This window comes from Pseudorca crassidens, chromosome 4 (genome assembly GCF_039906515.1).
Source record: "Pseudorca crassidens isolate mPseCra1 chromosome 4, mPseCra1.hap1, whole genome shotgun sequence".
Classification (NCBI taxonomy): Eukaryota; Metazoa; Chordata; class Mammalia; order Artiodactyla; family Delphinidae; genus Pseudorca; species Pseudorca crassidens.
The window spans coordinates 64,319,210-64,391,298 of record NC_090299.1 but is presented as its reverse complement, the minus strand read 5'-3'; the positions used below and the strand labels follow the sequence as shown (position 1 = coordinate 64,391,298).

The window sequence follows — 72,089 nt, the reverse complement described above, 5'->3', positions numbered from 1 at the left end:
TTTATGATCCACAGTAATCATTTTTATCAATTTTTAAAAATACAACTGTAATAAGAACTGGATACATGTCACTTTATATGAGTTCTCCTGAGGGAAGAGCAACTATTTAGGCTTTCCTTGGAATAAACCTGAGAAGTGTTCTTTAGCTGCCTAAGTCATCAAAAATGGAGAAGCTTTAGCCTGAATTGACGCTTGAAGTCCTCTCTGAAGCAGGACTGGAGCCAACAGACAAGCAGAGCCTTGATCCTTAGGTAGCACCAGCATGTCAGGCTGTGAAATAATAATGCAGAGGTTGTCTGCAAACCATCAGCCAATTGCCGAGTGTTTTCTAGGAGGTAACTTTTTCATCAACTCTTGTGAATGTAAAACCTGCAACCCTTAGCAGCTTCCCCCCAAAATGGGTATATATATAAACATGAATACATATATATACACACACACAAATGCACACACACACACACACACACACACATAGGGATCCACTATCTTACCTATTGTGTGTCTTGAACAAATTACTTAATCTCTCTGTGTCTCAGGATTTTTGTCTCTAAAATAGAGATAATAAATATTTTCCTCACTGGATTGTTGAAAAGTAAATGAGCTTATACTACTTAGAGCCTTGGAGTAGACCATGTTCAATGAATATTAGTTATTATAATAATCCAGACATATACATACACACTTAGAAAAGAGACTGGAAGAAATTGCACCAAAGAGTTACTGTGGTTGTCTCTGGGTGATGGGATAATGGATGCTTTTTATTTTCTTCTTTATACTCTTCTATGTTTTCAAAACATTCTATAATGAACCTGTATTTCTTCCATTTATTTTTTAAAAGACATTATTTCAATAGAAACTCTTTAAAAATCTTAAATGGAGGTGTTTACTGCAAAGATTATAGGATTATGGATAACTCTTTTAATGTTTTGAATTTATTTTTTCAGTGCTCTGATTTTCTTAAATTGATCTTATTAGTGGCATTTTTATGTCTAGGAAAATGGAGAGGGAGGATGAATTCATATTCAGCCATGTGGTACAGATTCATGATGTCATAGAGTCTCATTACATGGTTAGATACAGATCACTGAGGACTGTAGCAATCATGGTGGGCTTCTCAGAGGTGGTGGGGCTTAAGGTAGACATGGGAGGGTGGGGACCTTTTCCAGAAGACTGGTTTCATTCATGTCACACACACACAGACACACAGACACACAGACACACACACACACACACACACACACACACACACACACACTGTTTTGAGCTCCAACTATACCAGGTGTCAAGGGAATAAAGAAATAATCCCTGTTTTCAAAAGTTTACTGCCTAATGGGGGAAATATACACACAAACAAGTAAGCTTTCAATTTAATGAAGTAAAAAAACATAGCTACATGCACAGGTTTCAGTGGGAACACAGGCAAAACACATTAGCCCACCCTGGGGTTTAGATCAGATTCTTGGAAGTGGAGTTTCTTGAGCTAAGGCTTGAGGAATGTCTTAGCTAGCTCAGGCTGCTATAACAAAATACCATAGATTGGGTGGCTTAAACAACAGAATTTTATGTCTCACCGTTCTGTAAACTGGGAAGTCGAAGATGAAGGTGCCAGCAGATTCAGTGTCCAGTGAGACCCCCCTCTTCCTGGCTTGCCCAAGGCTGCCTTCTCAGGGTATCCTCACGTGGTGGAGAGAGAGAGAAGGGGCTCTGGTCTGTTCCTCTTCTTATAAAAGCACTAATCCCCTCAACGGGGGCAACACTCCCATGACCTCATCTAAACCTAATTACTTCCCAAAGGCCACACTTCCAAATACCATCACACTGGGGATTGTGGCCTCAGTATATGGATTTAGGGGAACACAAACATTCTGTCCATAGCAAAGGAAGAGTCGGTCCCAGGCTTAGAAAAATGGGCATTCCCAGGGGCAGGAGCAGAGAAGCAGAAGTATGAAATGGCATGGAGTGTGCAGTAAGCGATGAACAGTTCGGTGTTGTCAAATGAGTACTCTTCAAACTCCCCCTTCCCCACTACACACACACACACGGACTCCTTTCTCCAAACAAAAAATTTTATGTGGGAACCCAGTAGATAAAATAGATACAAGTAGGGGCTGTAGGGGAGACCTCTCCCCAGAGGTGGCTGATGGGGCATGTCCTCACAAGGCCTGAGGCTCCAAAGGCAGGGTCGGGGGCGTGGCTAGGACTAGAGATCCTATAGCACAGAGGCCAGGTCTTGGATGGCCTAATGTACTCAGCCTTGTGGGAATGCAATGGAGCACCACTGAGGGGGTTTCATCTAAGGAGTTCAGATTTGTGCTTGGGAAAAGGGAGTGGCAGCATGAGAAAGAAGTGCCTGAACCTAGAGAAAAGGTCGTAAAGGCTTGAACTAGGGCAGAGGCCGTAGCAAGAGGGTAGGTCATTGGCGCACTTCACTGACACTACTTCTCAGAAGACGCTTTTCCACTAGCAGATTTTGTAGAGGGAGGCCTGGCTGCCTATATGGTGGATGTCAGCCCCTACAGCCATCCCACAGTCCATCATTCCTACCAACCTCTTTCCATCTGCCATTTACCCATGCAATCCCAATAGCCCAGCTGAATCTATGCCTATTTTAAAAATAAGGGCTAAGATAAGGGTCTGTGGCTGTGGTGCTGAATTTTACATGTCAACTTGGCCAGGCCAGTATCTAGTGGTACCCAGATATTTGGTCAAACACTGGTCTGATGTTGTTATGAAGGTATTTTTAGGGTAGATTAACATTTAAGGGACTTCCCTGGTGGCGCAGTGGTTAAGAATCCACCTACCAACTCAGGGGTCACAGGTTCGATCCCTGGTCAAGGAAGATTCCCCATGCTGTGGAGCAGCTAAGCCCGTGCACCACAACTACTGAGGCCACGTGCCACAACCACTGAAGCCTGTGCGCCTAGAGCCCATGCTCTGCAACAAGAGAAGCCCGTGCACCGCAACGAAAAGTAGCCCCTGCTCGCCACAACTAGAGAAAGCCCGCATGCAGCAACGAAGACCCAATGCAGCCAAAAATAAATAAATTTATTTAAAAAAAAACCAGTGGACTTGAGTAAAGCAGACTACCCTCCATAATGTGGTGGGCCTCATACAATCAGTTGAAGGCCTTAGAGAAAAGGAAAAAGAATGACTTCCCTGGGGAAGAGAGACTTCTTTTGCAGTCTGCCCCTCTTCCCTTGGTCTCCAGCCTGCCAGTCTATGCTCCAGATATTGGACTGTGAGTCTCCACATTGCATGAGCCAGTTCCTTAAAATCTATCTCTCTTTCCATTCTCCATATATATGTATACTACTATTAGTCCTATTATCATATATACTATTGGTTTCTCAGGAGAACCCTGACAAATGCAAAGGCTTAACCCATTGTCCAGTTACTCTATTGTCCAGATAGAGGCAGGAATAAAATGCCAATTTGTAACAACTAATTAATTCAACTTCACCGCACCTCCTTCCACAATGGTGAGTTCAGAAGGCGGAGCAGGTCATTCTTTTAATTGGCTTTCCTAAGGCACGGCTCTGATAACACCACCAGCCCGCTTAAAATCTTCAGTGATTCTCTGTAGCCTTTCCGTAAAGCCCCAATTACATGGTCTAACATTCAGGAGTCTCCGTGCCCAGAATTCAATCTTCATTCCCAATCCTACCTCTTGTGACCTGATAAATGGATTATTGTGCACCAGTACCCACACCCTCTCTCTAATAAGACTGTCCATCCACACCCTTCGCCTTGTGATTTGTAGTCTCCCTGTGGAAAGAGGGATAGATTCCTGCTCCATTGATTTGGGGTTTGTCCACATAACTTGCTTTGCCCAGTGAAATGTAGTCAAACATGATCTATACCAGTCCTAGCAGAAACTTTAAATGCTTGCGTGGTTTGGCAGAACTGAGGGCAGGTGGTCTCTAGGAAGATGGGGAAGGAGAATGTAAAACTCTCTCACAAAGATCATTTTACTTTTCAAGTGACAAGGGTAACAGCTGCCCCTCATGCAACTTTTTCTTGGAAGTCCAGATATTCTGCTCTGTGGTAGGGTGAAATTTTTTCCTTTTAAGGCAGTGAGCAGCCTCTTTTTCTTGAGGGTTTGTTCAGTCACTTAGGATTTGGGATGTTTACATGACAGGCCAATGGATTTCTTTGGATCTTAACTCAGTATTTTGGAGGGAAATGTCTTAAAATGGTGCCTTGTTTTATTTTTACCATGTACCAGGTAAGAAAAAAAAATCTTAACAACTGGCACCAACTCCCAATTTGAATATAAAATGTCTTTGTTTAGGACAATAGCTTTATTGGTCCTTTGGGATGGAAAGTGAGATCCTAAGGCATGGGAGAACAGGTGGGGGGAAAATGAGAGATGGCTAAACTGTTCTGAAATAAGAATGAGGGCAGAATGGGGAGGCAGAGGGAGAGTGCTGAAATTAAAGGAAAGTGGAAAGAGAGAAAGAAGAGAAAGAACAAGTTTAAGCAAAGGGCAAGAGGCTGGTTGGTTGAAGCAGAGACCTCCAGTTATCTTCAAAACCCTGTTCTTCCCTTCTTGCATAGTAAAAGACTTCCAGCTGTGCACCTGACAGCCCTGTCAGAGACTACACTTCCCAGGCTCCACTGCAGCCAGAGTGGTCACATAACTACATCCTTGCCAGTGAAACGAGAATGGAAGTGATGTGTCCAACTACTTGGTCAGGAGGAAATCCTTGGTCTCCATTCCCTCCTCTTCTCCCCTTACAATGGGCTGTTTGTAGATGTGGTTTGACCTGGCTTTGACTATACAGATCAGGACACAGTCACTCCCAGGGGATGGCAAAGTAACAAGACAGAAGGAACTGTGGTTGGAAGTTCCTTCTTCCAACCACAGTGGGAAGCAAAGTGTCCACTCAGCCTAGACTGGGAGAGAGAGATAAAGCCAAGTGTTTTTTCTGTGGGAGAGTCAGGGCGCCAAGGGGAGGATCTCATTGTTTCAGCAGCTTAGCTGAAATCTTGTCTAATACAATGGCAAAATCACTATGGGACTTTTGAAAAATGGAGATAACTACTATTCGGTTTTTTCTACTTTGCATTTTTCTGTGTTATAAACCCTTCGCAAAATGTGTTACAATGTATGAACAAGTAACCTGGCAGAAATCAGGGAGAGTATCTGGGTGCCGTAGCTGGGCAACAGAGCACAGACAAGGAAGAGAACATGTGCAGTCTGGTCCAGAGACTGAAAGAATTCCACAGAAGCAGGAGCTCCAAGCCAGATTGCCATAACAAGGAGAGCCCACCCGAAACTCAGGGAGGGTCTGGACTTTGCACAGGGCATGGAATGGAGACATGATCCAATTCAATCTAGAACCTTGGGGTCAGGATAACTCCTACGAACACCTGGATCAAAACAGTGATTAATCCAAGAAGGCAGGAATATGTAATGATTAAGAGTACAGATTCTAGGGAATTCCCTGGCAGTCCAGTAGTTAGAACTCTGCACTTCCAATGCCAGGGGCCCAGGTTCAATCCCTGGCCGGGGAACTAAGATCTTGCCTGCAAAGCCACACGGCGCAGCCAAAAAAGAAAAAAAAAGAGTAAAGATTCTAGAGTCAGACTGAATGAGTTCCAATTTCTGCTCTACCAACTACAACTATGTGACTTTGGGGAAATAATTGAAAACCCTAGCCTCAGTTTCCTTATCTGTAAATTGGGTATAATAAAAATATCTACCTCATAATGTTATCATAGAGAATAAAAAGGAATCATGTACGTAAAACACTCAGCAGAGTGTGTGAGGTATGATGAGGGATCAATACAGACTGGCTTTTATTAATAATAATATTAATTAACTTCATCATGATATTAAAATTAGATCCTAGTTATTATTCAAGGTTTAGAGAAAAATCATTAACTTTGAGACTCCTCTGGCAAAGTCATAGGCTCAAATGTTTCTGATTTGACAAAGTCATAGGCTCAGATGTTTCTGATTTGACAGAAACAGGTGGAAGGGTTGGGAGCAGGGCATTACTCTAGCATGTGAGGTGTGGCAGGACCAAGTATCAGTGGCTCCATTGTTCAGCCCAGAAAACAAAGAAGTTGAGAAAGGTGCCTGAGGTAGCAAGTTAGTGGCAGAACTAGGACTAAGATAGGGGTCTCTAGTTCGAGTTCCAAGGCATTTTAGCAAAGCCAGGATGAACAAAATAAGAACAGTGTTAACCTGCAGTTTCAGGTGCCCTGGGGCCTGTCCCCATACCTCGTTCCTCCTTCCCACGGTGTCCCCCTCTCAGTAAGCTACCCACCATCACTCAGGAACTCAGGCAGGAAAGCCACAGTGGTGCTGTACTTCCTGTTTTCCCTCACCCCTTACTTCTAATCAGCCCTCAGGTGGTGTCTATTTCATCTCCGAAATCGCTCTCAAATCCATCCACTTCCTTCTACCTCCACTCCCAGCCCACTTCAAACCAGCTACAGTAGCCTCTTAATTGGCATCTATGCTTGCTTTCTTCATTTTTCTCTCCTCTTGGCAGCCCTAGGGATTTTTTTAAACCCAAATATCACTATCCCTGTCCTGCCTAATACCTCCTACTGGCCTCCCACGGCCCCAGGATGAAGTTCAGCCAGCTTTACCCTGTTAGTGTCAGCTCAAACCCCTCCCCACTGCTGCTCTCGAAGCCCAAACCACACCAGACAGTTCTTCTGTCTCTAGAACAGAGAACAGAGTCCCCGAGCCTTTGAATGCTGTTTCCTCTGCTAGAACACTGTTTCCTTCTCTACCTCCCTTCATCTAACTAATAACTCATTCACTCAAAAACATCTTTATCAAGCTCCTACAATATACCAAGCCCTGTTCTAGATCACAGATAAATAACTTCTTTGTGCCATGATCTCTATTAGAAATCTTGTGAAACCTATGGACCACTTTCTCAGGCTAATGCCTCTTTTTTTTTTGCGGGGGGATGATGAATTCTATATAAATATCACTGTTTATTTCACTTGCACCTCAGCACTATGGTTAGATAAGGTAGATATTATTGTGCCTCCCCTTTTCCCCAACACATTACAAACAGGGTTGAAAAAACTACAGTGAACATTGATATGGGAGGCAGAATAATGGCCCCCCCAAGGAAATGACCAAAGAAATTTTCACATACTGATGTACGGGAAATCATTCTGGCTTATACATGAGTTAACCTGAAGTTTATGCTAACTAGAATAGCCTATTTGTGGCCTAAAACATATATTGTACCTCTGCTTTAATTATTAAAGAAAAGGGCACACTGACCATAAGTAGAGAATATCCATATTAAAAATAAAGATTAAATGCCTTCCTTCCTGGAAAGCCAAAGCTGGTACTCCTCCCATGATAAGATTCCCTTCCCATGTGCCAAGGCCATACTGACTCGCTGTGTATGTGCTGACCTGCTTTTTTTTGAAACCTTCAAGGAATGTATCCCTGACTCGTTTGATGTTCTTTGTTCTGAGAGGAAACCATGTTTCTCCAGAGCAGTTCCTCAGCGTTGTCTGAGAGACTGTCTTTTGGGCCAGAATCCTCACTTTGGCTCAAATAAAACTCTTTTCTATTCCTAAAAAAAAAGGAATAATGGACCCCCCAAAGATGTCCATGCTCTAACCCTTGGAACCTGTAAATATGCTATGCTACATGACAAAAACAAAAACAAAAACCAAAACCAAAAAACTTTCTGAACAGAATTAAGGACTTTAATATAGGGAGATTATCCCTATGGGGAGATTATCCTGGATTATGCAGGTGAGTCCAATGTAATCAAATGGGCCCTTAAAAGTGGAAGGGGAAGGCCGGCAGAAGAGTTAAAGAGATAAGATGGAAGGAGAGGTAGGAGAGATGTGAGACTTGAGAGGGACTTGACCTGCCATGGCTAGCTTTAAAGATGGAGGAAGAGGTCTATTATATAGGTTGGATTATGTCCCAGGCTGATGATTTTTACATTCATAGAGCAAACGCAGGGAATCATAAAAGAAACCAAGTGTATTGAAGTAGTTAGTGAAATATTTTAAAATTGTGATACAGTAACATATGTGTTTCTTTATCATTGCGTTAAATAACAAGATCTAGCGGTGGGTCTAAAAAATACTTTAACCTATAAGAGGTCAGTGTAAATGACATTTCAAGATATCTGTAAAACAGTCGTGGGTGACAAAGTCTCAAGCACAGTTCATATGACTGTGGTTTGTTGCCTACGTTCACAGTGAAAGGAAATGCTAAATTTCAGTTAGGGATTAGTGAAAATAAAGATGTAATTTTTGTTCTAGCTAAATTCTTAGAACCCAAATGCTAGGCATAGACTTCTAGCAGAGGAGGGTCCCCAAGTTTAGGTTCAATTCAAGGAATATAGTAAGAAAATTAAGAGCTTATGTTCTAGTCAGGGGAGATTGATAATAAACACAATAACTTTCAGATGGTGATGAGCTGTTTAAAGATGATAAACAAAATCATATCGGACTATAATGAATCATTTAAAGAAAATAAATAGATAGAGAATGACTAGTAACTAGGGTGGTTGATTAGGGTGATTAGAAAAGGCCTCCTGAGGAGGTGACCTCGGCTGAAACCCAAAGGAGGAGAAGGAGCTGGTCTCATGAAAAGCCAGGGGAGAGGGTCACAAAGAGGGGGACAGTAAGAGGCAGGCTGGACTTGGCAGTGGCGGGAGATGAAGTCGGAACAGGCACGTGTAAGTCTCAAAGGCCAGTGGGGGAGGTCCTTGAGCAACTGCTTCAGTCCTCCTCATAAAAATTAGGATGCCATTGGATTTCCCTGGTGGCACGGTGGTTAAGAATCTGCCTGCCAATGCAGGGGACATGGGTCTGAGCTCTGGTCCGGGAAGACCCCACATGCTGCAGAGCAACTAAGCCCGTGTGCCACAACTACTGAGCCTGCGCTATAGAGCCCGCGAGCCACAACTACTGAGCCCTCGTGCCACAACTAGAGAAAGCCCACGTGCAGCAATGAAGACCCAGCACAGCCAAAAATAAATAAATAAATAAATTTTAAAAAATTAGGATGCCATTGATACAGCAACCTGGGGTTATTCTAGGAGCCCTTGAGATACCAGGAGTGAAAGGACCTAATGAACAACACCCCCTGGGAGCTTCTCATGGCTCATATATCATCTCATTTAACCCTGCAAGTGCACACTGTTGTCCTATGAACTGGGAGGGTCCCCATTTCTCCGAGGGGAAATGCTTAAGGTCATCTGCTTATAGTCTCATCGATGGTATATGACAAAGCTGGGATTCTGACGAAGCCCTTTCCCTTGATCAACACCTTTTTCTACCTCTTGTCTATGGATAAAGCATAAATTCTTTCAAATCAAAGTCACCTGCCTCCCCAGTGGCTCCCAGGACATGCCTGTCTGCGATCCTTTCCCCTTTGCAGAACAGTGTCTCCCGGGAGGAGAAGTTAAAAATCTAAATGCAGCAGCTAAAAGCTGCAGGGCCTGGGGGAAGCCACTTAGCCCTAAGTTCCTAACTGTTAAAACCGGCATAACCATGGCAACACATTCCCAGGGCTTTTATTAAAGAATCTGACTGTGAAAATCCGCTTAACTCAATGTAAGGAGGAGAGGTTCTCTCCAAGTGCGCTGGTCGTTCTCCGCAGCACCCTGAGGGGCTAAAAGCATCTCCATCCCGCCCCCCCGCAGGGCAGCCCTCCGCCCACTGGGCACTCTCCGTCCTTTTGTAAGACAGAAGCTCCAATGAGCGCTTCTGTGCACCCTTGGGTCCATCCCCCTCCCGAGAGAAAATCCTCTCACAGTAGATATGTCCACCTTTCTAAAATAGCCCCAATGCAGGTAGCGTCTCCTACTCATTTTCAAGGAGGAGAGAAAAAGAGGGAGAATTGGGCAGAGAGTGAGGGTTCAGTCAAACCTTCTCTATTGTCACTCTTACTCTTGTTTGTCTCTCCCTTTTGCCATGTCTCCAACTTGACCTCAGAGCCTGCCCCTAGAGATACCTCTCAGGATCCCCCTCTGGTTGGCACTTTGGCCTAAAGTATTTGGACTACAGGTTCTCCCTGCTTCGTCCACCTGCTGCCTCCAGGATGAGGAAAGACATCAGCAGCTCTGTGCCTGGTTTGTTCAAGGCCTTTGTCCAATTCACTAAGACCTTACTGGACTGGGAAACATTCCAACTTCCAGTGGTGCTGGGGGCATTGGAAGTACATTCCGCACACTGTGGACAGCCTATTTCAGACCTAGTGGTACATCTTCTCACTTCCTTTATTTCTCCGTCACCAGCAAGACTGAGGACGCCCCAGAAATGACAGTGGTGAGCTCTTTACTGAGTCTCCCATTTGCTGAGTGCATTACCTCATTTAAATTTAATTACATTATGAGGTGGGTACTATCATTATCTCATCCAATAAAAAATTATTATTTTATAGAACCAGAAACTGATATTTAGAAAGTTTAATAACTTCCCTAAAGTCATTTAGGGTTTTCATTAACTCAGGTCATCTGATTCCATGGCTTTTACTTGCCCAGATATTGTCTCCTGGTCAAAGAATGAATCTAGAACGTTACAGTGCTGATTAAACCAAAGTCTACTTTGGGCCCAGAATTGATTTGTCAACATGAGGTGACATGGGTAGTGTTGCATCATGGGGATTCTTACACGTATACTGTAAATGGTCAGAGATACCTTTGTGAATGGAAAGTATTAACTGTCCCTGTGCTTCTGCAGGAGCTTCATGGAAACGAGGGCTCTGACTCATCGGTGCTGCAAATACCCTAATGGTGGCAGCAGCCTCCTTTCTGACGTGGCTTCCTTCTCAAGCTCATCTTGACAAACTGCTAGAGAGAAATAAAATTGCTTCCACGGGACTAATTCCTCCTCATCTTGGCTGCAGCACGTCGGGAGGAGGAAAAGCAAAGAGAGTCAAAGAAAGTGAGCGGGGGAGCTTCTGACTGAGGCTCGTGAGGAAGATGGGCTTCCCCAGCCTGCACAACCTGAGAGTCTGCACTCACGTGTGACAGATGGAACATACGTGAAGGGTGGGATGGTACCCTCAAACTGTCTTCACAACGCAACAGACAATGAGCGTTACCAGGGAAAAGGCAAACAGTATGAAAGAAGAAACTTGTCGGAAGAAATGAGAGGGCCATTCGTTCTCAGCCTGTCACTGAGTACCCCAGGACTTAAAGCCTTCCTTGGCCCTGGGCCCTAGCATGCTTCGGGGGGCTCACTTCCATCTCTTGGCTTCAGGTTCTCCTTGGAGGTGGCAGCTCCCTGAGGGCAGGGATGTGGCTCCCTGTTCTGTTGTTTCCCCAGCACCCAGCACAGAGTCCACCACGTACTGGGTGCTCAGAACCCCCTTGGTGAATAAACTCATGAAATTCTGAGACCCATAAGGCAACCTATAGAGTCCTTTGAAATCAAACCCATTTTCTCCTGGGAAACATAGACCCTTGGTAACAACATGGGGACGAAAGCTGGCGTGGGATCAAAGCCGATGCTACCTAGAGAGACTCCTAAAAGGAAAAGTGTATGTCAAACTGTAATGGGTGATTTTGTACTGATAGGAAGCCCTGCTCCACGTTTTTGATACCAGCTTTTACTTGGGTTAAGAACATTCCTGTTTCCTTTGTTTGAATATGAGACTTACATCTCCACTTCGGTACACTCAAACTCAAGGTTGAGCTCTGAGAGGCAGCATGGTGAAGGGGCTGAGCAGTCAGGGCCCTCACAGTGCCGTGTTTGTACCCATGTACATGTGTATAGAAACCTATAGTGTGTATGTGTGTGTGTGTGTGAATACACATGTATATTATGTAAACATTATTGTAATATTATGTAAATATTATGTAATGTTATGTAAATACTGTATATAATATATTATATGAATATATATATATATATACTCTAATCATAATCACAGTACCATTGAGGTCTCTGAGGCTGTCACTCAATAAATAACATGTCTTTTCCCTATCCGGGTTCTGAACAAGTTAAAAAATAAAACAGAAGAGAAAGCCAGAAGCCAAGATGTCACCTTTGTGGCTGATAAAGCTGGGTAGGAAGACAAAGCCTATGTGAGAGTTATATGAGCTTGCTTCCTGAGCCCCAGAATCAGGTGGATTTTCCACCCATTCTCAGCAGTGCTCACCAGGGGCAGGGGGTGGAGAGAGGCCAGCACGGAGGGACCTGTTCTGGGCGGACTTTCAGCAGGAAGGATCAGAGAACACGCACTCTCCTTGGCCAGGCCCTGGTCTGAGAGTACACAGGGGAATGAGCTGAACATACCCAGGTGTTTTTCCCAAATTTACCAATGAGATCAATCACTCCACCTTCAAGGTGTGGCATGTATGAAAGGGGGGAGAGAGAGAGAGAGAGAGACCCAGAGTTATAGTAATCAATCTGTAGCATTTAACCACATGAATTAAATGTATGTTTACAGGTTGTCTCCCACTTTTGACCAGAAGCCCCTTCAGGGAAGGGATTGTGTTTATTTATCTTTGTTGGTCAGTGCCTTGTACTTGGAGGCATGCAAATGTTTGCTGAATGAATATGGACCTGGAGTCCAGACAGCCACCAGTTCAAACCTCCTTCTCGGCATTACTGTGGAAACACAAGCAGACTATGTACCCAGAAGTTGCAAATGGCTGACAGACCACATCTAACTCAGACATATGTTTGGCCCACAGAGCATTGCGCCACCACTGTCTTAAAAGTTGTAAATTAGCAGGCAATACTTAAAACTCAGGAAATTTCATATAAAGATCTAGATTTCTAACTTCTGCTGAAAACTTGGAAGACTGGATATGGTCGATTGATTGCAAAAATGGCCTCAATTCTTCACCCCCTCCCTTTGTCCACACACTTTGCAATGTCACTTTACAGTTCTTCCCATAAAGGGTTGGAGTCTATGTCCCCACCTTTTTCCTCTGGATCAGCCTTGTGACTTGCCTTGGCCAATAGAATATGACAAAAATGACAGTGTGCCAGTCCTGAGCCTGGACCTAAGAGGCCTTGGACAGGTCTACTCTCTCTTTCTTGGAAACCTGCCAAGATCCCATGTGAACAAGCTTGGTCTAGCCTATGGGAAAGTGAGACATCATATAGAACAAAGGCAAGTTATTTCACTTGCAGGATTGACAAAGCCATGTCTTAAACCTTCCCTGCAGCCACGCTTTCTTTATCTATGAACTTTAACAAGAATGGTCATTTTAAATTGTTTGTGTTGTCCTAATTGAGAGGCCTCGACTCTCACTAGTAACATTTCATTGTCATTCTTGGGCTGTTGTTTTTCTCATCACTGAGTTAACGGTAAACCAAAACAAAAGTTCTTATAACCATGACTATCAACAGAGATTGAGAGAGGTATATACTCTAAGCAGAACGAGAGAGTGGAGGGGGAAATGTCATCTTACATCCACTCCCTATATGTACCTCAGTTTAAGCTCTTGATTTAAACCCTCTCATCTTCTGTTTTTTCTGTAAAATGGGGTTAAATACACTTGCCTTGGAGGATTCTTTAAGAATTGAGTTAGCTTTAACAAAACAGATAGTGGTTTGGTGCATAAATTCTGGAACTAGACTGACAGGGTTTAAATCCCAGATTTCCCACTTATTAACTAAATCCATGCATAGTGCCTAGACAGATGCAAACTGTTCCTAATAGATGTTCAATAAAGTTACTTTAGTCCATACCCCCTGTAAGAATTATTTCTAATCTTTACATTGTTCTAGTAAATGATTTACAATCAAAGCTAATTTTAAAGCAGATTATTATTTTAGAAATATCCTAAGAATAGGGACCAAAACAATGTCAATATGTTGAGTATTAAATAACTTTGATAAGAATTATAAAATATTTATACCTTCTGATCTAGGTACAAACACCTGAAGATAGCCCAGAAAAATAACAAATGCAAAAACACTTAGATATTTACAGCATCTACTTATGCAATGGAATATTTAGCCATAAAATAAATATTACTGTGGAAAAACATGAAAATTTGTTCAGAAAATAATGTTAAATGAAAAAAACATATATACAAAAGAGTATATACATATTAATTGCAATTCTACAAAAATACAACTACACATTGAAAATGATTGGAAGAGAATATTGAATAATATGAATAGTTGTCATTCCAAGTTTGTAAGATTTTAATAAAATTATCAACAAGTATACTATAATTTTAAAGTTTGGAAAATGCAGATCATTATGCTATGCTATCATAAAAAGTGTAAGTATTCGTAGGCCATTACTCAGAGAGAATAACAATATATTTTTATTGGTATTTATCAATAAATTTAATTGAGCATTGATACGTTTTATTGGTAAACATAAGAACAAGCTATTACATAAGCAAAATTTTTTATTCTCTTAAAACCTGCAATCTGAATGTTTACACTAGGACTCTTTCCCTCACTCCCACTCCCAAACCCACATTCATTCCTCCTTGTTTTTAAAAATGAAACAGAACAAAACAAAATTCCAATACTTCTAGCTGTTGATCAGACTATATCAGGGGAAATAAAGGTTTCACCCTCACCAGTGACAGCATGTTGTGTTCAGCCCACCAGGTAAGCAGCGTAATCCCATTTCTCTGGGTTCCATGTTGTCTGATGGAACATTCGCACACAGGGCGTCACAGTCACACTCAGCTTTCGGCATGTCCCCCTCTGGTTGCATGTGGAAAAGATCTCCCTCCTCCTGGATACTACTGCTGAGTAGAAGCCACTCCAACATTCTTCCAAAGAAGGTTTGGGTAATTTGTGGTTTATTTGAACAGTGGAGGAAGGGAGGTACACAAAAACCCATGAGAAAGGTATTTGTATTATCCCCAGTTTTATATTTGAGAAAACAGAAATTTGGAGAAGCTACACAATTTGCCTTTGGTCACACAGCTACCAAAGGGCCATAAAAGAACTTAAACTCAGATCCATCTGATGCTAAAACCTGGCTTTTAACCTTGATGTAAATTTATAAAACATCATAGGAAAGCATGTTAAATATCCAAAGAGTCTGGAATAGACATATTAGAAGATTAATGAAAGGATATTTCATGTTATTATTCTTGGTATGTAGTATAGGTTCCAAAACAAACTTCATTTCCCAAACATTCTTCTCTACTTGGGAAGAAAAACAAACAAACAAAGTTGTGTTTTCTTTTTAAATTGCTCTCAAACCATGGAACTTGCAGTCATGTGATACCAGCTCAGAGCACCAGAAGGGACTTTCAAGGTTATAGAGACCAGTCACCTCCTTTCATAATTGAAGACACTGCAGCTGGGAGAGCCGAGGGTCATGGCCACACAGAGCTCCAGTCCAAGCTTGATTTTGCCAGGCCTCGTTTAACTCCCTCCTGGCCCCTTCCTCAGAGCTTTAATCTCTGTTCAGATGATTCTCGGAAGCATTGAAAAATTCACTTGTCCTCTCCCCGTCTCTGTCTCCCTCCCTTCCCCACCCCCCATCAACCACATCCTTGGGCCCTCAGTCATCGTCAAGCTGTCCGTACTTGTTGGGTTGCCTGTTTTCATAGTGCTCCACACGCAGGTGCAGGAAGGACTGCAGGTGTGAGCTTTGATTAGGTGGTGAGAAACTCCCCCAGACCTCAGCTATTCTCAGGTAACCACGTTCTAGGCAGTCTCATCACTCTGCCGCAGACAGTGGGTCCCTGACTCCACCACAAATTTGAAGGCACCTGCATCCAAGATGTCTGCAGAACTGCATCTCCAACCTTTGCACAGATTCACGCCGTAGCAAAGGAATGAAATATAACTCTACAAAATACAGAGATCTGTAGAAATACAGATGACGAAGGCCCATTCTTTAACGTTTCAGTTAGACCCAGTCGAAAAATTCTCTACAGAACATACACCAATCAATCTTTTGCCAACAACTTTTGGATGAAACTGCTCTTGACAAGGTCACTACTGTGTTAATAAATCCAATGGCCAATTCTCACTTCTCTTCCACTTGAACCTCAGTAGCATTTGACACAGTTGAAGACAGTGTAAGTGCCCAGATAATAATGTCACTTGGCTGAGAGGTTCATGCATGCCTCAGTGACAAAGTTTTGGTAGTTAACACCAAAGTGGACCAGCATTCTTTGTAGTTGTTGAACATATGTTTGTGCTGAAGAGAACTGTGGACATGTCCCTCTATTTTATTGTCTTTAGGAAGTACCACATTTCTCAAGTCATATAAATCTCTTAATAGAAATCTGTTAAGCCTAAGAGGATGTAATATTACAACTACTACCCACACCCCTGCCACTTGGTGTCAGTCCGCTATGCATCAGGAATTGCATAGTCTAGTGGTTAAGGTCACAGACTTACTGGAACCTTCTGGAGCCTCACCACTTGGGTTCAAATTCTGGCTCTAAGGTCAACCAGCTTAGGGAACAAGAGAAATGTAAAACACGTAAGGCTACCACGAGCAGTTGCCTAAGTTGTTCACTGCAAAAAAGTACTCCGCCAACAAGTGAGTGGTGGCTACAATTATACCCACAGTCCTCTCACCAAGCCCTGTGTCCAGTGCAAGTTTATGTCCGCCTGAAGGAGGGGGCACTGCTTGCAGAAGTGTGTGCCCATGAGACTTCAGACGAAGTGACTTTTTCTACTTTACACAAAGGTACCAAATGGACTAGCAGCAACTCTGAAACTGGGGCCTCTCTCATCAATATAATTTTGTTGTGGGATCAGTTACATTTAGAACTTCAATGCCCAGAACACCACCTGGCACACAGCACTCAACAATAATTGTTGAATGAATTAAACAATCTGAGAATTATCTTCATGAAAAAGTTGTAAAAATAATGAACAATTGATCACTGTAGGAACCTCAAAAAATAGTCAAAACTATGTTCATAATAATACTAAGGGCTTACTTGTCTGTTTTGCTCATTCTCTACAAGAGTTCAGAGTTCATTGATATGGTTCCGGATTCCACATTGCAACTAACTTTTAAGAAACTATAACATCAATTTTTGGAGTCCTTTCAAAGGAAAATATCCACAATGATCTGAAAAGTCTATGAAAATACTTCTTTTTGTTCATGTGAAGCTGAATTTTCTTCATATATTGCATCCAAAACCACACATGGCAAATTGCACCAGACTGAATGCAAAGACAGATATGCAATCTAACTATCATCTATTAAGTTAGACATTAAAGCAATTTGCAAAAATATAAAACAATGGTACTCTTCTCATTAAAACTGTTGTTTAGGAAAACATTTTTTATTTAAGAATGTGTCATTCACAGATGTAGAGAACAAACGTATGGACACCAAGGGGGGAAAGTGGTGGGGTGGTGGTGGTGGGATGAATTGGGAGGTAGGGATAGACATGTATACACTAATATGTATAAAATAGATAACTAATAAGAACCTGCTGTACAAAAAATAAAATAAAATTCAATAAACACACAAACAAAAAAGAATGTGTCATTTATGTTAACATTTAATGGATCTATTATTGTTACTTTGAATGAATTAATATATAAATATTTTGTCATTTATCCACTGTAATTTTAGTTTGGTTAACATTAATAACTACAACACACATCAACAAAAACTCTTTAGATTTTTCAGTGATTTTTAAGAGTGTAAAGTGGCCCCAAGACAAAAAAGTTTGAGATATAAAGCAAACTAGATTATCAAAAACATCTAGGGAACTTTGTAGGAATACATATTCTGGTGCCCATCCCTCTAGATCCTGATGCAGTAGAGCTGGGATAGAGCTCTGAGAATTTGTATTTTATAAAACTCTTCCAGTAATTCTGATTATCGGTCCCTGGTAGAAACAATAAATATAATAGAAGTTCGGGGAAATACAGGCCCAGAGGGGGCATGCACTATAATTGTCAGAGAAAACTTCAGTTATCCAATAAATATTTAAGTATCCAAGCACATACTAACTTCCAGGCAATATTGGGAACATTGGCCAAACACAACCCCTATCCAGAAGAAACTCACTGACCAGTGGGAGAGATGAAGAGAGCAGGCAAGAGTTACTGCACACAGTCATGGGGTCTGTGATGGGGAAAACGGGGTGCTGTGGGAACACAGAAGCAGGGCATACCACTTCAGAGAGCTGGCCTTAAATGATGGAAGGTTCTGGAAAACTGAGGGGAAAGGGGTGACAAAGACCTAGATTAAGGGTAATGACTTGGAGGTCGATGGTCACAATGTCCATGTCGTGAGCAGTACATTGACCATCCCGGCTGGCATGGAGGGCTGGCTAAAGAACAGAGCATGATAAGGTCAGGGAGTTTGAGTGGGCCAGACGGTGGAGGAGTTTAACGCCAATGAGCTGCTTGGAGTTTGGTGAAGATATGATGAAAGATACGCTTTAGGATTATAACTCTGGTGACATGTGGAGCCTGAGGGGCTGAAGAATGGGAGGCCTGCTAGCTGGCAATTAGAATAATGTGATTCTGGGGGCCATCCAGGACAGGCAGGAGAATAAGCAGCAGTGTTCATGCCCGTGGTCTGAAAGAAATTAGATAAGCTGCTGAAAATCAGACAGTGGGATAAAATAAATTTAATAAACCCTCCCTGAACTTTCTATGCCCCTTTTGTTTAGATTCTGTGAGTCATTTTATAGCAGCGGCTCTTGAAATTTTAGGCTCATGGACTCCTTCGACAATCTGATGAAAGCTTTAAACATTCTCTCCACGGGGGAAGAAAATAAATTAAAGCAAAAAACTATGTGTGACTAGGCAGGATTTTCTCCACTCTCATGTTCCTTTACCCTCTTAGCTTTTTCATCTCCTTCTTTCTAAAAGAGGTGTCATTTGATAAGAGGAAAAAAATTAAAAAATAAAAAAAGATTCAGCAGAATAAGGCACCAGAGTTTTCCTGTACGTGGTAGTGAGTATTAGTAGCAGAAATGTTGGGGGTAGAGATTTCACTCTGAAGTCCAGGAAGCCCCTTCCTAGGGAGCCCCAAAGAAGCAATACGGCGGGGAAACAGGGACAGAGTCCAAGTTTGGTGGCAAAGGAGGGGGAGAACTAGATTACATAGGGTTTGACTGATGCTTCGTGGAGAAAGTAAAGAGCTATACTCGATGAGTAGAGGGACTTCCCAGTAGTAAGGCTTTCTTTCCGGAAATGGACTGTAGCTTTATACCCACCAGACATGGTAGTCATAACCAAGAGCAGGTGTTACCTCTTTGCTTCTTATCTCAGGTTCTTGTGAGCCCTCATCTGCCACTGCATTTGGGAACTGTCTTCCCCCAGTCAGGGCTGCTGGTCACAGTTGCTCAGGCTGTTCACTGAACAAAACTCTAGGCAGAGGGGACAGTGGAGACTGAAAGCCAGCCTGTGCTGTGCTTGCCAATCTCTGCTGGCTGGTGCGGGGTCAGGTGCACCCAGAGAAGGCAGCATTTCTAATCCTCACAAAGGTGCCCTGCCAGCTGGCATCGCTGTACCACCCGCAAACACTCTTTCTCTTCTCCTGCGTCCTCCTCTTCCCTTTACCCCTGGGGGCCATGGCAGAGAATGGTCAGTTTGTAAGTCTCCACAATATAAAGTGGTCTGGGGACATTGGCCAGACTCCCATCTCCCTTCCTCTCCCTCCCTTGACTCCTCCTCTGTCTCCCCCTCCTGCCTCTTCCAGAGCCTCTTACACAGACGTCATTCTCTCAGAAAAAGCAGATTGAGGTTAAAAGAGGAAAATTATTCACTGCATGACACATGTGCTTCTTCTATCAAGAGCAGAACGGACGAAAGAGAACCAGCAGAATTCAGCAGCCTCCCTCCTCCCCTCAACCCCAGCCTCAAGCTAAGAGAAAAGCTGTGAAAAAGGGCAGCCCATAAACAGTGCCTGAGTAACAGCCACAGGACTGAAACCACAGGAGACCACTGCCTTCTCCCACAGATGTGGGGTGAGTCTGCTTGGCTGGCTTCCAGATCACACACCTGCTGTAAGTCTTTCAGCCAGAATCGGCCCCAAGGCGACTCGAGCTTAATCCCCTCCCCTCTACCTTAGAGGGAACTTTCAAAGTGTGGGAAATGTGAGTGTTACCCCATATGCAAGCCTGGCTGACTTACCCACTTCAGGCTGTCCCCTCCTCCCCCTGAGGAACTGGGCTTCTGCTGCTCTAGACAGTTCCTTTCCTGAGCCCCTTGGTGGGTCTGTTCCCTCTAGGCATCGCATAGAGCAAGCTAAGGTCCAGAGCTTGATTTGGAGCAGAGGAGGAACCTGGTACCACAGGGCTTTTGACTCCAAGGAGATCAGGAATCCACAGTCATCATCATAACAAATGGTGAACACTTATAGTGCACTCCTTACCTACCAAGCCCTTTCCATCCAATGCCTCACCTAATTCTCACAACCTGAGGTATTAGTCTTTCCATTTCATAGATGAAAAAACTGAGACTCAGAAATATTATAAAGCTTGCTCAAGGTCATGGGTTCCTGCCAACTCCACCAACCCATGAGAATTGTCACCTCCTTCCTTAGATATGATCATGTGTCAAACTCTTGCAGGCTTTCTCCAAGGGAAGAGGCCTCTAGGAGTCCATTTCAAAGATTCACACTTGATAGGGATGGCCAGATAATCAGATTAGAAAAGGAAAGAAAAGACTGTCTGGTTAAAGGTCAACTAGACTGTGTCTGACGGTCAGCTGGGGGTGGGGGGAAGGAAGTGCGAGGGTGACTGGTTTCCTGGAACAAGTCTCAATACCATTGCAATCGATCAGAAAATTGCATAGGTGTTTTATCAGGAGCATTGATTTTCTTCCCAGAAAGAGGTTTTGAATTATATCACACACAGAAAGGGTCTGTCCCAGACCAGGTCTGGGACAATTTATCTTTCCAAAGCTATTACAGTGAACATCATATTATATTGATATATACCATGACGATTGCAATTTAATTATGTAAAAATAACACATAATCATGGTGTCACTGTAATCCTGAGAAAGTCAGGATTAACCTATATGCCCTGCCTGTAACAGGTGCTTAACAAATGTTTATTCAGAGAATAAATGAGTGAATGAATGAACTTTTCCGGCAAAGAAATGAGTGAACTAGATCATAGCTGCTCGCAGTGTGATCCAAACACCAGGCAGACAGGTCTTGAGACTGTTACTAGACCACAGCAAGATAAGCACAGAAATCAGGAATTTAGATTAGAAAGTTTTTTAGCAATTGGATAATGTCTATTGAATCTAATAATAAAAATGGGACTTGCATTTTAAGTCTTTTTTTTTTTTTTGGCAGTGTTGGGTCTTCATTGCTGCTCGGGCTTTCTCTAGTTGCGGTGAGCGGGGGCTACTCTTTGTTGCGGTGCACGGGCTTTTCATTGCGGTGGCTTCTCTCATTGCGGAGAGCGGGCTCTAGGTGTGCGGGTTTCAGTAGTTGCAGCACGTGGGCTCCGTAGTTGTGGCTCGCGGGTTCTAGAGCACAGGCTCAGTAGTTGTGGCGCACGGGCTTAGTTGCCCTGTGGCATGTGGGATCTTCCCGGACCAGGGCTTGAACCTGTGTCCCCTGCATTGGCAGGCGGATTCTTAACCACTGCGCCACCAGGGAAGTCCCGTATGTCTTTTTTTTACTTCATTTTTTTCCTATTAAATCTTTGTCTTTCCTTCTCTGTCCTCCTCCTCCTTCTTCTTCTTCTTGGAATTTATTGTACTTTTAAGCAGTATTTGTCTGCAATGGTTGGAAATAAAGAAAAAGAAAAGGTCTTTTACCACAGTGGTTTAATCAGAAGATCACAGACCCACTGGAAAGGCCAGATGACTTTCTCACATGAAAAGTTCCATTCTGAAAACCTCCTGGAAGAGAAGAGACCCTGAGTCCATCCTACACAAACCTCCAGTCATTCAACTCTAACAACAGACTTACCCAAGGTGACTGTCATTCTTTGGAGGGGAGGGAAATAGAGGCGTCCATTCGAGGGTCCTCGTCAAACAGCTTCTTAGAGCCATGCCATTGCTTGGAGGCTCAGCTGCCCTCATGCCCTCCTCCCTCCCCCACCCCCCAACTTCAGAACGAACCAGGGAGAATCAGAGACGTTAGCATCAAAGCAGAGCAAAATCCGAGGCTCTGTGTTGTGGCAGGATGGGGGTTTTCTTCCCCTCTCACCCCTCTTTCCTTCCTCCCCAAGGCCCCCTCCCAGCCCTTCCTGGGAGGGAGTCTGATAAAATGAAAGAAAGTGACTGTGAGAGCCTAACACCAAATAGTTCTGTCTGACAGTTGTCAATAGTAACCAAAGAAAAGTGTGTTTGTTTTATAGCTGTTTCACTCTGAAGGGCTTAAGCCTCCACTGGGACCTTCTACATGGAGCCCAAGGCTGCGGGAAGGGCTGAGAAGGTAGAAGATGGGTTTTGGGGGGGGCGGTCTGTGGGGGGAAGATGGTCGGAGAAGACCAGAGAAAGAGCAGCTGGATGGATGATCTTCAAACTCTGTGATGAACTTACAGGTGACTTGATAGTAAAGTCAAGAACTCTCTGGACTTCACATCTGTCATACTAAGACTTTTCTTTCTAGGACTGGATGTTCCTACAGGCCCTCCAGTTTTGTAACCGAGGAGCTGGAGTGTGGAACCAAATAGGTGGAACCATTCTTGGAAGTGTGGTGTCAGGAGCACAGGCTTGGGCCAGATTGCCTGGACTGAATCTTGACTCTGACACATGCTAGGTGACTGACCTTGGGTAAGTTTCCTCACCTGTAAAATGGGGATGATAATATTAACTTCATCTTGAGTGCTTACAAGAAAATAAATTAACATACATAAAGCACATAGTGCCAGATATATCTGTGGTTTTTACTACAGCTTTAAGCAAGGCCACACACACACACACACACACACACACACACAATTTCCCATACACAGTTCAATACATGCCCATAGATGCAATTAACAAACATATGGTTACAGGTTCCTTGGAAAAATCTGGAATAGTTACCATGCTGCCTTTACATACAACAGCGTAGGAGTATGTATATTCATTAACATGCCAACATAGAAAGCTGTTCACAATATAGTAAATTTTAAAAAGTAGATTGGAAATCAGATTTTACTATATGATCCTATTTTTTCAAAAATACATGCATAAGTGTATAAGAAAAATTCTGTAGGGGTAAATACAAAAAATGATGTAACAGTGATTTTAATTATTGTCTTTTGCTTTGCTGTTTTTTTCTAATTTTTTAAACAATAAGCAGGGCTTCCCTGGTGGCGCAGTGGTTGAGAGTCCGCCTGCCAATGCAGGGGACGCGGGTTCGTGCCCCGGTCCGAGAAGATCCCACGGAGCGGCTGGGCCCGTGAGCCATGGCCACTGGGCCTGCACGTCTGGAGCCTGTGCTCCGCAGCGGGAGGGGCCCCAGCACTGAGAGGCCCACGTACCGCAAAAAAAAAAAAAAAAAAAAAAGCATGCAATATTTGTATAATCTGGGGGGACAGATATAGAAATACATATCTATGTAAAGAATCTCTTTCCTCTATGACTGTTTTAACCTGTCACAACCAGGCTGGCTTGCCAATTTCCCTTCTGAGTATTTGGGTGGAAGAAGGGAGAGCCTCTCTCAGATTCCCCCTGAGCCCATGAAGGCCCAGCTCTGAGTTGTTCAGGGCTCATAGCTCTGGCTGCTGGCTTGTTAATAACACACAAGGCAGCGCTGCTGGCTGGCTGCTGTGTCCTGTGTCTTCCTGCACGTCTACCGTTGCTGGTTTCATGTGTTGGCCTTTCCCTCTGACATTTTCTTTTCTTTTTTTAATCACCTGCCAGTGCCTCTGACGTTTTAAGCAAAGGGTAAACCTTTAAACTTCCATCGTTGAAACCTGAAACTAGGTAGATAGAGGCTGGGAGGTTTGAGGCCAGAGGGAAGATAGAAGAGCTCCTGGGAGCTGAGACCTAGCTCTCAAGGTCCCAGCTTTGCCTGCAGCCAGCTGTGTGTCCTTGGGCAACTTGGAGAGTCAGTTTCCTCATCTGCAAAGTGATGAGCTTGTGTTAAATCCTCCCTGAGTTTTCTTCCAGCTCCAAAAATGTGGGTCTAATAATAGCACATAATAATGTAATAATAGTAATAATATATAATACAATATAATATATTATATAAACATTGATACTATATAGTATAATAATTTAACAAAAATAATAGAGAAACGGAAGAAAATGTTCCAGCCATGTTGATTTATATATTATACTCTCAATGGAAGTATACACACTAACAGAAGGAGAGAAAAAAATTAGTGTGAGTTTGCAGGCAGTATCCAGAGAATTAATGCAAATATGGTTTAGACCTAGATTAACAGATAATTTCCCTCTTTCAGACTTTTCCATTTGTTGATCAGAGACAACCACATAGCAATTTCCAATTTTTTTAAAACACGTTATGATAATAAGAATGATAATATTGACGGCCAGGGCTTAGAAACAGAGACCTCTCTTCTGGTCAGTAACTGTGTGCATGGCCTGGACATGTCACATCACCTTCCTGGGCCTCATCTCTCTCATTTCTTCTTCACAGGGTCGTCTTGAGCCTCAGATGAAAGCTTGCTTAGTGGCATGGAAAAAGGGGAGCTTGGAGCCAAGAGGTCTAAGCACGATCCTGAGTCTGCCAAGTGTCAGTTAAGTGCGCATAGATGAGTCATTTAACTTTCCAGAGCCTTAGCTTCCTTGCCTGTAAAATGGGCCAAATAATAATAACCCACAGCATTGTTGTGACGTCATGGGTGACAACATACACAAAGTACTTGACTGTTTAGAGAGTGCTAAGCAAATACTGGCAATTAGTACCAGAAGGCATGGAAAAGCACTTTGGACACTTCTAAAGTGCTGTATGAATGGATGTGTGTGATGGTGATAATAAGGATTGATTTACTCAAGAAACAGAGGTCAGGGCTTCCCTGGTGGCGCAGTGGTTGAGAGTCCACCTGCCGATGCAGGGGACACGGGTTCGTGCCCTGGTCCGGGAAGATCCCACGTGCCATGGAGTGGCTGGGTCCGTGAGCCATGGCCGCTGAGCCTGTGCATCTGGAGCCTGTGCTCTGCAACGGGAGAGGCCACAGCAGTGAGAGGCCCGTGTACCACAAAAAAAATAAAATAAAAATAAAATAAAAAAGAAATAGAGGTCAGCATCTACTATGGGCACGGCACCATTTCAGATGCTGGAGCAACCAAAGACAGGTGACAGGGGTACCTAGCTGCAGAGGGAAATGATGAAAAGGAGGAGAAAAAAGGGAAAGAGAGATGTATTTGAGAAGTACATACATGCAGTGATTTATTGGGGGCTTTCCGAAAACTTAATAAAAAACATTGTCAATCAAAATCCTCAGTAAATCTTTAGTTCCCTGAGATGACAGCTTTACCACCCAACAACTGCTCTTTGGTTAATTCCAGTGACTCACTCGTAAATTGCACCCCTCCTGTTTCCATCAGGGTGAAACTTCCACAGAGCAAAGACAGATTAGGGCAACTTACTATGTTAAACAACACAGCCATAAAGAGCAAGCACTGCAACTGCATCAGTAGATGGGCTCTAGCATGCTGTAACCTTGCTGTTTCTCACGCCTGTGCTACCACGTCCACACACATATTCTTGGAATTGCTCCACAAGTCCCAGCAGGCAAGCTTTTGGCTCCACTTTGAGTCCTATCTAGACCCTGAGTTCTAGTCATTTCCTTCCTTGTTTTCAGAATCTGTTGGAAACCACTTGCCTGTGTAAACCCCAGCTTCTGTAAATCATGTCACTTTTCTGTGCCAGTCTCTTCTAATCCATCCTTTGGAACAGCCCTAACCCAACAGTCAGGTGGGTTGGAATCCCCCAAGTCAGTCACTTCTGGAGGGAAATGGGTATTGAACACTGATTGTTGTGAAAAGCTGTGTGTCCCTTTTTTGAGGCCAGCAGAGAAAAAGTTAAGCCTGCTTTCTTTTTCAGAGGGGTGGTTTATTTTTATTTATTTATTTTTTTGCTGTACGTGGGCTTCTCACTGTTGTGGCCTCTCCTGTTGCGGAGCACAGGCTCCGGACGCGCAGGCTCAGCGGCCATGGCCACGGGCCCAGGCGCTCCGCGGCATGTGGGAACTTCCCAGACCGGGGCACGAACCCGTGTCCCCTGCATTGGCAGGTGGACTCCCAACCACTGAGCCACCAGGGAAGCCCAGGGTGGTTTATTTTTAAATGATGCAGTCTGTCTACATCAGCCAGGCTTCTCCTCAATTAAGAGGATAAACTACCAAGTGTCCTCCCTCCCTTTTCCTAATTTATTTCCTTATAGTACTGATCACCCATCCATATTTATCAGATTTGTTTACATAATTATTATCTGCCCATACACAGTTATCCCTACCTAACTAGATCCTAAACTCCACAGAAGCAGTAGCTTTGGCTATTTGCAGTCTTGTTGCTAAGAAGGTCACGGTCCAATGGGGGAATGGAAACATGAACACATAATTATGAAACAATATTGTAAATCCAGCGATGGAGAGATGCTCGGATCAATGTCTCTTTTAGTGACGTCCTCTACTTTCTTTGAATCACCCCCTGAGAGAATGCAAGAAGCCTAGTATCACCCCCTGAAAGAACAAAAGGAGCCTAGTAAATGCTGAATGAATAAATAAGATAAAGGATTCTCTGTTGATCCCTTCTGTAAGGCACTGAAAGGCACCTGCTTTGTGCTAAGAAAAAATACTGCAAATTATAGAGTACAGGAAACCTGGATTGAAAAGTGAGCTTATAAAAAGTGAACAAGTAAAACCAAACCTCTCTGCTCTCATGAAGCTTAGAGAAAGAACACCCAAAATGTGGTAGGGAGAGTGAGGTGGGCTGAGTCTGCCACCAGCTCATAGAGCTTTGGGAAGGTCATTTAACTGTCCCCAGATCTTAATGTCTTCATCCACTGAAGATCAGGATCCTCCCAGCTCTGAGGGAGGATGACAATTGAATGATAGAGATGCCATTTATTGAAAACTTGCTATGTGCCAGACATAGTGCAGACTTTACCTGTATTCATTCTTTTCTTTAATCCTCACCACCCTGTGATGTTATTTTCTCCATTTTACAGATGAGGAAACTGATGTACAGAGAGGCTAGTTAACTTGAACAAGGCTGCAAATCTACTGAGGGGCAGAGCTGAAATTCTGGAAATTTGACTGTACAACCTGAACTTTAAAAAAAAAGTTGTTTTTTTTTTTTTTTTGCCACACCATGCGGCATGTGGGATCTTAGCTCCCTGACCAGGGATCGAACCTGGGTTCTTGACAGTGAGAGCACGGAGTCCTAACCGCGGACCACCAGGGAAGTCCTTAAAAACCTTGTAAAATTATGAATTATATCAGGCACACAAAAGAGTGTATAAAACACATAGGAATATTTTTGAAGAATAAATAACAGAAAAAATTAAATGATCATTCTTGTACCCACTTCCCAAACTTAAGAAATAGAACAATACCTGTGACATCCCTGGGTGACCCTGCTCAGTTGTATTCCCTTATCTCCCTAGGAGAGGTAACCACTTAATTAAATGCTGTGTTAATCATTCCCATGCTTTAAAATGTTTTTGACCCTAAGTATTGTATTGTTAAGCTTTGCTTGCATTTGAACTTCACTTAAATGCAATCATAATACATATATTATTTGACTACTTGCTTTTTTCTCAATATTGTCTACATTAATTTATATTGATACATACAGCTACAGTTCATTCATTTTCATTGTTGCATAGTATTCTATGTGAGAATATACCAAAATTTATTTAGCCATTCTCTCTTGATTACATTGTGTTGTTTGTAGTTTTTGCTATTATCTACAATGCTACTAAGAATGTTTACATACAGGTCTCCCGGGAAGTCTATGTAAGTATATCTCTAGGGCATGAAATGTCTAGGTCAAGGGTATAGGATATTCAATACTACTAAGTAATGCCAAAATGTTATATCAACTTATACGCCCACAAGAAGCATATAAGGTTTCCTATTGTTTCATACCCGTGCCAGTGCCTCATAGTCATACTTTTTAATTCTCCGCCAATATGGTAGTAGGAAAATGATATCTCATTGTGGATTTTGTTTGCATTTCCCTGCTACTGGTGAGATTGAGCACCTTTTCTATTGTTTATTGGTTATGCATATTTCTTTTTCTGAGAAATGTGCATTTTTAAAATTGGGCTGTTTTTCTTGATGATTCATACTAGTTCTTTATATATTATGGATAAAAGCTTCTTAATATAAATATGTCATTAGAAACCCCACAATTCTTGAACTTTGCCCTTCCAGAACTATTCTTTTGCATTTTCAGATTAGAATTAATCAGCACACTCCTTTCTCTTCCAAGCAAATAGAAGTAGAGAGTGATATTTCCTGGCTTTTGAGGCTCAGGACAGGAGAGTTAGCCAGGCTGCCAAACCCATATCCTTCAGAAGAGTTATGTGTACTCACTTACTACCAGAACATATAGATGACTTTTAATATTTGGTGAGTATATCAGTCAAAATTCCATAAGAAACCAAATTTATTCCAGATGGTTCAGATGAAGAGATCTGAATGAAGGCACTACTTGTAGAGGTCTGGGTTAACACAGGAGGGATGTTGCTGCATCCCAAGACTAGCACCAGCAGGAAGCCATTACTTCCTACAGGACGGAGAGGCAGACAGAGGAAATACCATCCTGGGGCGCCATGAAAGCTCGTGATGTGGAGGAGAAGCTACTCAGCAGGTGGGAGGGATTCACAGCTATGGACAGATAAGCATCACCCAAGCAGGAAAGAAGTAGGAAAAAACACCCAACTATTCTCTCCTCCTACCCTCTGACTTCCAGCCAGAGTCTCCCACCAGCTGCATCCAAGTAGAAGCCAGCCAGGAAGAGTTCCTGGGTGATGCAGCCCACAGGGTTAGCCTCCCAGCCACAGGGGAGGGCAGCCAAGGGTGGAAAATGGAAACGGGGAGTGGGAACAGCCAGCAGAGACCACCATGGCAGTGGGATAGGAACCACCTGAGACTTTTTCATAGGAAAAGTGACAAAAGGAAGTGCATGAAGGAAGGCTGCCGAGCCCTAATCATTAGCGTGTAACAGGGATCATTCTCACCATCTTAGCTAAGTTAGCGAGTGTAATGAACATTAAATATAATTCACCGTATAATTTTTAGCTGGTCAAGTTTAATTAAACCAAAATTACATAGTACAACTGGGATGTTTTGAAAAGTAACTGTACAAGGGCAATATCTCCATATATCAGTCTGGGCCTCAGTTGCTTATCAACAGAAAGAGAACAATATCTACCTTATGAGCATGTTCTGAGGATTCAATGACATGGTGTATGTAAAGTGCCTAGCACAAAGCTGGAGCCAGTAGGAATCAAATGTAGTTTGTTTCCACTATCATTACGTGTAATTTTACTCATCTTGCTCTATCTAGCACTGCTACAAATGGCACCTGCTTCTGTGTAGGTTTCCCATTGTGTGGCCCACTATCAACAAGTTCTAGAATATTCTGATCTGATCTAGAACGTTCAGCCTATGTATCTGCATAGAGGTCCACCAAAACCGTAACGACACATCCATTTGAACAATAGTTCACAGATACAAAGCTATTATTGTATGAATACTATTGCACGAATTCTTAGAGGAATCCAGGACTTACTGTTTTAAGTTAAGGAAATTGAGGCTGAAAGACACATGACCCAGACTTTGTGACTCCCAAATATGTCTGCCTCTTACTCCCCCATTATTGCTGTCTATCTACCATTAAGGATTATGTCCCATGTCAGGATATATTTTAGAATTGACCAAAACATGAACTTTAGGTTGAATCAAGTACTCTTTAGGAACTTTACGTTGTAAGTAATTTCTGTGGCTTGTTTTATCTTTTCTGGTGAAAAACTGCTCAGGATCTTGGCTAGTGATTAATGTTTCTTTGCTTTATCAGAAGAGATACAGCCTGAGGGAAAATAGGACCCTACCCTTGAGTTGCTCTGATCTGACTCAACCCATAAGATAGTCTTCTCGGCACTGGGGATGAACACTTGCAGATGCCCTGTCCCCTCCATCGTATCGTAACCCTATAGATATGCCACACTGGAACCCTTTCATCCCATCTCATGATGGGTAAAGTGCCCTTCCTCGGTACCAAATCCTTAAAAGGAAAGAACCGGGCTTTCCTCTCCCCTGTCACTCCCTCATTCAAAGGAGATACCTGAAACCTGAGGCGTGGAAAAGTGAAGTAAGAAAAAGAGAATTTTTTCCAAGGTTTTTAAAGCATCAAATCATGATGTATTTCATTTCTGCCAATTCACATGCAGTCAACCTATAAAATTATACTTAAAAGCCAAGGTTTAAAGCAGACACCTTTGCAAATGTTGGTGCTCTGTGACTTAGGTGGGTCCCTTTCTTATTGCCAGAAACAAAAATAAAAGGGGAAGATAAAGATCAGACTGGGAATATTTTATTAAAAATAAGTTTTAAAATACAGGGACTAGTAGGGTTGGGGCCTGCAAGGTTACATGAGATGAGATGTGGCAAAACCATACAGCTGGGCTGCTCTGGGCGGAAGTGGGGCACAGTGGTCTTGCGCACAGCTTTGGAGTCTGACAGACCCACTCGAGACTCCTGATGCTGCCACTCACCTGCTGCGCCAGGCCTCAGTTTCCCCGTGTAAGGTGGTGCTCACCTCACAGGGTGAGATAACACACGCTCAGGTGCTTAGCACAGGGGTCAGCACATCTGGAGCCCTCCGCAAACTGTCACCGTTGGGATGCCTTCTGCTTTCTTGTCGCTCAGCCTCAATTCATCACACTCGCTTCGGCCGCCCCATTAGTCAGTACAAAGTAAAGCAGAATAGGATGAGCTACCCACTCAAACCAACCCTTTCACGTAAACAAGAGCATATTTAATGTTGCTATTTGGCATGGTTGGAAATCAGCGTACAATAGTCTACAAAAAGGCACTGAAAGTTTTGAAGGGGAAGAAACATAGCCTGAGTCGAGGCAGGAAATATAGATAAACAGCCATGTAGAACATACACTGCATGGATTCTAACACAATGACCCATTTTTGCTTCTTCCCCACCCCTGTCCCCCACCCCCCAGGGCTGGTGGAGGTCTGCTTCATTCCCATAAGCACTTCGCGGCACATCAGCCCAATTCTCGTCCTTCTCTCCAATTCAGTTCAACACAACTTTGTTTCGCTATGCTTCTTTCCCTGAGCTGGGCCCTGGGAACACCGAGATGAACAGGAGGTGGCCCAGCCTTCAAGAATGATCATCTAGTAGGGGAGACAGATGCCAGCGGGCCACTGTTTCTGCCAGGTCCCATTGCTGGGGAGGGTTTACACGTGGATTCCTGTTCTCAGGTGTGAGGGTTCCCAGAGACAGCCTTTAAGCTTGGCTCCAGCCAGCAAGCAGAGGGCTCATCTGTGGCCCAGATGAAGGCAAAGTCATTTGACCACACCCTCTATGAACTTCTCTTCCTCCACCGCTTCCACCGTGGAATCACCACCTCTTCCCTCACTTAGAATCAGTTATCTGGGCCCTTCCCATTTTCATATCCCAGCCCCTGCCAATCTCCCTTCAACAAGAAAGAAGGAAAAACTTTGGGACAACCAATGTTAGTCATTATAAATTTATTCCTGCTATCATGTTAAATACCGCCTACCTTAGACAGGCCCTGAAGGAAAATCTGCAGAAGTTATTTAAGACCATTTGCAATTGTTGGAGAAGAGGAGGCGGGTCAACAGGGATATCACAAGGAGATGCGCTCCTATCGCCTCCCCTGCCTGGCCAGCTTTGAAGCCCTCCAACCCTCTGGATGCCCAACATAGACAGCTGGATATAGTAGCTCTCAAGTCAAGGGACACAGGTGACACAGAGCTGAGGATGAGCTGTGGGACTGGAGAGCTGGAGCTGTCCGGGCGAAGGCAGATATGTCAGTCCCAGAGGATTGAGGGAACCTTGGATGCAGAGACTCAGACCCTGGTCCCAGCCCTTTTCCTGAATGTGGATGGGAGAAGAGGAAAAAGAGAAGGCAGTGTGGAGATGAGCACACATTTGATTTTGACATCTATTATAGCTATAAAGAATTGACCACATAAGGAAACTGAAAAATTAGTTTGGTTATGTCAGCATAGGTCTAATCATAGTCATTTATGCCAACTGCCTTACCATTGGTGTGTAATGGCATGTTACACCAAACCAATGATGTACTTCCATAAACGTGGTTCAGAGTAGTTATAGGTTTTGATTAGGTGAGTAAATGAAACACTTGGGTTCCAGCCTTCACGATTTCTTAATTTACATAGTCCTCTGTTCTCAGCTTTCACTGATGGTCAATACCATTGCTTTTAAGCTATTAGACAGAATGGTGGTTGGGGGTTGGAGGGATGTCCCTATTGATTCAGTATTTCCCTTGAGAAATTTTTATTATCTAAGCAATTGCTGTATAGTTTTCCTGTTCCCTGTGCTGGGAATTTGTGATTCTTTTTTCCATTCAGGTGTTTCATATTCATGAACTAGTAAAAGCTATAAATTCCCTTTTTTCCCTTAAATACATACATATACATGTAGACACCATCCCAATTATTCTGATTAGGTCCTAAAATTAATGAATTATGTTGCCGTGCCAGCTCAGTTTAGAGCTCAAATAACAAATTTGCTAAATCACAATTATAGAGACTTTGAGCCTGCTCTTTCACAAGACCTACGACCAGCTAGGAACCCCAGTGTCAGAAGAAACAGGCAAAGTGCAGTGGTCTCTGAAATGAAAGTAAGACTTCCTCGCGTCTGTTCCAAGTTCTGCTGCTATCACTGTGAGCAGTCTGATTCTCTACCTGAGAGGTTTTCCTTCAATCTGTTTTGGGGAATGACAGAAGAATACTTAGTACACAACTGGAGTTCTTTGGGTGAAAGGCAAATCCATAAGAAATGCGCTTTTTAAAAAAAATAATTACAGAGACATATAATAATAGCTGTTGAAAATCATTAGGCAGTATTAAAGTATCTTATGTCATTGAACTATATTTTATATACAACTCTGAATAACAAGTGGGTGGACAATTAATTGCAAGGATCAGTTTACAGTAATTTTAAAATTTGATTACCTAATAAAATCTAGCTGGCAAGTGATTTCAACAAAATTACTACTTCAGACGAAAATACCGACACTACAAACATATGGCAGGGCCCTATAAGGTCATTTCACTCATACATCAATTTGTGTTTGTCAGTAGGTAGGAAAAGACTTCCCAAGTGTGAAAACTAATTATATACCAGTGCTATTTATTTTGTTATTATTTAAATACAATGTGTCTTTAAATATGGAATTCTTTGGAAAACTCACTTCATTATCCAAAATTATGGAGACCGCTTTGGTTTTAAAATCGAAGGTGAAATATTCATTACAGTTTCCCAAGGGATCTTCTAACTGTAATGGGCAAAGAGTTCTTTGATAGAGTGTATTTCGTAAAAACATCCAGTAGCCAAGTCTCGTCAACAACTGTATCCGAAAGGTTTCCTGCTGCTGCTCACGCTGCTTCAGGCTGCTTAGGACGTGCCCAGAAAAAGCATCGACGCTTGCTGGCTTGCCTGCTCTCCCTGTCCCAGTTAGTCTTTGCGGTAAGTGACTGCTGGGTGGAGTCTTTGGGGTTTAGAGGATCTTGCACTCGTTAACAGAGAAAAACCTCCTTCTGTTGCGTCTCCTGGCCTGGTTGATGGCAGTCCGGACGGCACACTCAAATACCTGCTGTACCCCCCGGTTGCTGAGGGCTGAGCACTCCAGGTAGCCCTTGGCTCTCACCTCCTGGGCCAGTCTCTTTCCTTCTATAGCGTTGACGCAGGAAGCCCTGTGGGGCCCCATCTCCCGCTGGTCAGTCTGGGTGGCCACCACCAGCACGGGGGTGCAGGGCAGGTTGCTCCTGACTTCACCAATCCACTTGTTCTTCAGGTTCAGGAAGGAGTTATGGTTGGCCACGGAGTAGCACATCAGCACCACGTCTGCCTGCTGGTAGGACAGAGGGCGGATACTCCTGAAGGCATCATTGCCAGCTGTGTCCCAGAGACCCAGGCTGATCTGGATGCCATCCATGAAGACGTCTACACCTGTATTTTCATACACTGTGGGCTTGTAGGCCTCTGGGAAGGTCTCTGAGGTGAAGCGCACTAACAGAGAGGTTTTCCCCACAGCAGAGTCTCCCACCAACACACACTTGATGGAACTCAGCATCTTCCCAGATCGGATTCCTAGTTACAAATTCAGAATTCCGAGGAAAAGAGCCCTCAGTGGGCTGCTGAAGCAAACGCCATTCAACAACGAGGAATGGAAACCAGATGGATTTGTGCTCTTAGGACCTCTGACAGAAATTTGCAGAATGTTACTTCATGCAGTCCATCCAAGGGAGATGCACCATCTACTTTGGAAACCTCCAAAGGCTGGTCTTCAACTGGAAAAAGAAAAAGAAGGGGAGAACTTGAGTCTTTTTTCCCTTTTTTGCCGATGGGGGAGCTTCCTCATTGGCAAACTGATTAATCAGGGGGTCCACCTCAGTGGACAAGGGTCCTCCCTCCTTGTCTAAGCCACTCTTACCCTCGGCAGGGAAAGCTTGGATCTGTTATACCCCGTACCCACGACCCCACCCAGTCAAGAAGCAGAAGCTGACCTGATCTCTAAAATCAGCCCACGGATAAAAACACAAGCAGTTGCTCTGGTGGCAACATGAAAAAGACCACAGTAGCAACCTAATGTGTGAATGAGACGCTCTCTCCTGACTTCTGCTCCAAGAAGTGGAGACCACAGCTGACAGTGGTCTCTGCCACTTCAGTCTCTAATGGATCCCAGCCACTTTGGGAACTGCAAACTGATGAGCCGCACGTAGCAGAAGCACTTCCTTTCATTTATTGATTCATCAGCCAGTCCTTGGTTTATGTGGGAATTTGTGCTGAGATCAGAGAGAAGAAATCACCAGAACTCTAAAAATTTGCTGTGGTTTTTCCCTTGAGGTTTTTCCAAAAATGGGCTATAGGTATAATGGAAAGGGCACTGTCCTTGGCATTTTCTGCATCTGAAATCAGACTCCATTACCTATACAACGACATGGCTTTGAGCACTTTGCTTCATCTCCAAGCCTTGTTTTACTCATCTGCAAGATTGTGATAGATTTAGGAACCACTTGTCAGAGATGTTGTGAGGATAAAATTGTTTCTTTCTTTTCTGAACAGCTACCTATGTAATCAGGAACTCTGCTAGGCCCCTGGTTAAACAAAATAACTTGCTTAAAAGCAACCGTATTCGGTGCCTGTCACTTAAACCGGGCCACACGAATATGACGGAATCTGAATTTCTTGAAAGGGTCAAATAAATTCTCATTCACTGCAGGTGAAAGAGCTCCAGACAATGAGATCAGCCTTGGAGACGGTGTCCCGTCTGCCAAGGGATGTCATCACAGGGCCATCCCAGCTTTAGATGAAGGAAAGGTCTTTTGGACCAAATTTCAAAGTAAAAGTTATTAATACAATCTGGGCTTATAACCTCCTCCATTGGCAATCTTCCTGACAGATCACATGTAATGTAGGATAGACACATAGGATAGGTCTCCTTCAAAAGGTAATTTTTAAAATCACTCCTCTAAATCCAGACATTCCTCTCCAAGACATTATTATCTTTGTCTACCTACTGTCTCTGTTTAATTAGACATAATAGCCTTTACAAATGAGTTAATCAAATAAATAATTCACATGATTTTCACAAATTCATTTTTACCACACATAAGCTGGGTGACCTTGGCCAAGTTACTTAACCTCTCTGAGACTCGGTTTCTTCATAAAAATGAAAATAAGAAAAGCACATTCTTGATGGAATTGATATAACAATTCAGTATGTGGAGAGTCTGGCTTAGCACAGAACCTGGCACATGGGATCTGTGGGCAGGCACCATACGTTTCAACTTCTACTACTATTTATTTAAAATGCCAAATATTGAATGTCCAAGCATGGGGGCTGGGACGTCAAATATTCGCCCAGACTCTTATCTGACGACTCACATCTTCATATGGAAATGATAACACAGCAATAATTTATGCTTGTACTTTTACAAGACGTTGTACATTTGAGAATACTCCCTTGATTGTCTTGTGAGAAAGCCCCTTCAGAATGATAGAGCACAAAATGATAATAATAATAACTTATAAAATAAAAAAACAGAGATTTCCCTGGTGGTCCAGAGGTTAGGGCTTGGCGCTTTCACTGCCAGGGCCCAGGTTCAATCCCTGTTCAGGGAACTAAGATCCCATAAGCCGTGTGGCATGGCCAAAAATAACAAAAAATAAATTAAAAATGAAAAAAATGATAGAGCATAATACAAAACTAAGATGAAATTATGACTTTCATTCACTGATTATTATTATTGCAGATTTTAGGTTATCTGGGCTTCGATTGAATCTGTGGCTTACTTCAAAATGCTGATAAAACCCTGATATTTTTTTAAACAGATGAGCCCATGGCAGTCATCTGCCAGGGATAGCCTGTCAATGACAAAGAATACATCTAAATGTCATCCTTCTTGTAAGAGTTTTGGGCAAAGGACTTATGCAGGCAGCAGCCAATTCATTCATTAAGGAAATTGCTTTTGCCGTGAATCTAACACACTTAGATGATTAGGAAATCATTGTGCCACTCAGCAACTCCCGCCAGTGCCTTCTCTCAACAACACTTTCGTAGCCTGGCAGGGACACCACAGCAAGAGCAGGCCCTGCTCGGGATGCGGGGCTCCACGTACTGGGGGGGCTGGGGTGGTGGTAGGGGAGTGGGTGCTTCACTTTGGTTTTTTTTCTTCTGGAGAAAGAGAATCAATTCAAAAAATCTTAAGCAACTTAGTAAAGGAAAACTATAGCCACTTCTAAGCTTTATCAGTCCAAATTGTCATTCAGTTTTCTTTCTGTAATAGATATACACTTGTATATATCTTCTAAACATTTTCTCCAATTTAAAAATCTTTCTATTTCAACATAATCAACATACTTGCCAGGTTTTAGCTAAATAGCTTTCAATGTTTCAACAATTCATAATTGCACAGCTGTTCCCCACTGCTAGCAGTCTTTGAGTTACTTTCAATATTTCACAATAATTAACAAGTGTTATTTTATACATAAAATATATATTCATTTATAGAAGTTACTTTTACGTGGAAAAATTTTCTTGGGGAATACATTTACGAATATGGCATTACTGGATCAATGGGTCATTTTGTGACTTTTATTTACATTACTGAGCATCTTCTAAGGGCTGTATACATTATTCATTAGTTGTTTTCATCGTTTTTAAAAAATGGTTGTTTGGGGCTTCCTGTGTGGCAGGCACCGTATCAGGTCCTGAGAGCGTAACAGTGAGCAAGCTGGCTTCTTTCTGCATGGAGATCAACATTTCACAACTGCAGAGACTTCAGGGGGTAGGGAGTCCTGTCACAGTCACACTGTGAGGCAACGGTAGAGGCAAAGTTAGACCTAAACAGAGGGTGACCCCAAAGCTGCAGCAGCTCCACGTGTCACCCATACCCCATAATTCCCATTGCCCTACCCAAGGCACCTCAAGTAAAACCATGCTTCCTAAGCAAACCCAGTTTTGAGACACTTTTTCCGGCCATCCCTTCCAAACAGGTCCCTACTCGGATTCTCCTCCTACAAATAAGGAGTTCTTGATGTTTACAAGAAGTGTGTTGTGTCTTGATTCGGAAACTGGTTCCACAAGTGTGTTCAGTTTGTGAAAATTCTTCAAGCTACAGACCTATGATGTGTTCACTTTTCTGTATGAAGATTAAACTTCAGGAAAAAGTATTTTTAAAAATAAGGTTACTGCCTTTGCAGGGAACATCTTCTCAAGGAATATTTTATCGTAAGTTTTTCATCTTGCAAGAATTCATTTCACTAATTCTCAACGCTACTTCAGTAATTCCCCTTAGCTCATTGCTAATTGCTATAAATAATAATTAAATTTCTCCTCTGAATCACAAAAAGAAATCACTTTTAAATCAGTTTATTTTTATACACAGATCATCTGTATTCCAAGTGGATTTAATTCTGAAAGTTTGCTTGCAAGACGCTGGTTTGCAGCTTTTATTACTGTTCTCCAGAGTCAAGGTTCTAAGCAGTATTTACATTCCTAAACCTAAAGCTTATTTAATACCATTATATTTGAATTTAAATGGAATATCACTAAGCCCCGAGGCCTCTTTGAGCCAGGAGCCCTGCCCCCCTGACCCCAGGCCAAGCAGGGACCCTGGCACCCTTCCCCTCCTCTGTCCCACCCACCCTGTCCCTTCCACTCCCACGAGCACAGTAACTGGATTGTCTCCACAGGTCTAGAGTTCTCAATTTGGTCCAAGTTCAGAGTCAAAAACAAGGCTAGTCAGCCAGGCAACGGCCCAGAGCACCATTTAAGACTCTAGAATCTCATGTCAAAACTAATAAAGTGGGCTTCCCTGGTGGCGCAGTGGTTGAGAGTCCGCCTGCCGTTGCAGGGGACACGGGTTCGTGCCCCAGTCCGGGAAGATCCCACATGCCGCGGAGCGGCTGGGCCCGTGAGCCATGGCCACTGAGCCTGCGCCTCCGTAGCCTGTGCTCCGCAGCGGGAGAGGCCCCAACAGTGAGAGGCCCGCGTACTGCAAAAAAAAAAAAACCAAACTAATAAAGTGATGGGAAAATGTACCTCTCTCAAAGTAGTTGGAATTTTCTGAAAAACTGCCTGGTGTTGAGGGTGGAACCCCACGAGGCATACTCAAGGGAAGGTCACTTGGTCTCTGAACTGCTTTCTAAGGGAATTTCTTTTACTGAAGGACTCATATTTTCTCAGTTGGGTATGAACATTTGGGACCCAAGCTGAATTGTTCAAGGAAAGAAAGCAAAGAGGCAAATACATGCATATCTAACCATTCTAGAATGTAATGACGCTGTAAACCAAAGTTGTCAACTATGGGTCACCTGTGGGCCAAACCCACCGTCTGTTTCTGTATGGCCCACGAATTAAGAATGGTTTTTACAATTTTAATGGTTAAAAAAAATCAAAAGAACAGTATTTCATGACATGTGCATATCATATGAAATTCAAATTTGTGTCCATAAAAACATTTTTTTGGATCATAGTCATGATCTTTCATTTACAAATTTTCCATGGCTTCTTTCTTGCTACAACTCAAAGTTGCAACAGAGACTTTATGGCCCACAAAGCCTAAAATATTTACTATCTGGCCTTTTACAGAAAAAGTTTGACAACCGCTGCTAAATAAAAAGAGGCAATACAGAGTAAGAAGGAGAGCACAGACCCTGGGATCAGGCAAGCTTGGGTTTGGCCCCAACATCTGCTGCTTACTGTGCGATCTTGGGTGAATTACTTAACGTCTCTGAGTTTTGCACCTTTGTCAATAGAGGCAGTATAGCTCAGTGATTAAGAGCCTGGACTCTGAAACCATGCTGCCTCCAAAGTCACTAAGCCTTAGCTTCTTCAACTGTAAATAGGCAATACTGATAGTATCATACAAGGTTGTTGTATGGGAATAAATGGGTAAGTGAATGTAAAACACATAGAATGGTACCTGGCACAGAGTAAGTACTATAGAAGTATCTGTTATTTATCTATTTACCTTGAAGTGTTGTAAGATTATTAGAGCTAGAGCTGACATGCAGGCCCAAAGTGAGATGACTGTGAGGCCTGGGGGCCTCGGAGGGAGCCACTGGCAAACAGGAAACAAACACTGGAGGAGAGACAGGTCTGTGAGACAAGGGGACAGTGTGGTGCCAGAGAGATTCCAGGAGAACCAAGGGTAATCTGGCTACATTATACAGGATGAGAATGAGTGAGAAGGGAAGAAGGATGGCAGCGAGAATTCTTATTCTTCCACAAACTTTGACATGAAATATTTAGTTACACACATATTCTTGTCTATGTTGTTTATAATGGGAAAAAATTATTAAAGAACAGGTGGTTCTTGGATAAACTAATTAGTTTATTCCTGTAATCAATACGCTTTAAAATAACAGAGTATAAGTATATTAACTTAACTGACACAGGAAAAGTGTCCCTATGCTGAATGGGATAAAAGCCGTTTTCAAAATATGTACAGTATGATTCCACAGTTATGAAAACATCTAGAGCAGTATATATACCAACATGTTAGGATGAATTGTCTACGGTCCTGAGATTGTAACTGATTCTAATTTTCTTCTCCTTGCTTCTGTGCATTTTAAAATAAAATTAAAATAAAACAAAACACATTTTAAAAGCATGAGTTCTGTGTACAATTTTGAAGCGCTTTGTGTGTGTTCCTTTGTTTTTTAAGTTTGGCTTGAAAAGGCGGAAAAGGCTGATCTGAGGGCCCTTTAAGCTAGAGAATATCTATGAGCCCCCATCATGTCCGAGACAATAATTTTCTATATCTGTACAGCTGAATTTGTTTAAAATTCCTAGAAGCACTATCTCTGGCTTCTGGTTCTTTTTTAAGGGACAAGCTAAGCTGAGTAATTATGCCTCCTCTCACAAATGTCCTAAGCCCATCTCTCTTTTTCCTCCTCATTAGAGAGTTTTTGAAGTCTTTTCTATATTTTTTTAGATATTCAAAGAAGTTTGAATACGGCCTGGGTGTTTGATGACATTAAGGAACTATTGCTGATTTTGTTAGGTGATAATCACATTGTAGTCATATACTTTTTTTTAATATATTTATTTTTTAAATTTATTTTTGGCTGTGTTGGGTCTTTGTTGCTGCGTGTGGGCTTTCTCTAGTTGTGGCGAGCAGAGGCTACTCTTTATTGCGGTATGCAGGTTTCTCATTGCGGTGGCTTCTCTTGTTGCAGAGCATGGGCTCTAGGCGCACGGGCTTCAGTAGTTGTGGCACGTGGGCTACTAGTTGTGGCTTGCGGGCCCTAGAGCGCAGACTCAGTAGTTGCAGAGCACAGGCTTAGTTGCTTCGCGGCATGCGGGATCTTCCCAGACCAGGGTTTGAACCCATGTCCCCTGCATTGGCAGGTGGATTTTTTTAATATATATATATATTTATTTATTTATGGCCGTGTTGGGTCTTCGTTTCTGTGCGAGGGCTTTCTCTAGTTGTGGCAAGTGGGGGCCACTCTTCATCGCGGTGCGCAGGCCTCTCACTATTGTGGCCTCTCTTGTTACGGAGCACAGGCTCCAGACGCGCAGGCTCAGTAATTGTGGCTCACGGGCCCAGTAGCTCCGCGGCATGTGGGGTCTTCCCAGACCAGGCCTCGATCCCGTGTCCCCTGCATTGGCAGGCAGATTCTCAACGACTGCGCCACTAGGGAAGCCTCGGCAGGTGGATTCTTAACCACTGTGCCACCAGGGAAGCCCAGTCATACACATTTTTAAAGTCCTTATCAGACAGCTGAAATAAATATGATGTCTGGGATTTTTTTAGATTGTTCCAGAAAAGAAAAAAAGAACTAAGGATGATGGATGAAATAAGACTGGGAAAATATTGAGAACTGTTGATGTTGAATGATGGTACATGGGGGTATGTTAGTCTATTCTCACTATTTTTATATATATTCAAATTTTTTCATGATAGAAGTTTTAAAGGGTGGGAACTTTTGTTTTCTATAGCATTTTGTCCAAGCTGTGGTTTCATTCTCATCTTTAGTTTTAGAGAAAATGAAGAAAAGTATCACTAAAAAATAAAAAGTATACTTTGCGCCTCAGTGACTTGTTCAAGTATTGGAAGGAATGTTGATGCATCAAATAAGTGACATAAAGGTAGACAGTGGAAAGGCTTAGAGCCTGCCTCCTGGTGGAAGGGAGACAGAGGAGAAAAAGGTGAGGATTCCCAGCCAAGTCATAAAGAGAAAGCCTTGAGTTTCAAGTACAAGCTCTACCTGCATCTCAATAAGACATCACCATCTGCCCCTGGGAAGTAAAGGCCATGGATAGAAAGTATTCTAGTCAAAGTATACTCTTGAAGTTACTTTGAGATTATGTGAACTTCCTAACTGGTATAACTATGTTCACTAACTTCCCTTGGCCCTCCTTGCCCCAGTTCTGCAGAATTAGCTCTTTGCAAAACAGTAAAAAGTAATAATGAAAATAACTTAAAAAAAAAAAAAGAAAGAAAAGAAACTCAGGAGTGAAAATGGACTACCCACATAAAACCAGATCACATCAAAGCAACTCTGAGAATGAGGAAGACCCATGGCCCTGGGGGTCTTTCTTTTTGTCTGAAAAGGTGAAGAGGTAGAAAAGAGTTTCTACCTTCAGATTTTATGTTTTCCCCTTAGACTTAAAGTAGCTCCATCTGATCTTTACTTACTGTGAAAATATGAAATCTACCTGATACCTGGGTAGACCTCCACCAAGCCCATGGTACCTCCCAGCTCTAAAGCACCACCTGTAATGAAGAAAACCATCACATCCCAGGGTTCCCTCATCCCCCCCCCCACCAGAACCACCACCACCACCACCACCACCATCATTCAACACACATACTCAAACCATTAGTGGTGAGCAACATTTCCTCCCTTATTTGCTGATCCAATCAGACTGAAGATGGCCTCCTCACTTTGGCTAACTCTTCCCCTCATTTTGTCTGAGTCATCTCTACATACCTTTTTTTCCTGATTATAAAAGTAGTTAATACATGTTATGGAACATTTCAAAAATACTGAACTATCTAAACGACCTAAAGGAGAAATGCAGCTGCCACCTAAAACCAAAAGCTGCGAGATATTAGTGTACCTTTTCCTGTTTCGTTTTTTCAGTGTCATTTTTTGCCAATACTAATATCGTACTTTATATATAGTTTGGCATCTTGCTTTTTTATTTAACATTTACATCATAAATATTTCTTATATCATTGAGATCCTTTGAACATAATTTTAATGACTGTCATATTTCATTATATGAACATAGCATTATTTATTGAACCAACTGACTATTATTTAAATTGTTTCTAATTTTTACTATAATAACGCTGAGTGAACATTTAAAAATAAATTTGTACAAATATACAATTATTTCTTTAGTATAAATAGGTATGAGCACAATTACTGGAACAAGAAAGATGAAAAACATGGACAAATTGGTACTCCATATGTAGTATATGAGAGTTTTCCTTTTACCACACTGCCATCATTGGGTATAATATTTGCCAGTTTGATCTGTTTTCATTTGCGACTAGTGAAAATTAAAATTCATCTCTTTGTTGACCACTTACATTTTTTCTTTCGTAAGTCACCTACTTTGCCTACTTTTCTAGTAAGGTGGTCATCATTTCTTAAATATTTTAAAAAATCTTTTTAGAGATTAAGGATATTAATCCTCTCTTGGTTAAATAAATATGTAGCTTTTTTTCTTCATACGTTTTGCGTCCGTGAATTCTGGTAATTCCCCCAAATCCTGGTACTCCCCCATTATTGAGCAACCACTAAATAGAATGTGAAATAGCATGTCCCCTGATTGTGGAAAGAAACTTAGCATGATTAGATACCTGAAAGGTCATCTAGTTCAACCTACTCATTTTCCCATGAGGAAACCAAGGCCCAGGTTTCCTCATTTTCCCATGAGGAAACCAAGGCCCACCAAGGTGGTTTAGGTAGTGGGGGCTGACTTGAAGCCCAGAAACTGGATCACTGAGCCAGCACTCTTTCCATCTACACAGTATTTTTTCACATATATGTTATCTACATTTTATTTATTTATTTATTTATTGCGGTACGCGGGCCTCTCACTGCTGTGGCCTCTCCCATTGCAGAGCACAGGCTTCGGACGCGCAGGCTCAGTGGCCATGGCTCACGGGCCCAGCTGCTCCGCGGCATGTGGGATCCTCCCGGACCGGGGCACGAACCCGTGTCCCCTGCATCAGCAGGCGGACTCTCAACCACTGCGCCACCAGGGAAGCCCTGTTATCTACATTTTATATCCCATACTTAATTTCCTTAATTTTAAAATGTAAACCCTTATAGATAGCTTAGATATATGTTCCAAATTGGTGGCTTTTTACTCAGAAGATAACTCCCAGTATTAATATAAAACTATTTTTCAAACAGATGTTCTCTTTCTACTTAACTTCCTTTGAGAGATAGATCATCTCTCTTTAGGGGCAATCATTAAGATTTCCAACATTCTCTAGAATTAGGGTAAACCCTTAATTTACAGATTGCTCAAACTGTAAAAGAAGTCAAGGTATTTTGTTCAGGATATTTAGCCCAGAGCACTGCATGGAGTGAGGTGATTTGGCTTCAGCTTCAAAGTATAAAATTGCTGATATTCCATCATTTGCAGAGCCCAGGTTGTGGAGTTGAGGTCTTGGTTAGATTCTCATCTCTATCGCTGACTAGCAGTATAACCTTTGGCAACTCACATAACAAGAACTGTAAAATGTGGATAATAGTGAATAGTTTGAAGGATTTTTAAGGCAATTAAAAAGATTCTATCTCTCATGCCTAGCGGCATGCCTGACCCTTAGTAGATAAGGATAATAATAAACACATTGGTCAGATACTGTTTAAAGTGCTTTATGAAAATTAGCTCATTAATCATTACAACAATACTATGTGCTCGGGACTTCCCTGGTGGCGCAGTGGTTAAGAATCTGCCTGCCAATGCAGGGGACATGGATTCGAGCCCTGGTCTGGGAATATCCCACATGCCATGGAGCAACTAAGCCTATGCAACACAACTACTGAGCCTGCACTCTAGAGCCCGTGAGCCACAACTACTGAGCCCACGTGCCACAACTACTGAAGCCCTTGCGCCTAGAGCCCGTGCTCCACAACAAGAGAATCCACTGCAATGAGAAGCCCATGCACCACAACGAAGAGTAGCCCCCGCTTGCCGCAACTAGAGAAAGCCTGTGCGCAGCAACAAAGACCCAACACAGCCAAAAATAAATTAATTAATTAAATAAAATGATACTATGTGCTCAATACATTGTTGTTATTTTACAGCCAGGGAAACTAAGGCACAGAGAAGTAAAGTAACTTGCCCAAGAGGACAAGCTAGTGAGGAGGGCTTGCCTCCAAACCCATTCACAGAGTTGTCTCTATCTCCCCTCCCACTGTCTCTCATCTGGGGGAAGCTTACCTACCTTTGCAACCTTGATGAAACTAAGCAATCTGCTGCTACCTGATGCTTGTGTGCCCCTAAAATTCATATGGTGATGGTATTAGGAGGTGGGGCCTTTGAGAGGTGATTAGGTCATGAGGGTGGAGCCCTCATCAATGGAATTAGTGCACTTATAAAGGAGCCCCAGAGAGCTCCTTTGCCCCTTCCACCATATGAGGACACAGTGAGAAGGCACCATCAATGAATCAGGAAGCAAGCTCTCACTAGACACTGAATCTGCCAGGGCCATCATTTTGGACTCCCCAACCTCCAGAACTGTGAGAAATAAATTTCTATTGTTTATAAGCCACCTAGTCTGTGGCATTTTGTTGTAACAGCTCAAATAGACTAAGACACAATCCTAAAATAAAGGCAGCAGATGAGGAGGGAGAGCTGGAAAGACGTTTTTCAGCTGGTGGGTGTTTTCTTTCTTACTATAGGCCTTATTTCCAACAACATTTGAAAGATCTCTCCCTTAAGCAGACTCTCTCAGACACCATTGGAAGATGTACGGAAGAATGCCATCTTTGTAGAAGGCAATATGACAGAATTCAGTGGCACATTTTGTGTTTTTGATACCCGGAGCTGATCATTTTTTAACCTCCCTCATTTTAATGGTAAAATTAGCTTCAGTAATAATGTGTAAGAGTCAGGAACAGTCATTATTTCCTTGACTCATTCTGTAGCTTTAAAATAAACAAGTAACAATTTACAAGAAAGATAAATTTCAATTTTTAAAGTATTATTCAAGTGCAATAAAATATTTTCTGTACAAACTAAAACTTGCAATTACCGATCAGAAATATCACACTTTGCAATTTGCACTCTGCTTCACTGTTTTAAATTTAAACACAAAACTCCAAAAAGTCACATAGAATAACAGAATTGAAGTAAGTCAAGTTCTGTTTCATAGTCTCTAAAATCATTGTGCTATCATTCTTTAATTCTAATGTACTGTTTAGGAATCAGTAAACAGGAATCAGGAATACGTAGTGCCATAAGGTTGGGGAATCACAATATACTCCAGAAATCAGCTCTAATGGAATCCATACACGCCCCTAAGCATTACTCTAACTTTATCACTGCCAGTACATGGTGATAATAAAAAGCAAACACCCATTGATTTTATTATTGTCTTTAAATTCTCAGCAGATGATGTACTCCATCACTGCCTATACCTGGAGTGGACCCCTTCTACTGCCATGTCCTTGGTATATCCCTGCTAGTAGCTATCAAAATTTTAAATGCATGTACCTTGCAACCCAGCAATTCTAACTTTTTAAACCTATTGTCTTGTTGTACCTATACAAGTAGTCAAGAAATATGTGCAAGAATTTCATTGCAGGACTTCCCTGGTGGCACAGTGGTTAAGAATCCGCCTGCCAATGCAGGTGACATGGGTTCAAACCCTGGTCTGGGAAGATCCCACATGCCACAGAGCAACTAAGCCCGTGAGCCGCAACTGCTAAGCCTGCACTCTGGAGCCCGCGAGCCACAACTTCTGAGCCCCCATGCCACAACTACTGAAGCCCACGTGCCTAGAGTCTGTGCTCCACAAGAGAAGCCACCGCAACGAGAAGCCCCCGCACCATGACGAAGAATAGCCCCCGCTCACTGCAACTAGAGAAAGCCCACGAGCAGCAACAAAGACCCAACGTAGCCAAAGATAAGTAAATAAAAATAAATAAATCTATTTTAAAAATATTTTGAAAAATAGAATTTCATTGCAGCATTATTCACAACAGCCAAAAAAAAAAAAAAAAGAACTGAGGATAACTAAAAGGTATCAAAAGGCAGTGGTTAAATTAATTCTGTTGTATCCATACAGTGGAATCTGATACAGCATTAAAAAGAATTAGGATAAGGGTGGGAGGGGGGAATAGGTGAAGGGGATTAAGAGGTACAAACCTCTAGTTATAAAATAAATGTCACAGGAATGTAATACAACAGCATAAGGACTATGGTCAATAATACTGTAATAACTTTGTATGGGAACAGATGGTTACCAGAATTATTGTGGTGATCATTTCACAGTGCATGCAAATGTCAAATCACTATGTAGTACACCTGAAATTAATGTAATATTGTACGTCAACTATATTTTGAATAAAAAAATAGAATTAGGTTAACCTTGTACGTATTGTGAGGAAAGGTACCCATGATATATTGGTAACTGAAAAAGGAAGCAGTTGAATGATTCATTAAAGAATCTCATTTATGTAGAAAAATAAATGTACAAGCCTGGTCTGATGCCCTTGAATGCCCAAAATGGTCAGAATGGCATGGGTTCAGGCATAGGAAAGGTATCTGTGCAATGGTGGACAAAACCAGACTTGCTGTGAATTCTAGCTCATCCAATACGTGTTCCTCTACAGATAAAACTGTACTAAGGGCACAGCAGTTACTCCCTAAATTGTCTAAGGGAGAAGAGGAACAAAGAGGAATAACCTAAGAACACAAGTCTGTACAGCCTTTCTTAGGTTTTTAAAATCCCCTTTTGGGATATCAATGTATATACTTTCTATATTAATTATATTGCAGATATAATACACAGCAGTGGGATTAACTATCTCCCTAGATGCATCAACTGTCTCCCTAGATGCTCAACTTCTCCCAGGAAACTGGGAGAAACAGGTTCGTAATAACCCTGAAACTATCAAGATACTCCAGAGCAAAATTCTTTTCTTTTGCTGTTTAATTCATTGCTTATGCATACATAGTGTTCCATGAACATTAAGTTCCAAATCCATAGAAGTCTAAAAGAATGACAGGATGTCTGCCTTTAATTGGCTTTAAACTAGGAATACTTTTAAAGAGACTAATGGGGACAAAAGATAACAAAGAAACTGTTAATATAGTTTAGACTGGGCTTAGAGGTTTTTTAAAAAAAATTTTTCCTACTTTGTTAATAATGTCTCTAACCCTCACTTTTTTGTTGTGGTTGTTTTCTATAGAAGAAATGACTTCTTGAGGAGAGGTAATGCGATGGTCATGCAAAGGTAGCTGGTATGGCTGTACTTCATCATACTAAGGCCCCATATAGCTGGGACCTTAGAGAATAAAATCCTAAACTAGAGAGAAAAGAAGCAACCTTCCGCATACAAATGACCTTACGCTCAGCTTCATCCCAGAAAAAATTAAAATTTAAATGGACAAGTGCCATGATAAAGGTAAGTGCAGAATGCCAAGAGAATGCTGAGGACAGAGTGCTTAAATCTTCAAGGGCGGTGGGAGTGGGAAAGGCAGAAAGGAGAGACATCTGAGATCGGTCTCAGAGGGGAGAGAAAATGTGATTGGTGGACTGCATCCAGACCAAGGAAGCAGCCGGTGCCCAGGTGTGCAGGGGAGAAGGTTCTGTGTATTTGGAGGGTAGAGAGTTGGCTTTTGCGGCTGAAGCACAGGCGGGAGACGAATTGGAAAGGAACAGTGGGGCCAATTTGTGAATGCTAAGTATAAAATAACCTCCTTCCCGCCAGCTCTCTCATTACTTTCTCCTCTTCCCCACTCCACCTAGCCATTGCTGCCCTGGGACTATGAAATATCCCCCAAACTCTCCCTGCCTTTCCTCACTCAGTAATCTTTATTTTTGTTCTTTTATTTTTTTGGAATTATTAAATTTTATTTTATTTTTTATACAGCAGGTTCTTATTAGTTATCTATTTTATACATATTAGTGTATACATGTCAATCCCAATCTCCCAATTCATCACACCACCACCACCTCCCCGCCACTTTCCCCCCTTGGTGTCCATACCTTTGCTCTCTACATCTGTCTCTATTTCTGCCCTGCAAACTGGTTCATCTGTACCATTTTTCTAGATTCCACATATACGCATTAATATACGATATTTGTTTTTCTCTTTCTGACTTACTTCACTCTGTATGACAGTCTCTAGATCCATCCACATCTCTACAAATGACCCTATTTCGCTCGTTTTTATGGCTGAGTAACATTCCATTGTATATATGTACCACATCTTCTTTATCCATTCGTCTGTCGATGGGCATTTAGGTTGCTTCCATGACCTGGCTATCGTAAACAGTGCTGCAATGAACATGGGAGTGCACGTATTTTTCTGAATTATGCTTTTCTCTGGGTATATGCCCAGGAGTGGGATTGCTGGGTCGTATGGTAATTCTATTTTTAGTTTTTTAAGGAACCTCCATACTGTTCTCCATAGTGGCTGTATCAATTTACATTCCTACCAGCAGTGCAAGAGGGTTCCCTTTTCTCCACACCCTCTCCAGCATTTGTTGTTTGGAGATTTTATGATGATGCCCATTCTAACTGGTGTGAGGTGATACCTCATTGTAGTTTTGATTTGCGTTCCTCTAATGATTAGTGATGTTGAGCATCCTTTCATGTGCCTCTTAGCCATCTGTATGTCTTCTCTGGTGAAATGTCTATTTAGGTCTTCTGCCCATTTTTGGATTGGGTTGTTTGTTTTTTAATGTTGCCTCACTTAGTAATCTTAAGTGTGTCACTCTTATCTCCTAAAGTACAATCTTCTCTGCTCTGACTCTTCCTGGTAAAGTTCTACCTGTCTCAGAGCCCAGCTCAGACACCACCTCCTCCAGGAGGCCTTCCAGAAACTCCTCGTAAGCATTATTTTTCTCCCTTATTTGAGCTCACATGTAATCTTTAAATGTTTTTATGTTTACCTTTTTGAATAGTTAATATAATACACGCCTATGGTAAAATTCAAAGAGTACAAAAGTGAAAAATATGTCGTCCTCCTCTGCCTGCCCTCCAGGGCCCCAGGCCATTTTCCCAGAGGCAACCACTGTATTAAGTTTTTCATGCATTTTCCCAAAGCTATTACATTATGGCACGTATTCACAAACATATATACGAATGCATATGTGTAATTATCCTAACACACACACTCGTTCTTTTTTTTAGTATACAAACTGTAGCATACTATTCTATACTCCCTGCTGCTTTTCTCACTTAATTTTTTCTTTATCACCAGATTTTCAGGCATACCTCAAAGGTACGGCAGGTTCGGGTTCCAGACCACCACAATAAAGCAATATCGCAATAAAGTGAGTCACGTGCATTTTCTGGTTTCCCAGTGTGTATTAGTTATGTTTCCACTAGACTAGACTGTAGTCTATTAAGTGTGCAATAGCATTTTGTCTTAAAAATAATGTACATGACTTAATTTAAAAATGCTTTATTGCTAAAAAATGCTAACCATCATCTGAGCCTTCATCAAGTCATAAACTTTTTGCTGATGGAGGGTCTTGCCTCCATGTTGATGCTGGCTGACTGATCAGGGTGATAGTTGCTGGAGGCTGGGAGGCTGTGGTAGTTTCTTAAAATAAGACAGCAACGAAGTTTACGACATCGATGGGCTCTGCCTTTCATGAACGATTTCTCTGTAGCATGCGATGCTGTTCGATAACATATTACCCACAGTGGAACTTCTTTCAAAATTGTAGTCAGTGCTCTCAACCCCTGCTGCTGCTTTGAGAACAGATATTAACAGAAAAGAGCATGAAGGGGCAGACAGCTCAACCTTCCTGCCGCAGATGCCCTTTCCCTACTCCCGGGCTTTTCTTCTTGCCTTCCCTAGCTTGTCCTTCCTTCTCCACCCACTAACTTGACCCAGAGGCATGGGTGCTAAAAAGCCCTCAGCCTCGGTGCAAACAAGCACAAGGGGCCCCAGCTGCTGTCGGATTTCAAGACAGTGTTCAGTTGCAACCATCTTAGCTGTACACATAGAAACAATTTGTACCTCTTTTGTCGGGAACACGTCCCAGTCCAATTTAGAGTCCACTGGCCTAATTTGTGACAGAAAGCACTTGCGAACACTTTGCAGTTCAGAGAGTTTTCAGAGGCTGATTGGAGAAAACACCCAGGCCCTTTACAGACCTCAGCAGCAGAACAACTAGGCAGCCAAGGTGGCAGAGAGGCCCAAAGGGGAATGTCACGTAGACCCCACAAAATCCTGGCTTTCCTCGAGACAGAAAGCAGCCTTTGGCCACATCACTCATTTGCCTCCCAAATGTCCACACTGAGAAGTTCTCAGGCCTTGTAAAGCATTCCCCATAACATTAAAATGGCCAGGTCCTAACAGGGAGAGGGACTGGATAACTATTGAATATCTGCTCTCGGCAGGGTAACTTGTGACTCTCTGTAGATTATCCAGAGCTCCTACCTGGAGTTTGATGTTCACCCTTTATGCCAACTCTCACACCTCCACACAGCTATTATCAACATGTATGAAACCAGGAGGCCTAACTGTAAATGTGTTTCTAGCAGCAGGGACTTCCAGAAAACATACTTCCTGTGGCATGGACTTGCCACTTCTGTTCATTTTTGCCCTCATTTGCCTTAACTTTTTAAACACAAGACTACTTGCCAGAAAGGATAACTTTTCAAAGGAGAAAAACATACACCTCTTTTATCATTAAACTCCTTATTATTTTAGAAAAATATTTAGTAATGTGGAAAAAAGGTATATGACAACATTGTTACATGAAAAAAAGCAAGTTCAAAACAGTACGTGAAACATGATCCTGATTTTTTCAATAAAAATATAGAGAGGAGTAAGAAGCTAAACCCAGATGCTAGCAATGCTCTGATTGGTGCAGTTATAGATTTTTTGTGTGCTTATCTATGTTTTACAAATTTCCTTCAAAAACATATACTGCTTCGGTAATAAAAGGGAGTTGTAAAAGTAACTCACGACTCTTTGTAAAAGAAAATATAAATGCATCCCGCAGTTTCTTCCTGGATAGAAATAGGATTTGCTAGTATCACCAGATACTGTAGTCACGTTCAAGAAAGTATGACACAGGAGACCTGGATCCTGGGTCAGGATTAGTCCCTGACTAACGAAATGACCCTGAACCAGTCCAGGATACCCCTCCCACCACAGGCACCTCATCTGTCAGATGAGCAGGTCTCACTGGGTCTGTAAGTCCCTTTCTTAGTCTGGAACTCCTCATAGCTCTTTCAGATACCACTCATGTAAAAACAAAACAAAAAACACCTTGGAATATTCCAGTGATTTGGACTGTGCCTCTACCACCTTGCTCAACATGCTAGAAAAATTCCTGGGGAAACTCAGACCCTAGGAAAAGAGGTTCCTTGCGTAACAGAGATAGTTGCCACAGTTAGGATTTATGGCAACACCTTTCCTTTTGTCATTGAGTACCAGAAAGTTCAAGGGCATGCTTTATCCTAAGGCCCACTTCCTCTCTATGGTCTTGTGAATGGGATCAAAATACAGGAAGTCTATTAGCCAAGATTCTTTGGCCATTGACAATGCATGGACGGGCACTGCCAGAGTACGATTCTCAGACTTGCTTGTTTTCTATGTTTCCATGGATCACCAACCCTCTTTTTTCTGATCAATATCTCTTCATATAAATCCAGCTTCTCAGGAGATGACGCTCAGTCATCTTCATGTACTAGGCCACTCAAGTCTTGCCTTAGTGGTACGAGCCCACCTGAAATTACTTTCAAGAGACAATAGTAAATTACTTTCAATAGACATTTCAGGGTTCCTCAGGGTTCAGGGTTCCAAAAGAAACCTCAGGACATCAGCATTAGCCAACTTCTCATGTCCATAATTCCAAAGTGAACTGAAATGTATCAGAAGATAATCCCCTAAACTCATTCCACCTTCCTGTAACTACCTCTTCACTTGTACATTTTGCTTGTATCTTGTAACACTCACATATCTCATGCAGACATCCATCAGAACACTTCCTTTGGGTTTATCAACCCCAAAGTGCTTACCTTGTAAGATTAAATTTGAAAACCTCCCAGTGAACTGTTCAGTGTTCCATTTCCCATGAAGCTTTACTAGCCTGGCCCGTGAGTATGTGTGTGTGTGCGCACGGGTGGGCGTAATCAGGAAGTAGAAGAGTGAGACTCACACTTGCTATTTTGTTTGTTTTTTTGGGGGCTGCACCATGCATCCTGTGGGATTTTAGTTCCCCAACTAGGGATTGAACCCGGGCTGTTGGCAGTGAGAGTGTGGAGTCCTAACCACTGGACCACCAGGGAATTCCCCACACTTGCTATTTTTCTAAAATAAGGTCCCAGGAAACTTTACGATCACAGAGTCAACTGTCAGTAGGCAAACTATGTCCCTTCCTTTTTGCATCATGGGGCACAGAAAGAGATAGAGGGCTTTCTTTCTCTATCACATGCAAAATCTGTTACCCCATCTCCTCATTTTAATGATATTCTCCTGGCAGAATTCCAGTGTCTTCTCGACTATGAGTCATCACCGCTACTTGTGCATAGAATTGAATGTTCCGGGTTCCTCATTTTGAAGCAGGACAGCAGTTCAGAAGCATCTGATAAGATCCCCACAGCACAGTTCTTGATCTGGGATCATCCAGAGGCCCAGCTCAGGGGAGCCCTCCCCACAGGGAGATGGCAAAGGAAGCAGCTTCCCAATCAATCAGCAGTAGCTGCCATCCCTGCCAATAAGGAGCCCCTGCAAGAAAGTCTGACGCGTGGGCTTTCCGACCAGCTGGCACAGCGGGCACAGCATGTCTCCTTCGGGGGTCAACCTTACCAGAAGGTACCCGACTCCACAGGGGACATCGGGGTAATGGGAAGTCCCGTCCCGACTGCACATCCCTCCCACCACTGAAACAGCCCTTTCTCCAGAGGCTCAGTGCTTTGTTGAAACGCGAATATCCTTGGAAGATAAAGCCCTTTTTACCCTTTCCACGTTTATACGAATGTGCTTCAAGTCTCTCTCTATCCTCAAAGCCAGTTTCGATTGGAGGAGGAGAAAGTTTCACCAAAAAACAAAAACTGTATACAAAGAGAGGTAAGGCATTGGGCATTAATCCCATCTAAATCCAGGCCCCTGCTAAACTAGAATAGCACTAGGGGCCTATCGGTCTCCTGTATTGTCTGTGGATTGATAATCTGAAGGGTCACTGATCTGAATTGTCAATAATACCATTCATGTGCTCATTCCTCCAATATGTACTACACTCTGACTACATGCTGGGCACTATACTAAATGTTGCAGGGGGACTAGAGAAAGCTGAAGAATTCTAATCCATCTCAAAGTCAAGTGTCCAACGTGTGGATTTATAACACTGGGTTCATAACACTGATCATGACTAAGGTATTAAGGAAGTACTCGGTGTTTATTCACTGCATTTGCTACTCACCCCACAGTGCTGTGATATACCATTAGCCCTGAGAAGTATCATTATTCTCAATTTACAGATAATTTTTTTTTTTTTTGGCCGTGCCACGCGGCTTCCAGGATTTTAGTTCCGCAACCAGGGATGGCACCCGGGGCTATGGCAGTGAAGCGCCAAGTCCTAACCACTGGACCACCAGGGAATTCCCTCCGTTTACAGATAAATTGATCAATGTCCAGGGGGTAAAGTCTGTGATCTCCAAATTTGAGCATCATCAAAATTAGAGGTTGTTTAAAACGTTTTCCTGGGCCCCTCATGGGGACATACACATTCAGTAGGTCTGGGAAGAACCAGAGAAGCTATTTTTAAAGTACTAGGATGACTCAGAAGCATAGTCAAATTGGAGAAACAATGTTACACATCTAAGCACAGCTTTCTCAGACAGCTTTACATCTGACCTTCACAATCTGGGTAGTAAGAATTATTATATTATTATCCCCAACTTACATGTGAAGCAGCTTCAGCACAAACACACAAAAAGACAATCGCCCCCCACCCCCTAAAAAAACAAAACAAAACAAATTCTCTCTTTCTCCATTTTCTTTCCTTCTTTTTCATCTGTTGCAAACAAAGCAATGGAACTACCATAACGGATCATCTCATAAACAATCATTTATGACATCGCTCTTTGCAAAGTCTCTTCTGGTCTTTGTACAGTACTATCTACAGAAGAGTAATCAAACAACTTGCTATGAATCTAAATAAAACTACCCCCAGACATCAACCAGTGTCTTTCTTCATACTTCATTTTGCCATTAAAAATAATCAACATTAAAGATACTTAAGAGACATAACAACTGTATAATGGATGGACTTTGTTTAAATATTGAATTAAATAAGTCAATTATGAAAAGGTATGTTTGAGACAATCAGGTAGATACGATTATAGATTGGGTATTAGAAAGTTCCAAGGCATTACTGCTAATTTTGTTAGGTGGGCTAATGGCCACATGGTAGTGTAAGAAAATATTCTCGATTTCAGAGATGCATAGCATATGTGGGTAAAGTGACATGATGTCTAGAATTTACTTTAAAGTACTTCAGCAAAGGGGGAAGAAGATGAAACAAATATGGCAGTATCTTGACAGTTGCTGGATTTGGGTGATGAGCTTATGGGAACTTTTAGATGTGTTTGAAATTTTTATAATAATACAATTTTTTAAAAAAATCAATACCTTCACTTCTCCAAGTGCCATTTTCCCCTTGTAAAGGCAAGTTGTCAACTCTTATTAAAATAGCGTGTCAGTAAGCTATTCCCTTCACATCTATTTTTTCTTATTTGTTCTTTAAAAAGGGTTTTTATTTTTTAAACTAATAGCCATGGAACATACTTATACTAAATATTTCTTTGTTTATCTGAAACTCAATATCTAACTAGTATCCTAGTTTTTTATTTGCTAGATCTGGCAACCCTAGACAAGGGGGAAAAGCCCTAATCAGGAGTCAGGATATTTGAGTTCAATTTCATCTCTGTCATTGGCCTCATAACCAGGAGTAACTACTCACCTCTAGGTGCTTCCTTCATCACGCATAAGACAGGAGGGTTTCATTCTGGCTCAAAATATTATGAAATGTAGATACTACTCTTATTCCAACTCCTTGGATAGAAAATACCTTTTAAATAAGTATTCCTAAGTGACTTCTTCTCTTCAGGGGAATGCTGAGAGGGAAATTCAAAAAAGCAAAGACATATTGCCCCCAAAACATCAGGCTGATAAACCAAGCCATCGACAGCACCATTTATTGAGTGCCTACACGGTGCCAAATCCTGAAGCAAGCACTTTTATTTCTTTTTATTTTTATTCATTTATTTTTTTTTGCGGTACGCAGGCCTCTCACTGTTGTGACCTCTCCTGCAGCGGAGCACAGGCTCCGGACGCGCAGGCTCAGCGGTCGTGGCTCACGGGCCCAGCCGCTCCACGGCATGTGGGATCTTCCCGGACCGGGGCACGAACCCGTGTCCCCTGCATTGGCAGGCGGACTCTCAACCACTATGCCACCAGGGAAGCCCAAGCACTTTTATATATGACCTAATTTTATCCTCACAACTATCCCACAAGGTAAATAATACTATCCCCCTTTTGCAGATGTGATGACTGAGATCCAGAGAAATTAATAACTTAACCCTGGTTAACTCCAAAGCCCTGAGCTTTACACCACACCTCCATGCTTCCAATTCTCTCATGCAGAGAGGATCAGGAAATGGAAGGCAGAACTGAGCTAGTGGATGGTTTCTAGCTCCTAAATCAAGCCTTTAGGTTTGTCTCTTGTGAGTGAATCCCCATGGTGCTGTGCTGGGTTATTAATGTTAAAACACAAATAGTTTACAGTGGGTGTTAGAACTGCAAAGAAAGCAAAATGTCCAACTACTTACTGGCTCTCATTTTATCTATTGATATTTATCGATTTTATCTATTATTTAACCAGCTTTTATTAATTGCTTCCTAGATGCACAGCACTACACTGGTCATTGTGAGAGATTCCCTGGTCTCCTGGAATTTAGCCTATTGTGGAGATAAGATATAAATGCTTGAGTCAGGCAACTAACAACTAAAGACATTAGGTACACTTAATTACTTAGGTACACCAAAGAGTGAAACAGATCAGAAACACAATAGGATTTTAAAAGGAAGGGAATCATTAAAAACAAACAAACAGGGCTTCCCTGGTAGCGCAGTGGTTGAGAGTCCGCCTGCTGATGTAGGGGACACGGGTTCGTGCCCCAGTCTGGGAAGATCCCACATGCCGCGGAGCGGCTGGGCCCGTGAGCCATGGACGCTGAGTCTGCGCGTCCGGAGCCTGTGCTCCACAGCGGGAGAGGCCACAACAGTGAGAGGCCCGCGTACCGCAAAAAAACAAAACAAAAACCAAAATAAACAAACAAGCAAAAGCCGAAAAAACAAAAAAGGAAAAACAAAAAAAAGAAAAAAGGATGGAGGTACACATGGGCTGAGGGCACTGAAAAGAACTTGCGAAGAAGTAAGACTTAAACTAGGCTGTGAGGGGAAGGATTTGAAAAGGTTGGAGACAAAGGAAAAGGTCTTCTAGGCAAGTGGAACCACCTAAGGACTCCCAGAGAAAGTTACCTAGAATAGAGTCTCGAGGCGAAAGGAGTTGGAAAGGTAACAAGAGAGGGATTGGCATGCGCAAAAGCACAGAGGACTGTGACCAAAGATGTGTTTAGGGACCAAGTAGATCAGTGTGCCTAGACCCCAGACCAGAGTTGAAGATGTGGTAGGAAATGTGAATGAGAAGGTAGACCTTGTACCTGTAAGGAATTGGAAGCTACTGATGGCTTTTGAGTGGGGAAATATGTTCAAATTAATGTCTGGGTGTAATTGGTCCAGCTTTAAAACAATGTTAGGTAAAACACTGTTTGTTTCATTCAATACACAAAATATATATACTGAGGGCCTAGTGTACTAATATACAAAAATGAATAGAACACAGTTCCTACTCTTGAGAAATTTACAATCCAATGAGAGACCACCAATTACAAGATAATGTAAGTTGTTCCTCAATTTAATTTATGACATTATCTGTGGCAGGCATTGTTAGTTTTCTACTCAATATCCAAGCCTCTCTTTGTCATTAATAATATAATCCAATTTTGTTTGTAGGACTTTGTGCAAAGCCTTAGGCAATGGATCATTCTTGGCCTATGCCACTGTTTCTCAACCTTTTTTTCATTATCATCCACCTCAGAGCATTTTTAGACACCTTTTCCCTAATCACCCCACTCATGACATTTTAATGCCATAAATATACTCTACGTCTGTTTATGTATTGTATGCGTACCTGTGCTACATACCTAAGAAGAGTAATATCTTTTTTTCTGCCTCTCTTCCCCACCAATAAACAATTCTCCCCCTTAGGGATTATCATCACCATCCCATCTACCCTCACCCCATCCCTACCCTAACTGAATTCCTCCCTTTGCTTCCCTGTCGGGAATGCATGGTCTAAGGCCATTATATAACAATTCTACTTCCTGTTTCCTCACCCTCCTCACAGCTGGCCTGGCCACGTAACCCAGTCCTAGCAATGACGTGAAGGTTGATATCTGTTTAGGAGATCTCTGGGAAAATTCTTGCTTTCCTAGAAAAAGCAACAGCCATTGCCAGATCAGCTTCCTTTCCACCTCCACCCAATTCTACACCTCTCGATGGAGGCACAAGGCTCAAAGCTGCAGCAGCCATCTTGCAACTATGATGAAAGACGTGAGAACTGCAAAGGCAGTATCACTGAGCCACTGAACCAGTGGCAGAACGCAGATCTCCAGACTTCTTATGTGGGAATCCAGATTTTTTGTAAGTGACCATTAGGTATTGTATAAGTTGCAACTGAAACATTGCTAACTGATATGTTGTCTGTCTCATGAACCATAGCTTGTCTGACATGACCATGAATTATTGTTAAACCAAAGCCAGAGAGAAACACAAACAAAAGCAAAAACATGTGATCAGGAATATTACACAAGCAAACAGGAGATTTCACTCATGTTTAAAAGGAAAATGCTTTCCTTCACTAAACTAATCAACTTTTCAAATAATCGTAAAGTATTCCAACTAATATTTAGCATTTGAAACTAACAAACTTTAAGATACTTGATATTACTGTGTAGAAAAACGGTCATAAAAGGCTACGAGATAATTTTCCTACTTTATACCAAATGAATGATTTGCCTAGTAGGTATGTGTTTCAAAATATTTGAAAGTCAGTTATTTCTAAATTAAATATTTAAGATGCATAAGGAATATGTGCCTCTTAAAGGATCCCTTTGGGAATCTTTTCACATGTTAAAATTTTTTAGATAATCCTCTATATTCATCATTCAAATATTTTATATTTTACTTAAATTCTGATACTAGCTAAAGCTAATTCTCTCTTATTTTAAAAATATAAACCAAACCTATTTAATAACTCCAACATCTCTCATTAAAAGTGATTTTCAAGGTTCAAGATAAAAGAAACTCAAAATGCCTTTAAACCTAAAGATCTGCTAAATCTTAAAAGATAAAATTTAATTATAGGCTTAGGGCTTTCAAGCATTAGGTTTTCTTCAAAATATCAAAATTATTCTCACATCAAAATCATTTTACTAGTTTCACTATTAACCTCACACCATAAATTGACTTTCTTTTAATAAGGATTTTTTACCTTTTTTATTATAAAAGTAATATATGCAAATCACAGAAAATACATGAAAAATTAGAATCATTTTAAAATCATACGTAATCTTATTATACACTAGATGATAACTTTTAACATATTGGTTTATCTACCTTCATATTCTGAACTCATGTATAAAAATATATAGGCCTTTTTAAACAAAAATATGTAATTTTGTACTCAAATTTTTTTCTCACATATTAAACATTCTTCAAAAAATACCTTAATGAATATTTAATAGGAATATAATTTATTTAATCATGCCTTTCATTTTAAATGATTTTTAGGTTTTTCTATTATAAAAAAATCATTGTGTTAAAAAGCTTTGCTTTTATAATAAAACACTTATTGTTTTCTTAGGACTAATTCTTAGAAGCAGTCACAGTATATGAACATTTTAAGGCTATTGCTTCATACTGCCCAGTTACTTGCAATTTTTCTGAAAATAAGCCTTTCTATAGCCATCTAAAGTAATTTAAAATAATAATTTAGAACAAAGCTTATTATGTGGTGAGCAGAAGGGTTCATTCAACTCTTTTTTCCTGACTGGTGATATTATTTATAAATTGTACTTCAGCCAATATTTTATAGGAAAAGGAAAAACTTGATAATAATTGAAAAGTTCTTGATCAAACTCTAAAAGACTATGAAGGCAAGTGAATTTGCTATGTTATTTATTCTGCATTTTAGTAATTAATTTGTTAAAGATCTAGCATTTAAGAATCGTTAAGCACTCTCAAAATTGGCAAAAGAAACAAGAAGTAATTATAATTGGTAGATAAAATAATGAGCTACATACCTGTTGAGAAATAAAACCAGTCATGACCAAATACATAAAGGAAGTAGCACTAACGTTTAAACTCCAAACAGCGTGAATGAATGTAGGAAAGAATTTTAAATATGATCACTTCAGCCCTCTAAAGAAAGGAATGGTAAATCAGAGGAAGCTTTAAGGTAATATAACTTCTTAAGGTTGGCTGGTCACAGGTCAGAAAAAAAAATTGAACATCAGCTTAAGCTAAAAATGCTGGTGACTTTTTTCATGAGTACAATTGCACAATCTAGTTTCTAAACTGAAAACCACAAGAGTCTAGCCCCTGTTGGAAGAGAAACTTTTGGTTTTCCTTCCATATCTATGTGTGTTGGGTCTTTCCTGGATGACATGTCAAATGGGTAGCCCTTGGGGAAATCCAAAACCCTTGGTTTGGGTTTTGAACTTTTGGTCCAAGTTTTACACAGAACTCCCCTGCCACCATGACAAAACTGTCCATGTATTTTCATGGCTCTAGAATTTAATAGAAACTTTGCCACAATCTACATCTTGAAATCATTTTTCCTGAGATGTAGAGGATGAAAAGGAAAAAAAGATAGCTATGGGACTCAGAAAAGATACCATAGTTGCTTGCCCTTCATTAATTCAAGTGATCCATTTAAGCATCAGCTGTATTTCTCTTATATTAAGATTAAGCTCCTTTCTATAGATTCTGCACATTTTGAAGGGAAAGCACTAACATGATGGTGTTTTTAATAAAAAGTTAAATACTCATAAATAAAATGTATACACGTATATTTAGGTTAAAAGGCATATGCCACATTTTGTTACAATGAACATGTATTGCTATTATATTTTTAAAGTCAACATTATTGCAGATATTTCTCTGATATTACCAGATATTCTGTGTATAGGAAGAGTGACAGTATCATTTTAGTAAACGTAGGAAGTTGTGGTACTGTCAACATGTAAGGTTTTTCTGCCTTTTCCCCTCCTATTTCCTGTATATACGTCCAACACCCTCTTCTACTCCCTTATTATAGCCAGAGAAAGAGAGAGCGAGAAAGAAAGACTGTCATCGTAAATTACAGCAAGTTACTGTCCAAAGTTATTGGAGTTTGAGGAAAATCAGGTTTTATCCCCAAAATGTATACCAAAGGGGATTTCTAGACCCTTTAAGGGTTTCTGCAGCTGATGACAGTGGTTTGACATCATTTAAATTTGAATCCAAATATATGGCTCTCCTTTTCCTTGTTAGAAGGACTAATCCCAGGCATTCTTATACTTCTCAATCATGGCTGAAATCATTTTCAGCTCCAGATTGGAACAAAGACAGGCAGGATTTTTTGTGGCAACTGAGAAAAAGATTTATGATAAGATATGTGTATTTAGAAGTGCTCAAGAAGGCAGAAGTTAGAATAGCACTGGTGAAAGCAAAGGAAAAGCAGGGATCCTGCCCAAAAGAAAGGAGCCTCTGAAAGAAAGGAAAAGCCTCAAGGAAGAGATACAAGATACATGCCAGTCAGTTCCCCACAACAGCAACTAGTTTGCTAGACATAATGTCGAAGCAGGGGAAGCAATCTCCAGGAGACAAGGGGCTGGAGAGTTTGCCACTGGTCTTTGGTGTACATGGAATATTTCTGTTCTGTGGGCTATAACTGAGGATTCTATGATGCAGTGTTATTATTTAAATGCATTAAATGTATTAAAATACACAGAATACATTGAAAAATACATTGAATACATTGAACTGAAATTGGCAGGAGACCTAGTCATGGGTGTACAATAATTTAAATGGTTGTAGAAGTTGAGGCGCACTAATTACTTGAATATATTTGTTACAGATTTTCCTTTTCTACCTCAAAGAAAGATGTATAATTCTTACACTATGCCAGACCAAGAGAAGCCTGACTCATATTTCACAATTTTTTTTATCCTGTTGCACATACTTTTTCTCTGGAGAGTTGAAGACTGGGTGCATTTCCCCTCCCCATCCTGTATCTCCCCCACTCCATCAACATGACAGATTTGGGACAAATCTTCACACCCTGCCTGAGCCCCTATCAACATCTAAGTGGATAGATTAACACAGGCATGAACTTTCAGCCGAAAAAACCCAGGTCCCCAAACTGCAAATCAAGTACCCACTAACAGAAGATGGTCAACTGGGCTTCTGTGGTCTAAAGGCTACACAGGAAAAGTACTATCTCCAAAGTCATCAGGGCCCAAACAGATGTTCAGCTTCAGATAGGAAAACCAGCATTTAACACTCAGAAGCGATCACATTACACACAGGCCTTTCCCCTCTAAAAGCAGCCTGGCTGGGTATCCAATACTGAATACCACTCACTATACTCTGGGGTTAGCCAGACTGGTATTTACAAACTGCCTGCATTTCTTGTGCCAAGTAGGTACCACATGACAGTAAATAAGACATTAAAATAGAATCTTAGAGATGTTTTCCCAGATGGCTACTGATCCTGGCTTCACATGAGAGAATTCAGAATTAAGGACGTAGAACATTAGTCATATATACTCTGAAGAGAACAAGCTCTAGCTCTGCATGTTTACCGAACTTGAGGATCCAGTGCTATAAAATTACACATGTACCTGCCATGTTGTCCTCATTTTAGCCATCAACTGGAGAGTCAACTTTTCTCTTTAGCAGCTAAATCCAACATCAACAATAACCAGCACTTTCTCAATTTCTGCAATGCCCTCTCTGCTATACTGACAGCCTCTCAGGCAGGATTTCTTAATATGAGGCCTCTGGACTACAGATTGTCCATGGATACACTCTAGAGGATCCCTGAATCTCCTAAAAGTGTATGACAAATGTGCATGTTCTTGTACGTGTTCTTTTTCTTGGGGATACGGTCTTTGGTTCTCATCAGATTCTCAAAGGAATTTATGACCAAAAAAGTGATTAGGAAATACTGCTCTAAAGTGTAAGCCAATTAGTCCATGAAACACCCTGTAAAGTAGGGAAAAGGACAGTCAGCAGGCAAGGCAGAAGGAGGTCTGACTTCAGGTGCCAGACCCTTGCATATCCAACAGACCCTGACTCCAAGGCTAAGGGTTGTTGATTTGTCCTTGTTTTATCATGTCATGTCCCAAGAGACTACTGCCCCGACAGGGAATGTGAAATCCTTTTTAAAGTTAAACAACTTTCAGTGTAAAGTTGAAAGAACCCAAGATATTAAAGGCGATTTGAGAGCTTATTACTGTCACTAAAGTTCTAAAGCCAGGTGAAGTCGATAATCTCAGTGCCATGGCTTCTGCTACTGCCATGTCATTTACTTTCAATATGTTTATTTTGTGATACGTACACTGTTGTTATGGCACACGTCTGATTGTTATTACTACTTTGAGTGCTACAGTTCTGTATATAAAGTACTGCATTTCATTAAAAATGAGGCTTTCTTTCCTTCTTTAATGTGATATTATCATACACTAAGGCCCGAATGTTTTCTGAACATAGCACCGCGTATTCTACTCAGGTTTATTGTTGATTACCACCTCCCAATGATTTGAAATAGAATATTCATGGGTCCTAGACTCTCCCTTTAACCATTTTTCTCTGTGCTTCCCCTTGTAGTTCCCCTGTTCACAGTTACTTTCAGCTGGTCCAAATGCCTGACAAAACTTACTTAACTACAGAAGGGAATTTTATGGCACGAACTATATTCCCCTTTAAGGAGTATCCTAAGAAGAGTCTCCAGTTTTTAGTTTGTTTCTATAGATTTAACAGAATAACTTGTCCCTTCTGGGCTGTCTCTGTTGTCCTACCTCTTTTACATCATAAGCCCTTCGATCCTAAGCCTCAGGGTAACAGGTTCACCCCCGACACACACAGGTACACACACTGAGATTCGAGAACGCATGATTTAGAAGAATCATTTTCTTTCTGCTTGGAGCCCTATTGTTTTGGGATCTAAATGGAACTATTTTCACATCCATGTGGTTCACCTCTGAGATCAGCATCTCCCTGTCTCTTCCCAAGAAATGTTCTCTCCTCTCTCTCCGGCCTTCGACGGTAGCTTTTCTCTGGGCTCTTTCTCAATCTCCACCGACTGCGTTAGCAAATCCTCCGTAGGCAGCCAGTCACTTCTTTCTTCCTGAGCTGCCCTAATGAAACCTACTTAGCATTCACCACTCCAGACTGCCTAGATCCTAACTCCCTTTACAATACCCTGCCCTGCCCAGGGTTCACAGTACACATCTGCAGGTCAAAAGCGAGCCCCCTCTGGTCCACAGATCTTCCCCTTAGCCTTCCCCTTAAATATTAAAACTACTTAAGACCACTTATTTACAGGCTTTCTCCATAGTTTTTAATGCACACACACCACTTCTACAATACATGAAGTAAAAAAAAATTCTACTATTTCACCATTCTACCACACCAAATGCTTTATTTTTTTATGCTCACATTTAAATCTCATTCATAACGAAACCAGAATGTAAGTGAAAATTGTAATCCTGATTTTCTAATTTAACACCGTATCAAATATATTTTCATAACTACTGTTAATTATGACCGTTAATGACCGTAAAATATTCCACACAGTTAGTGCTGCCAGATCGCTTTTGCTTAATATTTAGGTTATTTTCAGATTTTTCTGTTATAATAACAATACAGTGAACATGTTCATGCATGTTATTTTTTTTCCTTCTTTGAATTATTTATTTAGAATAAATTCCCAGAGGTAGAATTAATGGATCAAAGCATTTCATTTTTTAGAAAAATTTTTTGTATTGTGACCACACTGCACAGCATGCAGGATGGTTCCCCAACCAGGGATCGAACCCAGGCCTCTGCAGTGAAAGCTCTGAATCCTAACCACTAGGCCACCAGGGAACTTCCTGGTATGAGCATTTTAATGGCTCTTGACACATTTTGCCAAGTTGCCATGATTGTATTTTACACACTTCCTCGGTGTTATTCTAGTAAATGTTTATTCAACAGGCTTTCCTCAAAAAAAAAAGAAAAAAATTGTGGAGAGCCTGGTTGACAGTGTTTGCCAATTTTTGTGGTGTAAATACTCATGCCATGGCCAGTTTCACTGAATACAAAGTTGGAAAGAGATACTTAATAGCACATCATTGTATAATATTCCTATCACACAGGTAAATTGGAGTAGATAACTTCAAAAGCACAGATGACAGTAAAAATATGGTAAATAATCAGGAGTAATGAGTGTTGAGTATTACCTTTATTTTTAATATAATTTACTTAACTGTGATTTACAGAATTTAATTTTCTTTTTTTTTGCGGTACACGGGCCTCTCACTGTTGTGGCCTCTCGCGTTGTGGAGCACAGGCTCCGGACGCGCAGGCTCAGTGGCCATGGCTCACGGGCCCAGCCGCTCCGTGGCATGTGGGATCTTCCCGGACCGGGGCACGAACCCGTGTCCCCTGCATCGGCAGGCGGACTCTCAACCACTGCGCCACCAGGGAAGCCCAGAATTTAATTTTTAATAGTGACTGTGTTTAACAACTGGCTTGTAAAATTTCTGGAAATATCACAATCAGCTCTTGTAAGCAAGTGCAGTCTCCCGCACACCACAGTGTGTATCTCACTTGATATTTTGCAAAAGCACGTCTTTTTTTTTTCCATTGGAGCCATTGAAAATTCACCTGATTCTCTCTGTGCCACAAGCAATAACCATGCTTTTAGGTTAGCAGATTATGATAATGCATAATGAATAAAACAAAAAGATGGAGCAGGAGGTCTATCTGGGTCAATTCATTCTGCCCACCCTCCTCCAATAGGGATAATGCTCTCTTCATGCATTCATCTTACTAGTGTCTTTCCATGGGTCACCTGTTAAAAACTACTCAATCATTTATTTTCTCAGACAATGACTGAATGGATGATTATACATAGTTCTCATGGGAAATGACATGAAAACCATATTCATGTTACTTAACCACTCTCTTTGTTGGTTTTCTTTTCTATGAAATGGGGAAGAGGTCACTGCTGACTGCAGATTTACAAGAAACTAAGTTTAGTGATAAGAAGACTTCAACTTATGATCTAAGAAATTGAGCATTCTGTAATGCTTTGAAATTTTATTCCAAAAGTAATTCATCAGTATTCTGTTTTACTGGAAAAGAGAAATGGGAGAGTAATTTGGTACTTTCTCACGTGAAAGTAAATTCCTTTCTTTGGGCTTTCCCTGAGTGAGACTGAACTGTCTCTACATGTCTATAACACTTCAGAATTTTTTAAGTGGTGCCCTACATTTGCATGTTAAAATGTAAAAATGGTTGACAAAGACTCTAAACATGCTCATATCCTTGACCAAATCATCCCACTCCCAGAAATTCTCCTAAGAAATAAATTCAAAACAAAGGAAAATGCTTTTGTGTGACGATATTATTCACAATAGAGGGAAGATCATTTTACCCCATTTCAACACTTACTCAACTTACCATCTCAGTGCTGGGGGCCCTGGTAGGAGAGCTCTGGATCAATGGCTCCCAAAAGTTCACCCACAGAACAACTGTCTCCAAGTCACCTGGGGGAAAAAAAAATTGTATTTTTATCACACAGATTCCTGGACCCCACTCCAGGGTTGGGGTGTGAGGCATGAGAATTGCTATTTTTGAAAAACTTCCCAAAGGGTTTTCATGTCCAGCCAGCTTGAGGAACTATGATTCCAGGCCAGAACCAGACAAATCAAACTGTCTCTGAACAATGGTCGAAATCCGGGAACAGTATGACAACTTCTTATGTGAGGCATCAAGAAGTTGCTCGGGGCATTCAAGCAGCTGTTGGAGTCAAATGACTTAAGAGCCTCAGCGGAGGAGCCTTAATTCTGGCACCTTCCATGGCCCCCTATTCACCCTTTCCACCTCTGACTGCCCCACCCCTTCACTGCCCAGCCCAGCGCTCAATACTGCCAGGCTGCCTTCCAGCACGATCCACTTTGGCATCCCATCCTGACTTGTGTCCGCCCGTTTCCATACACAAAGCCCCCAAAATTTCCTCCCTTAGGATATTAGTGGGGATCTAGAAAGAAAAACAGTATTATGATTTGACCAAAGTAATCTGTATGTATAATTGAGAATCCCCTGCATAACGACCATACCGGCCATATTTGCATTTTTAAAGGGCACTTACTAACTCAAAAGAATCTCTGATCTGGAGAGCGGTACAGGAAAGCAGGATGCTTTTTAATGTTGGCTTTCATCCAGACCCAAGCATCGAGAACTCAAACAAGCACTCTGGGCACTCATTGTCAAAATGGTCCCAATTCCTAAATAGAAGTGGATTTTTAGCTGTGCCTTGTTAGCACTAAAATTAAAAGGTATCATAAAATAAATAATTTAATTTAAACTGGCCAAGGAAGAAGAGTCACCCACTCGCCTCTAATTCCAAGTACTCTATAATACCATCCCGTGCATTCAGAGAGCATCAGCCACAGATGCCCACAAATAACACAGCAGTCACTCAGAGAGTTGTCCTTTAAGTCTGAGAATTTGCTATGGAAAGGCTTAAAAAAATCAGTTCCTAATCTTGTTTCCCTTTTATCATATTCATTATCGCTATAAAACATCTAACCCTGTACTTAGTCTATTCTTGGTGCTCAAAAAATATTAATTCCCAGCCTCTACTTATCACCCCCACTTTCCTTTTAAAGGAATACTGGCATTTAAAAAGTTACCTTAGAGAGATCTTGCTCTCGAGCCAGGGACCATGCCGTCCTCATTCTACTGTCCCCAGCCTTGATAAGAATCATAATAGCTACATTTACTGAGAGTTTATTTTATTCCAGACACTAGGCTAAATGCTTTACATATTTTTATCTCTTTTATCCCTACAACAACCCTCTGAAGTAGATATTTTCATTTATTGTTAGAGCTACTTTACAGAATTTTTTTTAATATGAGGATTGAAGAAGTTGAATAACATGTCCGAGGTTCTCATGAATCAGAAGCAACAGCACCAGGATTCAAAGTCTGGGTTTGTATTCACCATACTGTGCTTTTGCTGTTATGTGGATGCAGATATTTCAGAGTCCAGGAAAAAAAGTGCTCGGAATCTTTAGGAAAAGGGCAGCAGCATATCCACAACATCTCATTCAGACATGCAAAGGGAGTAGCGTATAGTCCATGGGATTTGGGATCTGACTTTTGAAGAATGGAGACTTGCTTGTAACTGGTCAACCAACTTGTCCTCCCAAGAGGAAGGCCACTTGAATTACCAGATGATTGAAGGGCCTCCTTAACAAGTAGTAACCAGAAATGGAGGTCTTACAGGTACCTTAAACCACACAAACCTTTCTCTGCATAAATAATGTACTCGGGGAAAACAGTAGAGGGAGGGCAAGTGGAGGATCACAGATGCGGAGATGCAAGAAACAGCTCCAGGCATGAAGGGGCAAGGATCTCATGTGGAATTCTGTTGGAGCTGCGAGAGCTGAGAAAGAGGCGCCCACAGGCATAAGAAGACTAGACAACCACGGAATGGTGTAGTCTTTTCTCTTCAGCAGCCTCTCAATGTCCCCCATAACCTGTCTACACCTTAATTTTCCAAGCTTATTTCCTGCCAATGTGTAAAACAAACTTTCATCTTTTCTCAGGTCAATTTCCTCAGCTGGGCTGGTCATCTTCTAGTCAGTCTCACTGTTGTACCTTTGCCCACACAGTCCATCCAGTGTGAATCAAACTTCTCCTTCTCCATCTACTAAAATCTCTTATCTTTCCATGGCCCATGTCTTTCAGACTACTCCAGCTTACCCACAAATCTCGTTCTCAGAACTCCTATAACTCTTACAGCCTGTGGCCATGCATCCATCCCTTAATTCCCATCTTGCACTGCTTCCTGAATTTTAGTTCTGACCACGTCTACTGGATCCTTCAAAATAGAGAATTCTTTACATTTCTCTTATATCCTTCACGGCACCAGCTTAGAATCAATAAGTGATTATCAACTACTTGTTGTTTACTTGAATATTTCAATGCCAGCTTTAATTTAATAAAGAACCCCAAACCAGTGATTTCCCAAACTTTATTTAGTTACAACGCAGGCTACCAACTGGTGCCTCACAGCATGTCTCCAAATCAAACCACCTCAAAAACTAAATTTAATTTAATTTAAAAATATGTACTTATATATCAAATATCACTTTTAGAAAAAGAGGACTTTAGCATTGGGAATAGGTGAAACCCACAAGCTAGGAATTCCAGATATGAATCGACATCATTTGGATTTTTGCTCTGTTTCTTTTTTGAATTAGAAAATTTGAAAACTCGTATTTGCACAACTTAGAGGATATTTGGATTTACTTCATCAAACACTGGGTGATATTTAAACTACCCAAATATTTGAGCTCAGTCATTGCCAATCAAAAGCATATGAATTCTCTAGGAGAATACCTGGAAAACCAAAAAGCCAACTATGATAACTTTTAATGTTTCAAAAACTATATGTACCTTGTTAGACTTGGGCAGGGGTCGGGGGTAGTTGGATATCAGAGCAATTCCCCTTGCCCACGTAATGTGGTTCCATACTTCACAACAGGTAGAACAGGGAAATCACTCTGTTGAGCCTATTGTAAAAGCTAAAGAAAGTCAGAGAGATTTCTTTTAACACTGAAGAAATATGTTTAAAGAAGTAAAACTCTTACCTGTTGTAGAATGACGAAGAAATTTCTTGACACCAAAATGACTGACTCCACAAGTCAAATGTGTTCGGCGCAGGTAAGTAAAAACAAAAGCCGCCCAAGCCCTTTCACTGCTATGATTTCCTTCTAGGATCAATCTTTTCTTCCTCCCCAAGAATATAACTGTTTCACACTGGAAGAGCTAAAATTTTGAGAGTTGGGCTGGTGTAGAATCCAACCCAAGATGGTTGGGTTTAGTGTGCGTGGTGACTGAGGCAGCAGAAACAATCCAAATGTGACAAAAGAGATTAGCAAGTTCCTGTGCATAAGTCAATTTCCTGTAGCTGGCTTCTCCGAAGAGAGGGTTTCATTTGATGTGTGTATATGTGTGTGCACGTGCATTTCCCTCCATGACACTATGAAAACTTCCCCAGATAAGAGACAGAATAAGGCCTTTGCTGCATGGCTGAATTTGTGTTGAATTTATCAGCTCTCTAGGGACCATTTCCCTCTCCCTTTTCCCCCATTTCTCACCAGCCAATCACCTATGAAAAACTGTGGAAAGGAGGAGTGAAAAACCAAGATGATTCCTTAAGGAAGTGAAATAAACCAAGAAAAAAAAAAAAGGCCACTCCACAGATTGGTCTTGGTTAATTTAAGCTTAGGAAAAAGCACCTTAGATCTTCACATCAGCTTGGTGAACATACTGACTATGGAGGGGAAATGGTAAGTGGGCGGTTCACTTTGTTTTATTAATAACTATGAAGTAACAATTTGGAAAAGACAGACTCAGCCCTAGCGCTCAAGCAGCTCCGCCACGCATTTACCCTTTGATGGACCAGCACCTGTGTTGTGAGATACGTGACTATGAGTTGTTTTCAGACTCCTCAGAGTTTCATTATTTGCCTCCAAACACACAGCCTCCGTCAGTGCAATCCAGGTGTAGAGACCATTTGCACATATTTAGATTATGGCTGAGTTGCCTACACCGGTACATTTAACTTTCATGATGTGGTCACAATCCCCCTTGCCTCAAATCCCTAAGTAATCGTAAATGCTACCTCCCAGGGTGAAATCTCGGTCAAAATACCTACATGCCATAAGGATAAGATCAACTCCATTCAAGTCAACAAGCATTTATAGAGCCCCTATTGTGTGCAAGGTCCAGTGCTGGGGTGGAGGAGGGCACTTAAAGATGAACAAGATGGAATCTCTCACTCATGAGAGTCAAAATCAAGTGAAGGGGAAAGACATGGACATAAAGGAGATGCTGTGAGCCAGGATCTATTAACAAATCTCACTCAAGGGACTTCCCTGGTGGTCCAGCGATTAGGACTCCGCACTTCCACTGCGGGGGCGGGGGGGGGGGGCACGGGTTCCATCCCTGGTCAGGGAACTAAGATCCCACATGCTGCGCAGGGGCCAAAAAAAAAAAAAAAAAATCTCACTCACAAAATCCTGGGACACTAGAGTCAGGTGAAATGAAAGTGCGTGTACAACCTTTTGGCCAGTTAAGATAGCCATTGAATGTTGACATGGATTCTCTCATAATATTCCAGGGACCCTTGGCTGGCTTCCAGGAGGCTGCTCAGACCTGCATGCATCATCTGAGGGCCACCCTCACTCCCTCACCGTTGCAGTCTCAGTATCCTGTTATGTGCCTGATACTGTGAACTGAAGAGAAACACAAAGGCTGAGACATATATTCCCTGTGCTCACAGGACCTATGTTCTGGTTGGAGGAGACAAAAAAAAAAAAACATTCATACAAATGCAATAACTACAATTTGTAATAACTATTGCAAAGGAATCAGAGAAGAAGCTAAACTAGAGAGCAAGACAATAGCTACATCCCAGGGGTGGTCAAAGAGGGCCTCTTCGTGCAGCTGACATTTAAGGTGAGACCTGAAGCTGTGACTCTAAGCCCTGGTTGAGAAGCTTTTTAAAAATACCAGTACCTAGGGAATTCCCTGGTGGTCCAGTTGTTAGGACTCTGCACTCCCACTGCAGAGGGCACGGGTTTCATCCCTGGTCCGGGAATACAATCCCACATGGGGAACTAAAATCCCGCATGCAGTACAGTGCGGCCAAAAAAAACCAAAAAACAAAAAAACAGTACCTAGGCCCCACCCCCAGAGATTCCAGTTTAATTTGTCTGGGTTGGGACCTGGGCATCAATATTAACTCCCCCCTCACCATCATTCCAATGTGACGCCACCGCTCTAATGATGAAAAAGAGGAACCTAAGGGGAGTAGAAGGAAAGACATTCCAAGCAGAGGCACTAGTATGTGCAAAGACCCTAAGTTGGGAAAGAGCTTGGCGTGTTCAAGGAAGTGAAAGAGGATTGAT

General features: G+C 41.7%; 1 protein-coding gene across 2 annotated transcripts; it reads right to left on the bottom strand.

Annotated features, from left to right (window-relative positions):
- Positions 1–32,984: 32,984 nt before the first annotated feature.
- On the bottom strand, positions 32,985–69,902 carry RHOH (ras homolog family member H). 2 transcript variants are annotated; one of them, XM_067734686.1, is made up of 3 exons: positions 69,765–69,902; positions 66,565–66,650; positions 32,985–34,337 (listed from the first exon to the last, which is right to left on the bottom strand). In XM_067734686.1, exon 3 carries the CDS (start codon positions 34,118–34,120, stop codon positions 33,545–33,547), a length of 576 nt encoding a protein of 191 aa, XP_067590787.1. In that variant the 5' UTR covers positions 34,121–34,337; positions 66,565–66,650; positions 69,765–69,902; the 3' UTR covers positions 32,985–33,544. The 2 variants fall into 2 exon arrangements, with proteins under 2 accessions (XP_067590787.1, XP_067590788.1); XM_067734687.1 differs by lacking the exons at positions 66,565–66,650; positions 69,765–69,902 and adding an exon at positions 60,156–60,270.
- Between the last annotated feature and the right edge of the window lie 2,187 nt (positions 69,903–72,089).

Bases quoted from the DNA above. Each gene is read 5' to 3' on its own strand.
- RHOH (XM_067734686.1), bottom strand. From the start codon at position 34,120: ATGCTGAGTTCCATCAAGTGTGTGTTGGTGGGAGACTCTGCTGTGGGG.